At 37.4% G+C, this 72,089-nt stretch overlaps 1 protein-coding gene across 1 annotated transcript; it reads right to left on the bottom strand.

The window, feature by feature from the left end:
• Window positions 1-18,395: 18,395 nt before the first annotated feature.
• On the bottom strand, window positions 18,396-47,018 carry LOC149184115 (uncharacterized). Its single transcript, XM_089415232.1, has 3 exons — window positions 44,605-47,018; window positions 28,679-28,840; window positions 18,396-18,527 (listed from the first exon to the last, which is right to left on the bottom strand). The coding sequence occupies exons 1-3, from the start codon at window positions 46,885-46,887 to the stop codon at window positions 18,396-18,398; spliced, it is 2,577 nt and encodes an 858-aa protein (XP_089271358.1). The 5' UTR covers window positions 46,888-47,018.
• Between the last annotated feature and the right edge of the window lie 25,071 nt (window positions 47,019-72,089).

Here is a 72,089-nt window from a genome sequence, read left to right as displayed (position 1 = left end):
TTGGTACACACGGATAGACATTTATTTCATCGGACTTGGATTCTCCAAGAGTGAGGCAGATCCTAACCTATACCAGATTGTGGTGGAGGGTAAGTTGCTTATCATTGTACTTTATGTAGATGATTTGATTCTAATGGGTGATGAGCTATTGATACTTTCATGCAAAGATGATCTTGCTAAGGAGTTTGAGATGAAGGACTTGGGCCTCCTTCATTATTTCCTAGGATTGGAAATTTGGCAGCGCAGTGATGGACTATTTGTTTCTCAGGGTAAGTATGCTCGAGAGATACTGGAGAAGTTCAACATGCATGGCTACAAGCCTGTTGATACTCCTCTTCCTGGAGGTTGGAGGAAGGAGGATGCCACTTCGGTAGAAGAAGTGGATGCCACTGTTTATCGACAGTTGGTGGGGTCGCTTATGTATCTGGTCAATACACGACCCGATATATGCTATGCTGTTAACCAGCTTTCACAAGCTATGGTTAAGCCAACCAAGCTCTTCTGGAAGGCAGGCAAGCATGTATTGCGTTATTTGAGAGGCACATCGGGATATGGTTTGTGGTACAGACAGGAGGATGAGGTGAAGCTATGTGGCTTCACGGATGCAGATTGGGCAGGGAGCCCAACGGACAGAAAGAGCACATCAGGAGGGGTCTTCAGTATCGGGTCGACAGCAGTTTCTTGGTACAGCAGGAAGCAGAGATCCATGGCACTCAGTTCAGCAGAGGCCGAGTATATGGCAGCAAGTTTGGCTGCATGCAAGGCTATATGGATGAGGAAGATCCTGGTCGGTTTGTTCGGTTCTCACTTGGATCCTACTGTGATTTACTGTGATAACCAGAGTTGCATTAAACTCTTGGCTAATCTTGTATTTCATGATAGATCTAAGCACATTGACATCAGGTACCATCATATCAAAGATTGTGTGCAGCGGAGAATCATGTTACTTTCATACATTCCAACGGAGGATCAGGATGCTAATATCTCGACGAAGGCGCTCACCAGGAGAAAATTCGAATACCACCGAGGTAGGATAGGGTTGCTGATAATCCATATCTTGTTGAGAGGGAGTGTTGAGAATGCAACAAGATGATGGAGCTTAGTGGAAAGAAGTCGCCTTCACTAAGTGGGCCCGCAGGGTATTTTTGGTGCAAAGTCTATTTTTAGACTATGTCTATTTTTAGACATATGGATCATGGTCTATGAGTTGCAAGATGCTGTTTATGGATGATTGGTCATGTTGGGAAAAATAGATGGACTTCTATTTCTAGTTCACATCGGAGTGATCAGAGTCTATTTTTACACTGCCAGGCTAAAAATAGAAAAGTCAAATATTATTGTCTCATAATAATATTTAGACTATAAACATTATCTTATCCTCTTGGAGCACTTCAGTTTGAGCTACAAATGTGGCACATGCCGCTGTCAGAAGGAAATACGATTTTCTTATGGGTCAATTGAGCTATTGCATGCAGGACATCAGTTAGAACTCATGCATGTGAGTTCTGTGGAGTTGGATGTGGAGTTGATGGAGTTGTGTTCAGTTTGACTTGGTTAAACTAGTTGTAATTAGTCTAACTGCAAATAGACTAGTGATGAGTGATGTGAATTAATTGATTAAATTAATTCACTAATTATTAACTCATAATGAAACTGAAGAATACATCAGTTAACTCAGTGCATGTACAGTTCAGTGGAGACATGTGATAGAGGTTGAGATTGCTATCAGTTGTGACTATAGTTGTGCATGAGGTCTTGCACAATCAATGGATTGAGTATGCCCATGAGGACTGCGCAGTATATGCCCAGTGAAATAGCCTGTGCTCACGTGATTTTCACTTGGCATTGTGCAATAGAGGCAGGGAAAGCAGCGGAGGAGATTTGAACCTGTGACTTGTTCAGATCTGAGCTAGTTTTGTGTGTAACAGGTGGACATAGTGTTGGATACTTGTGAGGAGTATTGTACTATGTAATGTTACATGTTCTCAATCATTAATATACAGATAGTGTGGGGTTTTCAGCTGTAAGCTTTCCCCCGGGTTACATACTGTGTTAATGTGTGCATACAATTGATGTTTCATTGTTTTTGATGCTGCTAATTTGATGATCAACATAGAGGAGATTATGTATTGTGCATGTATTCTGCAATAGTGTATAATCGGGATAACCTCTGTGAATAAGTGTCATATTATTCAAAATTTCTACAATCTATTTCATTCTTTTTCTTGCAATAAGCAAATCATCAACATACAAGATCAAGATATCGAGTATGTCATTGAAACTTTTGAAGTATACACAATGATCATACTCACTTCTAGTAAAGTTCTAGCTCACCATGAAGGAGTCAAACTTCTTGTACCACTGACTAGGAGACTACCTCAAGCCGTACAATGATTTCCTGAGCTCAAAAACTAATCTTCTGCTATGACCTTGTACAAAACCTTCTGGTTGTTCCATATAAATCTCTTCATCCAAATCACCATGTAGAAAAGTTGTTTTAACATCTAGTTGTTCTAACTCAAGGTCAAGTAATGTAGTTAGTACTAAGACAATGCTTAATAGAAACAAGTTTTACGACTGGTGAAAAAATCTCATGAAAATCAATATCTTCAACCTGAGAATACCCTTTTGCAACCAATGTCGCCTTATACCTTTTGGTACTTCCATCACATTTCGCTTTGATTTGAAGACCCATTTACATCTGACACCACTACTCCCTTCAAGAAGTTCTACAATATCCCAGGTTTTGTTCTTGGCTAAGGAATCCATTTCTTCGTCCTTAGCCTTTTTCCATTTTTCACTATTTGCATCATCCACTGCTTCCTGATAACAAGAAGGTTCCCCATCTTCAATAATCAATGCAATAGATGAAGCAGAATCTACATACCTTTTTGGTGTTCTTATTTCCCTTGTAGACCTTCTTAGAGTGACTGGTTGTTGAACTAGTTCTTGAAATTCTACAGTTTCCTTTGCATCTTCTTCACCTTTCTCTTCAAAAGTCTCTACTTCCTTTTGACTTTCTGGAAAGGGTTTATCGTCCAAATGAATTTGTTGATTCGATGATACCTATTCCTATTCAACTTTTTCAACATCTAATTTTATAAGAGAAGATTCAACAAATGTTACATCTCTACTAATAACTATGTTCCACGAAGAAGGATCCCACAACCTGTATCCTTTCACCGCATAGTCATACCCAACAAAGACATAACATTTTTCTTTTGGATCTAAATTTAAACGTTGATTCTTTGGAACAAGAGCATAGGCATCACAACCAAAAATCCTTAAATTGGAATAATCACAAGACTAACCTGACCATACTTCTTCAGGAATTTTACAATTAACAACAACTGAAGGTGATCTGTTTACTAATAACAAGCAGTAAATACTGCTTCTGGCCACAACTTCTTTTGCAGGTTAACATTACTAATCATGCTTCTGGATCTTTCCATAAGATTCTAATTCATACATTCAGCAACGCCATTTTGTTGAGTATAAACAATAGTTTTATGTCTAACAATCCCTTCATCTTTACAGTATTGTTCAAATTATAAGGAATTAAATTCAATGCCATTATCAGTTCTTAAGCATTTAATTGATTTCCTATCTTCTTTTCCACCTGATAGCTTTAAATTGTTTAAAAAAAATTAAATAAATCAACTTTTATTTTCAACATATAGACCCAAACGTTCTGGGAGAAATCATCGCTAAATGTTAATAATTATAATGCACCTCCATAAGATACAGTAGGAGATGGTTCCCAAAGATCAAAATGAATATAGTCCAAAATTTCTTTACTATTATGACTTCCAGTTTCAAATTTATTTACATTGTTTACCATATACACAATGTTTACAAAAATCCAACCTCAAGGATTTCAAATCAGGAAGAAAGTTGTGATTCATCAGTAACTGAAGACCCTTCTCACTCATGTGACCCAATCGTTGATGCCATAGGCGAGTACCTTCTTATGTCTTCTTAGATATAGTCGTTTCCTCATTGACCTGAGTACTTCCTTTGAGTCTGTAAGGTTTCTGATCTTCTTTGCCTTCATAACAGCCAGAGCAACTTTGGAAACTTTTAGCACTCCATTTTGACTTGTAAACTTATTACCTTCCGAGTCCAACACTCCCAAAGAAATCAAAGCTTTCCTCAACTCAGGTACATGTCTAACATCAGTTAATGTTCTAATTGTATCATAATACATAATAATTTTGATATTTCCCATCCCAACAGCCTTACAAGATACAATATTACCCATAAACACATAACTACCATTCACAACTTCATATGAAGTGAACCAATTTATGTGGGGGCTCATGTGATGGGAAGCACTAGATTCTAACAACCAATTTTCATAATTCTGAGAGACATTGCAAACAAGTAAAGCTTCATCTGTCATACCCAATTCAGCAGATAAAACTTCATCAATCATACCTGACTCAGCTTGATTTGCTTCTTTCTTTGAGTTTTCAGACTTCTTTCGTTTCCAACAGACTTTCTTGAGGTGTCCTATTTTGTTGCAGTACCAGCATTTAGCTTTACACTTTTTGCCCTTTGATTTTGATCTAGAAGAACTCTTTTCTTTCTCCCCTCTTTCCTTTGATCGACCTCTGGCTACCATGACTTCTGGTGTAGAAGTTTCAATGTTGGAATTTCTCTGTACTTCTTCAAATAACAGAGCTCACACAACTGAATCAAATTCCAAGAATTTGGTTGTTCTCAAACTAATAGAAGTTACAAAGTGATCCCAAGAATTGGGCAATGAACAAAACAAGGTAATAGAGTTGTCTTTTTCCTGAAATTTAACTTCCATATTTGATAACTGGAAAATAAGTGTATTAACAACATTTAAGTGTTCAACAATTTTAGTACCTTCCTTCATCTTAAGGCTATACAATTTCCTCTTCAAATAAATTAATTTGGTTAACGATTTGGTCATATACAATGTTTCCAGTTTCCTCATAAAGCTGTTGTTGAGGTTTCTTCAACAATGTTGAAGAGAACTTCATCTTCCAGGTACAACCTGATGATGTTGAGAGCTCGGGCATCCAAGTCCTCTCAATCCAAAGTTTTCATGCCAACAAGTTTCTTTTTAACCCCATATAATGCTTTGTGCAACCCTTGTTGCACCAGCAAATCCCTAACTTTCAGTTTCCATAATGAAAAATTGTTTTTTCCAGTGAACTTCTCCACCTCAAACTTAACATTCGTCATTTTTTCCATTTCTTCCTACAAATCCTCCTACTAGAGTTTCCTTCTTTAAAAAAAAAATTGCTTTCCTTCTTTCAACTAGGGTTTAAAAAAAAAATGGTTTCTAGTCAAAGTAGGGTCAAACCCCATCAACATCAAGCCGTATCGATACACATCACCAAAAGACGGAAATTGAGAGACTAATCCAAGACCTTTTAAAGTGTGGGATCATCTTGAAAAGTAAAAGTATGTATGCTGCTCCATTTGTATCGGTAAGGAAGGAGGATGGTTCATTCAGGTTATGCATTGACTATAGAGGATTAAACAAAATAATGAACAAACAAATTCCCAATTCCCTTTATCAATGAAATGTTGGATGAACTACATGGCACAAAATACTTCTCAAAATTGGACTTAAGGTCAGAAAATTACCAAATCAGAATCAAGTTGGAAGACATACCAAAAATGACATTCCGAACACACGAAGGTCACTATGAATTTAAAGTAATGCCATTTGGGTTAACCAGTGCACCATCAACATTCCAAGCCACTATGAACTAATTGTTTCGTCCATATCTTAGGAAGTTTGTACTAGTATTGTTTGATGATATTTTAATTTACAGTAAAACTTGGAAGGAGCACTTACAACATCTGGATAAAGTTCTTACACTACTAAAAGAGCATTGGTTCTGTTATCACACTAAAATTTCCCTAGGGTTGTCATGAAAGAAATAATAGAGGTAACCACAAACCTACTTTTGAGATCAGGATCTAGCCTTCTTAATGCTCAAAATGGGCTCTCTCTTTATGATTTAACATTGTTGAGTCAATTGATTTTAGGCTAGCTATTTAAGGCTTGGTTGGTTTTTCATTTGGTTTGGTGGTGGAATCACTGATTCAGATGGATAGATAAGTGTCTTTTTACCATTGGACCATGGAGTCCAAATGTCAAGAAAACAGGACTGAATCAAAGTTCTAAAGATAGTGTTCACAGGTCAAGGTAGCTGAGTAAATTCATATCTTTTAGGCTATATGGTGAAGTGGTTTTTCAATCGGGGTTAAGGGGCACTCAAGGATTCCTCAAACCGGATAATGAAGGAAATGAAAGAGTTCAATCGAAACTAGGGAGCAATGAAGAATTCCCTACTCTGGATATCAGAAGAAAACATAAAAATGAATAATTGTTCAAGGCACAATGTACTTAAACAAATTCTGAAGCAAAATTCTAGTTATTTCATTCAAATTTGAAAAAACATGTATGTTTGTGAAATACTTAAGAAAACAACAATTTGACAAATGAAAGATACTTCACTGAAGTGGCCCAACACATGAATCCTGTAATGCAATGCCTTTATTACTCAGTCTAGTCTGTTGACTTGAATTTTTTTACAATAAACCCTCAAGTTTTCAGATCAATGTAACTATTATAGAAAAAATAGTTAGAAAATATCCTAAACTGTTTTAGGAATTATTCAAGGAAAATAAATATCTTCATGCAAGAAGATAGAGACAACTAGGAAATTAAAAGGCTAGTTGTCCCTTCTTTTATTGATTTGTTGTTTGTTGTTTTGATCTTTTGTTGCTTTCCCTCTTTGGCTATTGCTCTACGGTGACTGTCCTTTTACTCTTGGTTTTTGACTAATACTCTTTCATCTGATACTCTTTGACTTAGATGATCTGCTGTTTTACTTTGACTGCTTTGTATTCACTGTTTACCTTGATTTTTACTGTAAATCGTTTAACTTTTCCCAAGTCTCTATATATGGTAACTTAATATTTACCATTCTTCTGTAGACTTCATCAACTTCTGTGTATTTTTCAAAGGTGGGCTTGTTTACAAAAAGATGTTTTTACCTCATGCTGGAGGTAAAACAGGTTCTCAAAAGCCTAGTAAAGGAATTTTCCTATAGGCATCCCTTTCATGGAGGAACTGCTGGCTTGTTCCTTTGCCACTTCTATGATTCTATTATCATAGTCTTCATGTGGCATTAACCTGTCATTAATTACTAGTGGATTAGGTAGACCTTCCTACCTCAAAGAATCAAATTTCACCATGAACCTTCCTATTGCCATCACCATTGTTTGGCACTTGTCCTCAAGTTGTGTCATCAGGTTTCTCTTGGTGATTACCTTTTTAACCTCTAGTATGGTCCCAGTTCTGTCAACTATTCCAAGTTCCTGCAATTCATATTTATTCTTTGAGTTAAGGAACTGGATTATTCTTGAGGCTTCTTCTAGCATATTTCCAAGTTCCGCCCTAAATATTTGAATTGCCTCACCAACCTCTTTGACCAAGTCATTTTGTTCAAATATTACCTGTAAAGATGGCCAAATATCATTGACTGAGTCAATGACATTGGCTCGTAAAAGATGTTTTGCTTGGGCTAGTGGCTCTTTTAGTGTTAATTCTTTCTCCAACTTCCTATCTTTTCATTCAACCTGTTTGTCTTTGGAACTTCATTCTTATGCATAAGCCAGTTTCTTCTCATCCTCTAGACTTTTCATTTGTTCCTTAAGTCTATTTATTTCAGTGATCTGGATGGACATATCCTCCATGGCTTTGACCAGTTTAGCTGCTTCATCACTAGGACGAGCTGTTGTTGTTGTTGAACCTGTTGCTGATGTAGTTGCTGATGCAGTTGGAAGTGTTGTAGCTAGTGGAGCTATTGGGGCCAATGAAGCTTCCAAAGTGGAAGGAACTTCTGTAGTAACTGTAGGAATAATAGTAGTAGTAGTTGTCTCAATGTTGGCCTATTTTAGCTGTATTAAATTGTCCAATTCATTCTCCATTTCTTTCAATTAAGCATTCAGTTGAAGAATGAGGTCCATCATTTCATCTTTCTGGCTTTGGCTTTCTAGAACCTCCTTATTCTGTGGATGTTCATAAGGAGGCAACTTCAGTTGCTTCTTCAGTGCAACAATGTCTTCATTTTTCTTCTTGTACACTCACTTGAAGGAACATAAAGGTGACCTAGGTAGCATAATAATGGATCTTGGAGGTGGAAATTTGGAACTTTTTTTCCATCCACTAGCATCCAGTAAAAGCTGGAAAACTTTGAATCGTTCTTGTATAGTTGTGGCCATCGAGACATCTCATGGAGAGAAATAGTTAGTTCCGCAACTGGGGGCCAAATTAGGCAATATACAACATGATTGGTGTTTCCCTTATTTACTTAATGTTCAAGTGGAATTTTTGCATATATCTTGACCACTTTTGATGGAAATCATTCTACAACTTTCCTTGTGTTTGTTTAAACTGAAACGTTCGATGATATGTGTGGATGATCGTATCCTTCCCTAGAATGTAATGTTTCCATTTTTGGCAAGCCTGCATGATAGAATACATATCTTTATCATAGGTGGGGTACTTTTGAATTGTATCGAAAAGTGTCTCACTTTGATAGGCCATCAAGTTTCCTTATTGGGTGAGAACTTCACCAATAGAATAGTCAGTGGTGTTTGTCTCGATTTCAAATGGTTGTTGCAGGTTTCGCAATGTGAGTATAGGTGTAGAGCATAGGCAATTCTTTAGCTCAAAAAACGCCTTATGTTGGGACTTAGACGAGGAAATTTTTTCTTTTTCTTCACCCTTAGTAACCTGACTCAAAGGCCTAGTGAGATGGGAGAATCCCAACATGAACCTTCGATAAAAATTGGCAATGCCCAAAAATATGCAAAGCACTATTAGAGTGGCTGGGGTTGGCCAATCTCGAATGACTTGGATCTTAGCCAGATCCACATGCATGCCTTTCTCATCTATGATTTAACCTAGATATTGAACCTAGCTCATGGCAAAGGTGCATTTCTCTAGGTTGGCACATAGTTTGTGTTGTCACCGGGTTTGAAGGACATGTCGAATGTGTTACAAATGCTCTTCCTAACTCTATTTGAAAATAAGAATGTTGTCTAGATATACAACCACAAACGAGTTGGTGAAGGCTCGTAATATGTCATCCATCAACCTCATAAAAGTTGCAGGCACATTTGTCAATCCGAAAGGCATGACCAACCATTCAAAAAGGCCCTCCTTGAATTTGAAGGTGGTATTCCATACATTTGTGGGCTTTATTAGAAATTGGTGATAGCTAATCTTCTTATTGATCTTGCTGAAATACTTGACCCGCTTGAGCTAGTCAAGAAGGTCATTAATCTGTGGGATTGGATACATGTTCCTAGTAGTGATTTTGTTCAGTGCCTGATAATCAATGCAGAGCCTCTAGGTCCCATCCTTCTTCTATATAAGTAAAATCAGGCTCCTACAAGTTAAAGAACTTGGTCGGATGTTCCCTTTTAGCAGCAACTCTTGGATATATAGCTTGATCTCTTCATTTTATAGAATGGAGCGGTGGTATATTGTCCCATTGGGTAGAGGTGATCAAGGGATCTGATCGATTGAATGCTTGACCTGACATAGTAAGGGCACCCCTCTGGGTAAGGAGAAGATGTCCCTGTATTCTTCCATGAACTTATCCACTTTCTTCTACTGCATGGATAAACTTTTCCCGGGGCCATGGATGTGGCCACGATTTTCTCAGTCTCGGAGATGAATTTACTACATTTCTTAGCAAAGATCAAAGAGATGGCAATAGGTAGGTTTTCCTCTGGTATCTTGCATAACGTATTTCCCAAACTAATAGTAATAGTGCAAGGCCTAGACTCATACACAACATGACACTTCCACAAGTATGGTTGGCCTACTAATAGATCACAAACTTCAAGAGGAGCAACATCACAAAGTATCTCATTTGTGAAGGGCTTGATGTTGTAGGGAACACGACATTGTTGGCTGACACGAAGGTCTCGTCCTTGGTGAAGCCACCCGTTGGTGTACAGTTGTGGGTGTGGTGTGGTCGGTAGGCCCAACAGCTTCACGAACTTAGTCAAAATTAGGATATTTTGGATGCCGCTATCGATAATGAACTATAGCGGAGAACCCTTCACCCACATTTGTGAGTGGAAGAGACACTCCCTCTCCTCTAGATATTCAAGCTCAATCTTTTGGATCTTGGTGGTGGCAATGGTGGCACTAGGTTCTACATCAATAATCTTCTTCCCCTTGTCACTCCCCTTGTTAGGTTCTATATCATCATCAAAACATGCATCAGACTTTGAAGCTTTTAGCTTGACCACCAAGAATTGTTTGGCGCGACACTCATTTGAATTGTGAGTGGGGTTCTTGTGGAACTCAAACCACTTTCATGTGTCCTTTTTTGTCTTTGTAGTACCAATATTTGTTTGCATCTTTTATGGGTTGTCCTGGATCGCTCCACCTTGGATTTTTCCTTTGTTCTATGGTTTGGGGGCCTCTTGTCCTACTTCTGATTCAGAGATCCAAAGTCGCACTTCTTTTGTTTAATATTAGCAGCATATTGGTATGTTACACCAAGCGAGGAGATTTCCAAGAACTCCATTTATTCCTGAATGTATTTATGCAGACAACCACGGTACTTTAGCACCAAATGTCGCTCAGATTCTTTGATACCCAAATTTTTGCATAGAGTATGGAAAACATTTGTGGGCTCATGCACATCTTGGTCCCTTTGCTACCGCAGTGTGGTCCATTGTATCTACTTGTCCTCATAGCTCCCCACAGGGTAATATTGCTCCTTGGAAGCGTCTCAAAAAGAGTTCTAAGAGGGGGGGGCTATAAACAGAAAGGGTTCATTGGCCCTTTTCTCATAGTAAGTTTCCCACCAATCCTTGACATAGGGGGTAGCCTTAAGAAATGAAAAATTAATATTCTCCCCATCGGAGAAACTATGGACTGAAAAATAATCTTCCAATAGATTCAACTATTTATCTACAACATTTGCATCTATTTGACCTTTGAATATAGGGATATCAAATTTCAATTGTACCTTGAAGGGGGTGGCACCTACGAAGTGACCATTGGATGAAGATGCATCGTCAGTGGGCATCCACCGAAGAATCTGGGCAAAATTGTCCATCATCTTGTTCCATTGCCACCTAAGGGATTCTTTGAGTAGAATTTTGATAGGATCTCATGCTCCCTTGTCCTTATTTTCTTCCACCATGGGAGGTCGTCCATGTTAATGGGGATGAGCTTTTAAAGGCTCAACCAATTCAAGTCCCAACTCCTTATACCCCAGTCTCGTTGGGGACATGCATAGAAAAACAAAGAAAGAGAAAACTACTCTGATACCACTGATCCAAATTTTTGAAGGAACGAAATGAAATATAGATATAAACAGAAACACAGAGATACAACAAAAATAGAACTTCAATTCATTAGTAACAAATTACTAAAAATTGTTTACATGAAAAATGGAAATAAACTAGCTCAGACAATGGTAATTTATCTCTGAGAAGATATGTGGCAGTTACATGCCTTCTTAACACTTCTACAATGAGTCTGAAAGGCCTATTTATTATTGAGAAATAATGGAAAACCCTAAACATCCAAAAACTTAATGCCAGGAGATGAAGCGCCAAAAGCCTGTGGGCCTCGTTGGGGTAAATTGGTACATCAACTTCCTGGGGTCATAAATTTGGCATATGATCTCTGTTTTATGTGTACGATACCTCGTTAGAAATAATTATCCGAGGAATACAACTTTCAACTAAAAACCCCTATAATAGGCTACAGGTTTTCCCATTTAAAAAAAAAATGTTGTTTAGGACCTCAAAATGGCTCTGGAAGTTCAGGGCCTAAAAAACTGCCAATAATAGTAAATTGTGCTACAATTAAGGAAACTAAAAGAAATAATGGTGGGGGTCCAAGTGGAATAGGTGGGTGGCCACCACCATCCGCTTAGATTAAAACTCCAACACTGGCATATCATATTTATCTAAATTTCTCCCTGATCAAGATAAACTAAATCAAATCATTAATTACTATTTCTCTTGATGACCACATCAAACAAGCCCTCACACCAAATACCATGGGAAAAACCCTTGGTAATTTCCCGTGGTTTTATTTTCTCAATAATTTTCACCCAATTCTATAACATATCCTTAATACAACATTATCACACTAGAATACAGAGTCCTAGTCATCTACAACAATAGAAACACACCTGCAATCATGATACACCCCAAAAAATATATGAATATTGACATCAATGGCAACTAAACAACTTTGTCATCAACAAAAAAAATTAGTAACATCACTTTATTTATTTATTAAATATTTTAATCATTTTTAAATGAATAATAATAATTATTATTATTATTAAAAGAAAATTTTAAAAACCATTAAAAAAATAATTTATTAAGATTTATATCAAAACATATCTAATGCATTTCACTTAATCTTTTTAAAAATTTGTGAAATTCTTTATATAAGAAAAGTAACAATTAGAATATCAGCTTCTTGCTTAATCTCTCACATGTTATATAAACCATAACTTACAGAGGAATAACATGAATGATAATTTAGATGTTTTTTTCCACGGGAAAATCCAAGCAGATCAACCCGAAGGGATATACCCATCAGCCAAACTAGCAATGCCTAACCCCAAGGTTGTCGAGGAGATTAATGATAATTCACATGTTATACATAACTTGCATAAATATAAAATGAATGAGAAATTTGGTTAAACAAATGTAAGTTTCGTCGTTACATGTTTATGTTGTGAACGTGGTCAATGTTATACCTCTTATCTATATATATATATATATATATATATATATATATATATATATAAATATTATGGTTCTTTTTTAATTCTTTAATTTAATCGTATTTATGTTAGAAGCAATTTAATGTATTTAATAATTTTAATGGTAAAAGATGAACTTGAATTTATGTTAATTAAATAAGAGAATTCTTCGATTACTAATTTTACTAATTGAAAATAAAGAAATATTTTTTAATATAATAGTTAAATATTATTATTATTATTATTATGAGATACATGGTAAACTTTTACCATATATCTCAATACACCTATCTGACTGGGGAAATCCAAAACTTTGGTGCCATCTAAACTTTGATAGCAACATATGAACATTACATGGCTTTATGATACCATTAATCCTTAGCAACACATCTTGTCTCTCACTCTCAACAATACATGGCTTTAGCATCATAGTGGATATAAGACATCATGTGCACGTGATAATCACATCTCCTTGCACTCTTGACCCTTGCAACAACTCAAAATGGAAATACTATCAAGCTCTCACACCAAACAACTCAGCACACAACAACATACTATTCTAATTCATGCAACTCATACTCTCCTTATGACAATAGAAACATACATACTCTCAATACAAAATTGCATGCTTTACGTTTCCTATGTATTGTTGATGCCAATCTATGAAACTGGCTTGATATTTGTAGAGGCCATTGCAAGAGGTGATGCAAACCCCTACAAAAATGGTTGTGAAAAAAAAAATGAACACAAAACCTACCCTAAGTATGTTGGGACTTTTTGTGTGGAATCTATGTTGAGTAAACGCCATTATCTGCTAATTTAACCTAAAAAAAATTAGAGAGTTCTTACAACTCCAATGCAATCACCATCCCGTGTTGATATATGTAGAACCCGAGGCTAATTAATTAGAAAGGTTTTCTACTTGTGTATATAGTGACAATGTTGGCTTCGACAATGTATAGCTACCGAGTGGCTGATCCAGGCCAACAAAACTCTTTTTCATGTGCACTCTAACCTCTTTCATACACTCTCCAAACATACTTTACATGTGCACAACCTCTAGCAATGATCTCACTACCATCGCACCATATTTAGTCACACATTATGCAACATCAAAAAGCACATTCTCTGTCCATGTGCATTCTACAGGTAATACTTTCAGTTTCCAACCCTCTAATCGATACATAACACCATTGTTTAAAATTGATTTTCTCAAAGGATCAATTTAAACCCCATAAACGACTAATTATCACACTCGGTCAACCATTACTAAAAATTTAATGTGTTCATGACATTCATAATGATTTGGTGATCAAATCTAGTGAATGTGTGACTAAATCAACAAGGCCTAATCGATCCACTATATGAAGGACCAAATCAAACATTGAAAGTTTTTCACTCCTTGACTAGATCAAGACTAGATCCATGTGCATCCAACAACCAACACTATCATGACCATGTCGATATTAAGGTGTTCCACTCTCTTTTGGTGACAACTCAACCATAACATCTAGATCAAAACAAATATTCATGGAATAACAACTAGATAATTAACATGTTCAATTATGATAAGATTAAATAGATAATACAATCCACTACATTGTTGCACCAACTTGAAATTGGATCTAGTCAAGATAACATAAACTAATCACTATTTTGAACAAGATCGAGTGTCAAAAATACCAATTCAAAATTTTATTATTTTCCACTATGCCCTTGAGACCAAATCAATTCATTAGATGATTTTCACAGCATGACAATACTATATCAAACATGAATCCCTCTCAATTACCTTTTATCTCTCTAGGTTAGATAAAAAATGAAATACATAACAAATGTCAAGTTAACTTCCCATCACATCTTCCTTGTTTCTATATGAACAATTTTCTCCTCAATAGAAATTGGCCAACAGGTGAAATCTTTTAGAGTTGAAAAAATGTTTGTTGGATCTGGATAAGAAAAACTATGTACATCTTTGAACCAATTCAATGAATTTAAGAATCCAACATGAATGCACACTCCCTATAAACCTTGGCATAGTAAATTTTGAAATGAATTGCTCAACAATAACATTCAAAACCAATCCATGGACTTGTTCAATGATACACATTCTGTGTCATTTTTTTCTTCAAACAGCTAATCATTGCTTACTCTAATTGTAATGCAGGTACAACACACTAGCATGGCACTCTACCTCTCTATCATCACACAATTTCTCAAAATTCACATATTAAATCAACAACATATTAATCTAGCTCCATTACACCTAGCTGGAGGATTTGGACTAGATCCATTTATTGAAACACTTTTAAATCAGATCATGTCTCCGCACACTTTCTCATAGGGTCAGAAAGGAGCATTGAAACAATGGTTGAGGCTTCACTTCAAGTATCAAGGAGCCCCCCTTGAACTCATGCACTTTTTGTCACATATTCCCCCTAAGACCAAATTGGCTTAAATTATTTATTGAGGTCTCTTGGTGCTCCTTCCTCTTCCAAACCCTAATATTTTACTTTCTTGTATGAGAATCTCTTCTAGAGTTTCTTTTTTATCTTCTTTCATTAAGCTTCTCTTTTTTATTAGAAATAAATTGGGAAACTTGCAATATTTGGCCATATGGCCAAGATTGTCACATGTAAAACATCTTATGTGACAAAGAAATGGTGGAAAAGGCTTAGATATTTTTTTGATCTTCATTCTATTATTTTTCTTATTTGCATAGGTCATGCATTCAACAACCTTGTGCTAAAAAACACTGCATAAGTAATAATAATCATAAAAGGAATTTTTATACCTAATGACTAATGATGATATTCCTTGATTGCTAGGTTGAGAAATCTTTCTTTTTTACTCCAACTTCAACTTTCTATTCTGCTGATAAAAATTGATTATTCTATTTTTATGATCAGCTACTATATGTCCAAAAATTTAGAAAGTGAGGCACTTGATATCCTCCAATGATGAAGTGAAAGATCTTCTAGTTGAGAATTATTTTCTTGACTCTCTTCTTGGTTGTTGATTCAATTTTTGGCCTCATTTCTTGTTGGAGTCGTTTTCCTTGAAAGTCCTTTTGGATGTTTCCTTAGAACTAGATTCTCCTTCCCTATGATTGTATTCTTCTATAAATCGTTTCTCATTGAAAACACCTCAGTTTCTAATCTTTCACATTCATTTTCCTTTTATTTAAATTGTGTGCTCTTTCCTTCTTCAATCCTCCTTCCTTCTTTTATTTAGGGTTTCAAACTAATAATTCCTTCCTTAAAATATTTCTATATTTCTTCAAGTATTTATAGAATATTTTTCAAATCTCTATTTTTCACTGAGAGTTTTTATGTTTCAGCTAATACATAGCTAAGTTTAGCTTTATCTCCAACTGATCTCTCTTCTTAAAAATATACCACTTTGATGTTGGGAGAGCATATCTCATATTGATGATCAATTTCCTTGTGAGGGGCCTTTTCTTCTTCTTCCTTTTCTTTTTCTTTTCTCCACCATTGCTATTGGTGTCTCCTTCATACAAGGCCTACAACCTTTCCCAAATCTCCTTTACAGACTTGAGATCCATGACTTTCTCAAGATCCAAATTATGAATATTGTTATAAATTGCAAACTTGGCTTGGGAAACCCATTGTTGAACTTGTTGTGTAGGGGTTTCTCCTTCATATGCATTCATCACTGCATTCCAGACTTCAGATCCAAGTACAGATAACTAGAATTTCACCTTCTCTCTCCATTCTTGAATTTTTTTGGACTAAGCATCAAAGCACTCACCCAGATCCACCTTTCAGCAATTGAGTTGCAACAGAAAACACCTACTCTAATACCAATTGTTAGAATTAGATCACTATTGAGAGGAGGGGGTGAATGGGTAGTGATAGAAAATATACAAATTTAAAATATTTTCGCAAATTAATTAATCAAACATTACACAACATATTGTCAGTAGATTTGATCATATAAACCACATTAAACAATCAACATAGACATCGTATCAGGCATACACATAGGAAAAAAAGATATATGGTGGAATGTTGGAAACTAGATCACTACTAAGTTGGGGGGGGGGGGGGGGGGTTGAATCAGTAGTGTGGCACTTCTAAAATTTTTCACCAATTATTAATATTTTTACCATTCATGTACTGAAATAAGAAACCATAGATCAGGTCATCAATTTAAAAATGCAACCATAAAAATAATCAACACATAGGACACATGTGTTTCTGGTGGAAAACCATTCCCTGGGAAAAAAACCACCTTGTTTCTGCTACGTTGCTCAATTCTTTTATTAAGTGTTGAAAAAATTATGCATGGATAAGCTCATTCCTATGAGCCGGAAGACTCAACTTCTTTCACAGTATGCTGGCACTATCAAATAGGAAATTTTTTCTCTCTCAGATATTTAGACTACCATACGCTGAAGGCTCCCACAATCAGTTGATCCTCACCTGGTTACTCCTGAACTAACAAAACGACTCTACAGACTTTGATATGTTGGTTGCCACCATGACCATTGAGCCTCACCTAGCTTCAGCCGAACTATCCAACCACCATTGGATGGATAAATCTCTTCCATCTATAGAATCCTCCAATCATTGTATACTTAAAGCCTCCATGCCTTCATTTCCTTCATGAGAGCCTCGTTTCATATATTTTCAAACTGGACTATGAAAACTTGCTCAACATGAGCACTGCAGTAACCGAGCATCAAAGCTCAATCAAATATCAAGTTTGTAGCTCTAGTTTCCATCAAAAACTCCACACAAGCTGGAAAAAATCCTTCTCAAACTCTACCCAAATCCTCACTGCATCTTCTCACTCAATCCACAAAATCATGGCTGAAACATACTTCATATCACTACTACTACAACTGCAAACTGCTTAATAAATTTTGCACTAGACAATAAATGGAGCTTGTAGGCTCTTCTCCAATCTCTCACTCACTCCACACAACAAATAGACAATCAACCATACTAACAATAAGCTATCTTCAATAATAAGATGAACCCAAGTTCTCAACTCAATAATTACTCAGAACAACTGGGCTTCACAACTCTGTTCATAAGCTATATTAGATCCAAATTCATCTCATTGACTCAATCAACCACTAACTCGATTATAATTTTTTATCTTTTCAATTTTAATCAACTTCTGGAGGTCCCATGAACGTTTCCGACCATAAACCAAAAAGTTCTGATCAAGGATGTCGCCAAAACACAAAAATTAGCTCAATAATGTGAGGAATGTGGAGAAATTATCATGCAAATCCCTGGTCACTCCCTTAGCATTGTCCTCTAAGTGACTGGAGCTATAAATGCTCCCTTGAGCCTATCCTGCAAGTGATTGGAGCCTAGAACCTCTCCCATAGGCCTTTGTGCATGCGACTAGGGCTAAAGCTCAGTAAAATCATCAACCTCTCAGCTCTAAACCACTTCCACATGTTCCATCATCCTCTCTAGCACATGAACACTCCTCCAAGCCTCTACAACATGTCTGCAACTAATGAAATAGGCTAAGAACAATTCAGATACATGCTAGACCTATTCTGCAAACTTTAGCACCAAGACCAACACCTCCAACTCCTCAAGTAGCAACCACAACATCTCTAACACCTCCAATATCTGTAGTAGCATCTCCATCACCTGTAGCAGTATCCCCAACTCCTGCAACAACAACATCAAGGAATACAATTGCCTCCATCACTGGTAGAAGCACCTACAACACAACCAACCACATCTCACACATGCAACAGCATATGCAATGTCTCTAAGACATGTAGAGACATATGCAACATCTAGAGAAGCACTCCAACCACCTACAGTAGCAACATATCCAAGCTACAACATAACATCAAAACCCATAGCAACAATCTAATCCTCCTACAACAGCAACATCTCCAAGCAACTCGACATGTCTGGAATCCATCTCCTCAACAACCACAACATCATCTCCACTAGGTCTAGTCATAAGTATGTTGACATCAATTCCAACTAACAAGACCATCACCAAAGCATCCAACACCAAGCACTCATCATACATGCATAGGACCAACAACACTAAGAGTTTATTGACATCAATTCCAACACTACAATGCCAACAAACTCCCCCTTTGGCATTGATACAACCTCAATACAACATGTGAGGCTAACCTCTAACCATCCAAATCTCTCCCCTTTTGACATCAATGGTAAAGGGCCATATTAACACTGAAGATCAATTTCAATAATGTGTCGGAAGAGAGGAAGACTCCCCCTGCCATACACAACACCATACTGATACAACATAAGAAGTATCATTTTGAAGATAATCATGTAAAAACAAGTAAATCGCCTGCCAAACAACTAGCCAACGCAATGCCATCAATGAAAACTGAAACATGATCCCCCTAAGCATGTAATGGATTTGCAATCAACACTCTGCCTGCTGAAGAAACACATATGTTGACTGCAATAAGCCTACTTTCCAAGTGCAAGAGACTACTCCTCATGGACCATGACTCTAACTAATTTCAGACATGATATACAATACATTACAACATAATGCTTCATCGAACATATACATAGTTGTGATAAGTACATGGAACATACATATGAATCATCTATTCCTATCACCAACCATGATTCTATGGACCCAAGTTTACATCATGAACCCAATATGTGAGACTACATCAAAGATATACAACATGAAACAAGACTTGGACTCCACTTGACCCATACATAGCTAATGAAAAATAATACTAGACACAATGGGTCTTTCCATGAGAAATAAGACCAAGATGATATAATAATAGTACATGGCTTTTACATATACACACAATGTTCTCTCATCAATACATGCCCAAAACATGAAATATCATGAGTACATGGAAAAATTAGCAATGAATATGTTCTCCATATAGCAACAGTAATAAAATGTAATGCATGGCAAGTGCATCAAATCGTACGACCTCCACGAGCTATGACATAAGCTCTCCAAATGTAGCAACAAAAATAATAAGTACTAACAATAGAATATGCTATTACATGGCCTCTCAACACCTTGGCCATCATCATCCCTGTTATCACCCTAAAATCTTTGTCTCTACGATTTGGTAAGTTGCCTTGTTTCTAATCATAGTCTTATAAGTTTTGAGTCATCTCATCACAATTAGTGTCATTCTCATTTACAAACCCTTCTTTTAGTCATGGTGTTAAAGGGTCTCTAGGTCATTTCATGCTTTAAGAGTTAGGTCATAAGGTTAGAAGTCTTACAAGGTCATATCTCTTTTCCATCAAAGTTTGACAGCCTCATTCCATGTCCTAGAAGCCTCACCATGAGTTTGGAAGTCATATCTCACATTACTTTGGAGAAATTTTCAAAACTAGCTTCGAAATCACTGAACTAGGAGTTTTCGTAGCGCGCTACGAAACCCCTGTAGCAGCCTGTTTTAGCAGAAAAACTCTGTTTTCTGCTTTTACTAGTCATTTTCCAAATGCTTTTCTGAGCAGCTGAGAACTTAATTTTTCAAACTGAAAGAGGCTTTTCTTTATAACATTCTACACTACAAAAACCTCTTTCAGTTTCTTCAAATTCGTTCTGAGGTGGGAGGAATTTATGGTTAAACTTGCGCTACGAAACTGCTGAAAGTCAAGCTTTGTCTACTGGTTTTAGCAGTCTTTTTCAAGATCAGTTTTTGGTTACAGGAAGACGTATTTTGGAATTCTTATGGAGGTTTATCTTCATAAAATGGCCAGCTACAATAACCTATCTCACTTTATTCATAAGTGTTTTCAGTTTGGAGATAATAAGCTTTCATTGAGACCCTACTTTCGGAAAACGGATTTTTCCTGTTTGCCACGTGTTTTTCAAGGACAGTTTCTGGACAGCGGGAGAAATGTTTTAAAAAACCAGGAGAGGTTTTTGTTCTGGACAACATGGGATACAAAAACCTCCTTCATTTTCGTAAAATGTGTCATGGATGAAGAGATAAAGGCTCTATCCCACGTGCTATTTTCAGGGATCCTAAACCTAAAAACAGGGAAACATGTTCCCTAATTTCTAGGGTTTGTCTTCAGCAGTCAGATGACCACGTGGGAGGCTTCATCAAATTCGACTTAATGGAGTGTTATGTGTCAAAGAATGCTTTAAATGTTTAGATAAGGTTGTTGTAATCATAATAAGGAGTTACACTCCTAGTTGTATTAGGTCACTAACACTCCTAGTTAACAGCTAGTTCTAATTAATGGTTTGTTTTATGGTTAGAATAGGTGTCACTGATGGAAAATTCGAATTCTCTTGATGAGGGATGATGGAATCCTAATTTTAAATGCTTTATATAGAGCAAGAGGTCGAATTAGCAAAGGGTTGGAACATTTTATGGAAAAGCTTGTATTTGGCCTATGTAAGACTCACTTTCAGTAATACATGCTTGACTTTACTTCTCAGGATTCATGAAGGGTTTTTTATGTTCAGAATATGTGATGTTGTCCTTTTCTTAATTCTTACAGTGGTATGGATGTATAATCACTCAGAACTCACTGAATGTGCTCTGACTTCCTGTATACATTTATAAACTGTGTGGTCCCATATGAGTTTATGTTCTTAATGCTTAAACGCTGAATGCCCTGACTTCCATGTAGGGTTGAGTTCATTGTTATATTGAGGTGTTGTTGACTCCATAAGCCCAATGGATAGTTGTTTAATGTGTTTCCACCATTCATATTTTTCACTTGTTTCATAGAGTTAGCCATCTAATCTTTATCAAAATCATTAACCTTTGAGAGAGCCCTCTCAGGTTGAGGAGGCTAAGCCTCAGCCAAAAGTTGGTTTGAAAGAGTTACTTGAAGTCTTCCTGGTCTGCAGCCTTCCAGGGCCTGATTTTGAGATAACATTTTGGTGCTTCTGCCGGGAGTCCGAAGATTATTCATTCCTGAAATCATGAAGCTGAACTTCTGAAGGTAGCAGGAGCTCAGAAGGTTTTTGAGGCTGCAAAACTACCTTGGCGACTCCACACATCGAATAAGAAATTGGAAGGTGACTCCACTGGTAGAAGATCAGTAGCTTGATGAAGTTTCAAGATGAATTCCACTGCAAGAATGAATGCCAGGTATGTTCCTATGAATCGGTCTCATATCCCTGGTTTTCCAAATCCTATGCCAAAGGTTGATTGGTTAGAGGATCTTCCGATATTCAAAGATGAAAAGAAAGACAATGCTGCTCTTCATTTGGTTAGGTTCCATATGCATATACGCAGTCTTAAGGTTCAGTTCCCTGAAGATTGTCTCATGAGGATGTTTATGACCACCTTAGAAGGAAAAGCATGGTCTTGGTATAAAATTTTGGAAAATGGTTCATTATATTCTCTTGCTGATTTCCATGATGTGTTCTATGACATGTATAAAGAGCGTCATCCCTCCTTATTGCTGGTCAAAGATTGTTGTAAACATTCTACGAGTTTTATTCAATATTTGGAGGATTGTTAAGATGATGATGAATTTATGGATGAAGAAATTTTAGAGGCTCTTCATAACAATGCATTTCAACACCAAGAAGAAAGTATAACATCTCATGAAACACAGCATGAAGATCAGCAGGGGTTTATTTGTGAAAACCATGTTTCATCCTTTGATATGAATGAAAAGATGCAGCAGATTTGTCAGTCTTTTGATCATAAAGAATATGAAATTGATTGCAAACACCAAGAAGAAGTACTGGAAGATAGATTTTATAACCCTCAGGCAGAGGAAAAGGTTGTTCATGTTTGTGATTCCTTGCAGCAGCTTACATCAAAGAATGATCACAATAGTGAGGAAAATTACATTGTCTATGGGCATCATGCAGAAAGGCAGTTGGACAGCACATCAAAGGAATTTTTTGTGGCTAAGGATCAGTTGTCTAAAGATATAGAAAGTTTTGAGAATCATCAAACTAACCATGTGTTTTTTGACCCTATAGCTGAATACATGGAAAAGATTTACTGTTCAGGCTTCCAATTATATGTTCATCTTGAAGAACAGTTACACCTCATGCTTCCTTGGTTATTTCAGTATCTGGTTTATTTATGCTTCAAGCACAGTAAGGAGATCCAAGTTTCAGATCAGATTGATGATTGGCTTCATTGGAAGTTTCATGTTCCTTGAGCTACAATTAGAGAATGCAGCTGATAGGGTAGGTACGAATGTGCAAATAATCTCAGGGTAGGTTGACTGAGCATCTGCTTTAGTAGGTGCAGTTTGAATTCTTCATTCAGAAATCATTAAAGGCTTGGGGAGAAAATTGGGCAGAGGTTCAGAGTTTTATCACCCTAAAATCTTTGTCTCTAAGATTTGGTAAGTTGCCTTGTTTCTAATCATAGTCTTATAAGTTTTGAGTCAGCTCATCACAATTAGTGTCATTCTCATTTACAAACCCTTCTTTTAGTCATGGTGTTAAAGGGTCTCTAGGTCATTTCATGCTTTAAGAGTTAGGTCATAAGGTTAGAAGTCTTTCAAGGTCATATCTCTTTTCCATCAAAGTTTGACAGCCTCATTCCATGTCCTAGAAGCCTCACCATGAGTTTGGAAGTCATATCTCACATTACTTTGGAGAAATTTTCAAAACTAGCTTCGAAATCACTGAACTAGGAGTTTTCGTAGCGCGCTACGAAACCCCTGTAGCAGCCTGTTTTAGCAGAAAAACTCTGTTTTCTGCTTTTACTAGTCATTTTCCAAATGCTTTCCTGAGCCGCTGAGAACTTAATTTTGCAAACTGGAAGAGGTTTTTCTTCCTAACATGCTGAACTACAAAAACCTCTTTCAGTTTCTTCAAATTCGTTCTGAGTTGGGAGGAATTTATGGTTAAACTTGCGCTACGAAACTGCTGAAAGTCAAGCTTTGTCTACTGGTTTTAGCAGTCTTTTTCAAGATCAGTTTTTGGTTACAGGAAGACGTATTTCAGAATTCTGAGGGAGGTTTCTCTTCATACAATGTCCAGCTACAATAACCTATCTCACTTTATTCATAAGTGTTTTCAGTTTGGAGATACTAAGCTTTCATTGAGACCCTACTTTCGGAAAACGGATTTTTCCTGTTTGCCACGTGTTTTTCAAGGACAGTTTTTGGACAGATGGAGAAAGTTTTTAAAAAACCAGGAGAGGTTTTTGTTCTGGATAACATGGGCTACAAAAACCTCCTTCAGTTTCGTAAAATGTGTCATGGATGAAGAGATAAAGGCTCTGTCCCACGTGCCATTTTCAGGGATCCTAAACCTAAAAACAGGGAAACATGTTCCCTAATTTCTAGGGTTTGTCTTCAGCAGTCAGATGACCACGTGGGAGGCTTCATCAAATTCCACTTCATGGAGTGTTAGGTGTCAAAGAATGCTTTAAATGTTTAGATAAGGTTGTTGTAATCATAATAAGGAGTTACACTCCTAGTTGTATTAGGTCACTAGCACTCCTAGTTAACAGCTAGTTCTAATTAATGGTTTGTTTTATGGTTAGAATAGGTGTCACTGATGGAAAATTCGAATTCTCTTGATGAGGGATGATGGAATCCTAATTTTAAATGCTTTATATAGAGCAAGAGGTCGAATTAGCAAAGGGTTGGAACATTTTATGGAAAAGCTTGTATTTGGCCTATGTAAGACTCACTTTCAGTAATACATGCTTGACTTTACTTCTCAGGATTCATGAAGGGTTTTTTATGTTCAGAATATGTGATGTTGTCCTTTTCTTAATTATTACAGTGGTATGGATGTATAATCACTCAGAACTCACTGAATGTGCTCTGACTTCCTGTATACATTTATAAACTGTGTGGTCCCATATGAGTTTATGTTCTGAATGTTTAAACGTTGAATGCCCTAACTTCCATGTAGGGTTGAGTTCATTGTTATATTGAGGTGTTGTTGACTCCATAAGCCCAATGGATAGTTGTTTAATGTGTTTCCACCATTCATATTTTTCACTTGTTTCATAGAGTTAGCCATCTAATCTTTATCAAAATCATTAACCTTTGAGAGAGCCCTCTCAGGTTGAGGAGGCCAAGCCTCAGCCAAACATTGGTTTAAAAGAGTTACTTGAAGTCTTCCTGGTCTGCAGCCTTCCAGGGCCTGATTTTGAGATAACAATCCCAACAATAAATATCCCGCAACAAGATCACCATGCTCCACATAGATACAACAATACCAATATGTCATAATAGTAGCAACAAATATATCCTCACATCAAATTCTCTCTCCCCATGAGAGAAAAACCAAGTAGCAACATCCATCATACAAAAAGAATTATAAGTAGTAGCAAATAATTATCCTCATCATAGGTTAGCAACATATCATCAATGAGGCATAAGCAATAAGTCAGTGAGAAGAAAAAACATATATTCTTCACATATGAGAAACAACATCGTAACTCATCCATCCAACAATACATGAGAAGCAATATGCTTTCGCCATATATGAGTAACAATATAAATCATCATCTCTCAACCATGTAAAATCATACTATAGGCAAAAACATATTATCTTCATGCAGCTACAACACATGAATCATCCATCTAATACATATCAACAACATGTATGATTCATCTAGAAATGAAAATATAAGCAATAATATGCATAATCTAGATGAACTATCTCCAACATATCATTTTATCTCCATGGCAGCGACATATGCATGACAACATATGACATAAATATCAACTATATTGTGCCAAACGTATGATATTTTCTACTATATGGTAGCAACATCAAAATATCTTCCCTACACCAAATCAATGTCAAATATATATGCACTACATAGGAACACAATGGAAACACTCTGCTGATCTGTTAGGAAGCACAAATGTTCCCCCTAGATGTGTGATCCCCCATCACACCTAGAAAATGCACATAATAATGCCTTCCACAACACCATTAGCATCAATAAAATCAAAACATATAACTACTCCAAAACTATCAACGAATTTGCATGACAACTCCAACTAAAACAAACTGGAATATAAAAAGAGCTAAAACTAGAAATAACACTTCAAACCACAAGGACTTCCACTGAAGACATGCATCTCTAGAAATGCAGATTTGTCTTCTCATACTCTTCCCCATATGGCTGCATAATTAAGAATTTGCATACAACTCATAATGCAACCATATGTTCTCCCTGAGACCATGCATGCCTCAATTTTTTGTGGGAGAACCTTGCTACTCTTTTCTCATCCCAACTTTCATTTGTTGATCCATATTCTTCTTATGCGGTTTCATTTGTACATTCTCCTCTCTCTGAATGGATCTCCTAAAACACATGGGCAATTTGCAATCCTTGGCCTTATGGCCAACATTGTCACACACAAAACATCTAATGTGACCAAGGAATTGAGGAATAACTGGATATCTTTTGCTTATTTGATTTTTATTTCTTGCATGTGCCCTACAGTCAATAGCCCCATGGCCAAAAATCATTGCATGAGAAACAATAACCATAAAAGGGACTATTATACCTGAAAGATGGATATTTCCTTTGCATGCACGCTTGATGTGGCTTCTGCTTTGGTTGCTCCTTTTGATAAGAGAGTTTGATCTCTCCATTGATGCAACTTGCTACTATGTGTCCACGAATTCCACAACTATAACACTTCCTAATTATATTTTTCTTCTTTGATCTTCGTCTCTTGTTTTGTTGCTTCCTTCATGACTTATGAATCTCATTATTTTTGTTGTAAATAGGTGCTCCAAGAATTTCAAATTTGCTTGTAGATGCTTGAACACTAGTTTTGAACCTCTCCAATTCTTATCTTGCGGAAATTTCTTCACCCTTCAATTTCTGACATTTATCCTTCAACTCCTTGTCTTTAGCCATGAGCCTTTGAATCTCAACTTTTGGTGCTTTCACCTTGGATTTCTCATCATTTTTGTAACCGATGCTTGATCTATCACTACAATCACTAGTGCTTTCATATTCTTCTTGTGAGGAGGATTGATTTGTTACTGCGATAAATGTTGAATCCTTTTCATTTTTCTCCATTTTTGAAAAATGCAATTTTCCTCCAAGATACAAGTTTTACAACTTATCCAACATATCTTTGGCAGTCTCATAATGCTTCACACGCATGCTATCAGATTTTGAAAGACCATTCAAACTAATATTTTTATCTAAATCATTAGATTTATATTTAACATCATATTCAAGTGATATCAAAATATCTTCATCAATAGATAAAAAATATGAATCCAAATTTACTCATCAAGTTGCAAATTTACCTTCATGAAGTACTGGAATACCTTATTGGTCCATTTTGGTAAACTTGCAAAATTTCTACCAAAATCTCCAAGATCCACTCTCCAGTGATAAAGTTGCAATCGAGAGCCCCCGCTCTGATACCAATTGTTGGAGACTAGATTACTACTAAGAGGGACGCGAGGGGGGGGGGTGAATCAGTAGTGTGGCACTTTTTAACTTTTTCACCAATTATTAATCTTTTCACCATGCATGTATTGAAACAAAAAACCATAGATCAGAGAATCAAAATAAACATGCAACCATAAAAATAATAAACACAAAGGACACATGTGTTTATGGTGGAAAACCCTTCTAGGGAGAAAACCACCCCACTATTGTTGCGTTGTTCAATTCTTTTATCAAGCGCTAAACAAATTATACATGGATAAGCTCACTCCTATGAGTCGGAAGACTCAACATATTTCAATTATGTTGACACTATCAGACATGAAATTCTTTCTCTCTCGAATCTTTGGACTACCATCCACTGAAGACTCCCACGATCAGTCGATCCTTGCCTGGTTACTCCTGAACTAACAACATGACTCTATAAACTCTGATTTGCTAGTCACCACCATGACCAATGAGCCTCACCCAATTTCTATCAAACTATCCAACCACCATTGGATGGATAAATATCTTCCATCTATTGAATCCGCAAATCATTGTATACGTAAAGCCTCCATGCCTTCACTTGCTCCATGTGAGCCTCGTTTCATATATTTTCAGACTGGACTCTATAAACTTGCTCAACATGAGCACTATAGAAACTTAGCATCAAAGTTCAATCAAATATCAAATTTGCAACTCTAGCTTCCATCCAAAACTTCACACAAAAACTCCACACCAGTTGGAAAACAATCTCCTCAAACTTTACTCAAATCCTCACTACATCTTCTCACTCAATCCACAAAATCATGGCTGAAACATACTTCATCTCATTACTACTACAACTACAAACTGCTTAATAAATTTTTCACTAGACAATAGATGCATCTTGCAAGCTCTTCTCTAAGCTCTCATTCACTCCACCCAACAACTAGATAATCAACCATACTAACAATGTGTTATCTCCAATGTGTAGATGAACCCAAGTGCTCAACTCAATAATTACTTAGAACTATTGGGCTTCACAACTCTATTCATAAGTTAGATTAGATTCAGATTCAACTCATTGACTCAATCAACCACTAACTCCACTAGCCTTTTTGATCTTTTTAACTTTAATCAACTTTTGAAGGTCCCATGAAATTTTCTAATGATAAACCAAAAAATTTTAATCAAGGATGTCGCCAAAATGCCAAAATTAGATCAACAATCCGAGGAATGCAGAGCAATTCTCATGAAAATCCCTGGTCGCTCCCTTATCATTATCCTCTAAGCGATGGGAGCTATAACTGCTCCCTTGAGCCTATCCTACAAGCGACTGGAGCCTAAAACCACTCCCATAGGCCTCTGCGTATGTGACTAGGGCTAAAGATCAATAAAATCATCAACCTCTTAGCTTTGAACTTCCGCCACTTATTCCATCATCTTCTCCAACACCTTTACACTCGTCCAAGCCTCTGCAACAGGTCTACAATTGATGAAATAGGCAAAGAACAAGTCAGGGACATGCTAGACCTATTTTTCCAACTTTAGCACCAAGACCAACACCTCCAGCTCCTAAAGAAACAACCACAACATCTCTAGAACCTCCAATGCTTGTAGCAACATCTCCATCACCTATAACAACATCCCCAACTCCTGCAGCAACAACATCAAGGAATACAACTGCCTCCATCACTGGTGGAAGCACCTGCAATACAAGCAACCACATCTCACACTTGTAGCAACATATGCAATGTCTCCAAGACATTTAGAGACATATGCAACATCTAGAGAATCACTCCAACCACTTTCAACAATAGCATCTCCAAGCTACAACACAACATCAACACCCATAGCAACAATCCAATCCTCCTGCAATAGCAACATTTCCAACCAACTCAACATGTCTAGAATCCATCTCCTCAACAACCATAACATCATCTCCACTAGGTCTAGTCTTAGATATGTTGACATCAATGCCAACTAACAAGACTATCGCCAAAACATCCAACACTAAGCACTTAACACACATGCATATGACCAGTAGCACCAAGAGTTTGTTGACATCAATGCCAACACTACAATTCCAACATGGAAACCCTCAAGGGGAAGAAAACCACCCTGTTGTTGTTGCACTACTTATCTTTCTTTTATTATCAATTAATTTCTTTTATGAATGCTAACGCCAACTAGCTAGGAGCCACTACTCCTGTGCAATAGTTTGTTGGCGCCACCATCTAGGAAGCCCCAACCCACTCTCAACTATTTGCTGGCCACTACCAGCAAGGAGTCACTACTCCTATCTTGGCAAGCCACCACTTGTCGGAGGTCCCAACCTCCTCAAATTATCAAGGCCATGATTTCATTCATTTTCATACTGGACCCCAAAGCAAACAAACAAACTTTGCAATACATAAATAAACCAACTCACTCTACAACATATAAATAAACCAACTCTCTTTGCAACACAATCTCAACCTCTCTAACTGGTGCTCACTGCTACATATATTCAAACAAATTCATTGTGCATTGTAGCTCAACTAAACTCCAACACTAACATCTCATATTCATGCTAATTTCTCCCTCATCAAGATAGTCTAAATCAAATATCTAATTACACACCATTTCTCTTGATGACCACATTAAATAAGCTCTCACACCAAATGCCATGGGAAAAACCCTTAGTAATTGCCTCACAAGAATCTTCACCTAGGTTTATACATATCCCCAATACAACATCATCACATTAGAATACATAATTCTATCCATTTCCAACAATAGCAACACACTTGCAATCATGATATACCCCAAAACACATATGAAAGTTGACATCAATACCAACCAAATAACATTATTGTCAACAAAAAGTGATACTAACATCACTTTATTTATTTATTCAATATTTTAATTATTTTTAAATGAATAAATAGAAATATTTTAGTATTAGAAAAATAATTTAAAAATCATATAAAAAAAATAAAATTATTAAAATTTATATCACAACATATCTTATGCTTTTCACTTAATTTTTTTCAAAATTAGTGAAATTCTTTATACAAATAATATAACTTACATTCAAACTTTGCTAATTGCAATTAAAATATCTCCGTCCTCTCTGTGATCTTTCATATGTTATATAAACCATAACTCTTGCAAATATATAAAATAAATTAGATATTTCATAGATTATATAAGCCATAACTCGTGCAAATATATAAAATGAATGTGTTGCAATTAAAATATCTCCTTCCTATGTGATCTTTCATATGTTACATAAACCATAACTCTAGCAAATATATAAAATGAATGAGAAATTTTGTTAAACAAATATAAGTATCAACTTTACCTGTTTATGTTTATGTTGTGAACTTGGTTAATGCTTACCTATTATGTTTATATATATATATATATATATATATATATATATATATATAGTAATTTAATAATTTTGAAAATAGAATCGATTTTATGTTAATTTCTAATTATCAAGTTTATATATATATTAAATATGAAATCTATTAAATTTTTATATCAAAATGATATATATTGATAAAAATAATAATGAAGTAATGAATATATTTATCATTGCAAATTATTTTTTTAGTTTGTATTAATTTATATAATGTAATATTTATGGTTTTTTAATCTTCCTAGATATATTAATATTATAGTAAGATTTCATGTTTTAGTAGTGGGAAGAAAGTTTACTATTTTTGTCAGTAACTTGGAATGTTCAAAAATACTAGTGTTTGTATATGGCATATTAAAACATTATGATAATGATACAAGCATAGAAATGCTAGGCTTAACTTGTTTGCAAAATGAAATGTGAAGAACCATTAGATAATGTAATATTTATGTTATTTGATTGGAAATTAATTGAACACTATAAAAAATGATTAAGAGTTATAAACAAAATTAAGATTAATATGGAAATGCAATCATACATTTATCACACTAAAAATTCTAGTATGAGAAGATAGTATACCATAAATATCATTTGGAGATTACATGACAATTTAATTCACCACGTAGTAGAGCCAACACCCATTACTTGGTTCTTATGTAGGGAATCGATACATTCCATAGAAGACTTGTGGTTTGTTAGGTGGTAGACCCAACACCCAATGCATAGCTTTGTTGCAAAAGATAAAAACACCTATTACTCCCCATATTCCAATCCCAAATCCGATCCCCAATGCCATTAATGACATCTTTTCATCTAGATGCTTGAGCCATCCCACTTTAATAGGGGCACTACTATTATTATTGTCAACTTTTCCCACTGGGTTTTATTTTTCATTGCATGAATCTAAAGGACACCCATATAAGCACTTATTCCTTTTAAATGATGTTGCACTATATGTGGAAAATTGTGTTCCTCCGAGGATTGGCCCACAAAGGCTATTAGATGAAACATAAAAAACAACCAAATTGTATAGTTTAGAGAGATCTTCAGGAATCTATCCACACAAATTATTCTTGCTCAAGTCTAACTGCTCCAAAGTAGATATGTTACTAAGAGATGCAGGTATTAGCCCTTCAAACTGGTTGCTAGATAAATTTAGGAATCGCATGGCTGTGAAAGTTCCTATGCTTGTAGGTATTTGTTATACAAGATTATTGTTGGACAAATCAAGTATTGTGTTTGTAGGTGAGAGGCATGTCAGAGTATATTCACATCTTTTCATGTGAAGTGTGATTTCTTCTTCAAAGGAAATATAGTTTGAAGACTTTACAAATCCCTGAAGCCTTTCAAAATGTAATGGCATTCTTTCACTAAATTTATTGTTGGATAAATCCAATGCATACAAATAGGTGAAATTTGTTACCCATTCAGGGATGCCACCATGAAAATTATTATAACCAAAGTTTAAAATTTTCAATAATGAAAAAGATTCCAAGTAGTGAGGAAGTTGCCCTCTCAAATTGTTTTTCCTTAAATCTAAAGAATGAATACTAGTACAATTAGCCAAAAACATTGGCAAAGTACTAGAAATTTTATTAGTGTGAGCAGAGAAAATGTTTAAAGAGGCACAACTGCCATTAAGTTTAGGTATTGATCCTTCTAATTTGTTCTTTGATAAATCTAAAATTATAAGGGAATCAGGACTAATAATATTGGGTATAGTGCCAAAAATATTATTATTATATAAATCTAGTAGTTGTAAATCCTTTATGTGGCTTATACTAGGCAAGAGAGATCCAGTCAAATTGTTATTTGATAAAGCAAGAGAGTGAAGATTTCTTAATTGACCTATGTTACGTGGGAGAGATCCATTCAAATTGTTATTTGATAAAACGAGATCTTGAAGATTGCTTAATTGACCTATGTTGCGCGGGAGAGATCCAATTAACTGGTTGTTTGATAAGTCGAGATAGTTCAATTCCGTATTGGTAATACTGGGGGGATTAATGCTGCCTCTAAGGTTTTTAGTGGCTAGGCTAAAACAATATAGGTGAGTACAATTGAATAGGGTGGGAGGAATGTGGCCACTGAGAGGGTTGTTGGATAAATCAATAAATGATATGCTTTTCATCAAACCCATAACTGAAGGGATTGGACCACTCAATATTTTTCCTCTACCCCTCAAGTCATAAAGTGAAGTGTAGTTGCCAATTGAAGCTGGAAGGCTTCCACTTATACTATTGTCAGAAAACTAGAGTGTTTCCAACCTGACCAGGTGACAAATCTTTGATGGTATTGGACCACTCAAATTGTTGGCGTGAATATACAATTCTTTAAGTGAAGTGCAGTTTCCCAAAGAAGTTGGGATGCTTCCACTCAGAGCATTGGAGTACATATCAAGATGTTTTGGTGGCATTGGACCCCTCAAATGGTTGAATCCAATATTCAACGTTTGCAGCAAACACGCTCCACACACTAAAAAAGACTAAAATGGCTGCAGTGAAAACTAACTTAATGCAAACTATAATGATGGTGCAGTATTCTATGGATGCTCATGTAAGAAAATGTGTTCCTTCACAAGATCAATAGGCCAACTTGGCTATAAGGAGGGCACAAATTCAATGACAAAATCCCTTGAAACCAATCAAAAAAGTTCACAATTTCTCAAAAAAAATGAAGAAACCAAAAACAAAAATTGAAAAGAAAAAAAAAGGCAAGAACAATGTTTTTGTCTTTTTGTTTTTTAAAGAACCCAAATAATTTTTTGAGAACACAAAGACTACTAAAATTCCAAGCCCAAAACCAAGCATAAAGAGTCCCAAAATTCACAAGTTATGCACATCATTAATATAATAAAACTTGAAATCACAAAGGACTACATACTTGCATAGATTTATCTGAACAACATTATAAAGGACTTTAGAAAACCAAAAGAACATCAAGAAATAATTTCAAGATTGCCAAAGAGGCACTCAAAAACCATGAAAAACAAAATGGGTCAACCACAAAAAGGAAAGAAAAGAAAAACAATCCGAAAGTTCGGTTATAAATAAAACTACAAACAATTTCTTGTTCCGCAAAGTCAGAAAAACCAAGAACTTCTACAAGAAGCCTTGAACCCAAACCGCAAACTGAAACTTTACTCAAAAATAAAGCCCTAGGTTGACTAGGTTTTCAACAGGGAGAAGATTAGAAACTGAAAAATTGCATGAAAGTAGAGCTTTACTGAAAGTGAATGACCAGAAAATAGAAAAAAACACCAAGCAACAGTCTTAACTGGGTCCAATATTTTGAAAAAATTATTCAAAATAAGGTATACGCAACTGTGCAAAGATAAAGCAGCATGTATACGCAGCTGAAACAAAGGAAAATCACGTATACGTGATTTTATTTGAAGAAATTGGTGTGTATACACTATTGTATCCTCTGAAATGCGTGAATATAAAGCTCAATAAAGAAAAACAAAAATCCAGGCCTGATCCAAAAGATTAGACTTGATGCCTAGGAATCAAACAGCTCACAGACACTATAAAAGTAAGAAATCAATCAAACAGGCCTTGATCAAGAAGAAACAACCCAATCTAGGAAAAACAAGAATGCTTTCCCCAGCAAAGTCATGAATTATGTTTCGGGTAGAATCACCTTAGGGTCTTGGGTTGAGAACCCCAACGTAGTGGAGGGCATACATCATAAAGAGACACACAAACAAGTAGTCCTAATACTTAAACAATTAAGGTTGGTACATAAGGTCTTACCCATAAGTCCTATATTTGAGGTCGTTCCCGTAGGGTTCAAACCCTCTCCTTCTTCCTTGTGCTTTAAGATCTGCAATTCAAAGGCAAAGCATATACACCAAAAATAAATGAAATCATGTTCATGATATCAAGGTTAGATCATATAAGCATGTAAATGAGCATTAACGTGAGATTTTATAAGCAAATCATGATATAAATTAATGCATAAAGACCATAATAATCACAAATGGGACAACACCTCTTTATTATTGTAAGCTAAAGAAAATATGGAAGAACTATAACTTGAGTCATCCGTTGGCTCCAAGAGAAACTATCCTCCGGACCCGTCCTGCCTAGGCCTCAGCAATCCTCCTCAATAAGTATACACAAGGATGTCATGAAGGGATGATGAACATCTCAATAAGGAAACATGGGTTTCCTATGACTTGGGAGTGCAAAAGGCACAGGGATATCTTCAGACTTGATTAGTGATGTAATAAACTATACTATCAATATCTAATTCTTTCTCCTCCTTTAGGCCTTCCCATGGAAATGTATTTATACTTCTCAAAATTAGTTTTTTCATTTGGGAAATAGTTTGCCCATGGGCTATAGTAGGTGGGTATCCTATCAAACCCGTAAACCCACTTGAATTAAGGGAGATTATATATATTTTTAATGTTTTAACACATATACGCAGGTTGGGTATAGGCTGACCCACGTGTACATGTGCTTTCGATAGGGAATAATCGCGTATGGGATTTAAAACATTGTTTTTTAGAAAATGGACCAAGTCTGGTAGTGAAGGGTTGCCCTGGGCCATATCATAGAGCATCAAATCTACCAGGGGTGGTAAATGGTGCTATAAAACTAGTTGGGACTTCTTACCGGGGAGATTCCCTGACATGTTGGTAGATCCAACACCATTGATATAGTGATAAACCCTGACTCAATAAACCAATCCAACACATACACGAGAAATTTGAAACTTTGGCAACATCTAAACATCGATAGCAATATATGAATATTACATGGATTTATGAAACCATTACGTTTCAACAACACCTCATCCTCTCTCACTCTCAAAAATACATGTCTTTAGAATTATAACAGATACAAGAAATCATGTGCACATGATAATCACATATCCTCACACTCTTGACCCTCGCAACAACCCAAAAAGACAATATTATCAAGCTCTCACACCAAGAAACTCACCACACAGAAGCATACTATTCTCATTCAGCAACACATACTCTCCTTATGACAACAACAACATACATACTCTCAATACAAAACTGCCTGCTTTACTTTTCTTATGTACTTTTGATGCCATTATATGAAACCAACTTAATATTCGTAGAGGCCATTGCTAGAGATGATGCAAAACCCTAGAAAAATGTTCATGAAAAAACACAAACATGAACCTTCCCTGAGTATGTTGGGACTTCCCGTGTGGAAGATATGTCAAGTAGACAACATGATTTGCTATTTTACCCTAACAAAACTTCAGAGATTTATTAAAACTCTAATACAATCACCAGCCCATGCTGATATACGCAGAACCCGAGACTCATTAATTATAAGGTTTTTATACTTGTGTATACAGTAAGAGTGTTGGCTTTGATGACGTAGACGTATCGAGTGACTGATCTAGGCCAACCCAATTCTTTGTCATGTGTGCTCTAACCTCTACCATACACTCTCCAAACACACTTTACAAGTGCATAACCTCTAGCAATGATCTCACTACCATCACACCATCTTTAGTCACTCATTCTACAACATCAAAAAACACATTCTCTATCCATGTGCATTCTACAGGTAATGCTTTTAATTTCCAACCCTCTAATCAATACATAACACCATTATTTAAAATTGATTTTCCCAAAGGATCAATTTGGACCCCATCAACGACTAATTAACACACCAGATCCACCATTACCAAATAGTTAATACATTCATGCCATCCATAATGATTTGGTGACCAGATCTAGTCAATGCATGACTAAATCAACATAACCAAATCGATCCACTATATGAAGGACTAAATCAAACATTGAAAGTGTTTCACTCTTTAACTAGATCCATGCACATCCAACAACCAACACTCTCATGAATAGATTGATATTAAGGCAATCCACTCTCTTTTGGTGACAACTCAACCATAACACCCAGATTAAACCAAATATTCATGGCATAACAACTAGATAATTAACATGTTCACATTCTGATTAGATTAGATAGATAATGTGCTCCACTACATTGTTGCACCAACTTGAAACCATATCTAGTCAAGATAACAAGAACTAATTGCCATTCTGAACAAGATCGAGTGGCGAAAATACCAAATCAAACTTTTATTATTTTCCATCATGCCCTTGAAGATCAGATTGATTCATTGGATGATTTTCACAACATGAAAATAATATATCAAACATGAATCCCTCCCAATTTCCTTTGATCACTCTAGTTCATATAAGAAATGAAAGACATCACAAATGTCAAGTTAAGTGCCCATCACATCTTCCTCTTTTTTGTATGACCAGATTGTTCCTCAATAGAAATCAACCCACAGGTGAATTCTTTATGCATTGAAAAAATGTTCGTTGGATATGAATAAGACAAACTATGCACATATTTGAACTAATTCAATGCATTCAAGCATCCAACCTGAGTGCCCACTCCCTCCAAACCTTGGCATAGTAAATTTTTAAACCAATTTCTCAACAATAACATTCAAAACTAATCCATGGACTTGTTCAATGCATATACATTATATGTTCTTTTTGTCTTCAAATCTCTAACCATTCCTTACACTGATTGCATCGCAGGTACAACATACTAGCATGGCAATATACATATCTTTTATCCCACAAGTGCTCAAAACGCATAGACTAAATCAACAACTTATTAATCTAGTTAAATTACACCTAGTTGGAGGATTTGGACCATATCCATTTATTGAAACACTTTTAAATTAGATCATGGATTTGCACACTTGCTCACAGGGTCATAAAGGAGCATTCAAATAGAGATTGGGGATTCACTTCAAGTATCAATTTTAGCCACATAAAAAATAATGATTACATCAATAATAGAGCCATCAGAGCACCCTTTGAGGACATGATAAAATGACATATTAAAACCAAGACAAAAAATTTACATTGAGACAATAAAATGATAAGAAAAACTTCCTTTTCTTTGAGGAGCCCCCTGAACTCATGCACTTTATTTTACATGCTCCCCCTAAGACCTAATTTGGTTCAAATATTCATTAAGGTCTCTTGGTGCTCCTTCCTCTCTCAAAGCCTAATATGTTGATTTTTTGTTCTAAGGACTAGGCTTCTAGACTTTCTTTTTAATCTTCTTTGATTAAGATTCTCTTTTTTATTGGATCACACAACTAAATTAGGCATCTTGCAATATTTGGTTAGATGGCCAATATTATCTCATGTAAAACATTTTATGTGACCAAGGAATGGTGGAAAAGGATCAGGTCTTTTGTTGAGCTGCATTGTATTCTTTTTCTTCTTTGCATTAGTCCTGCATTCAACAGCCTTGTGCTTAAAAAAATTTCATAAGTAATAAGTGACCATAAAATGAATTTTTATACATGATGGTTGATGATGATCTTCCTTAATTGATAGGTTGAGAAGGCTTCCTTTTTCTGCTCCAACTTCAAATGCCTATTCGACTGATATAAATTGATCATTCTTTGTTTATGATCAACTACTATATGTCAAAAACTATGGAAAGTGAGGCACTTTATATCCTCTGATGATGAAGTGAAATATCTTCTATTTGATAATTATTTTCTTAACTCTCTTCTTGGCTATTGATGTAATTGTTGGCCCCCTTTCTTGCTAGAATCATTTTATTTGAAAGTCCTTTTGGATGTCGCCTTAGATCTAGATTCTCCTTCCACCTGATTGTTCTTCTTCTCTAAATTGTTTCTCATAGAAACAACCTCAACTTCTAATCTTTCACAATCATTTTCCTTTTCTTTAAAATACTTTCTCATTCCTTCTTCAATCCTCCTTCCTTGTTCTATTCGAGTTTTCAAACTAATAATTTCTTCTTTAAAATATTACTCTCTTTCTTCAAGTATTTGAAGAAGCTTTTTTAGATCTCTATTTTTGTAGAGAGCTTTTCTATTTCAGCTAATGCAGAGCTATGTTGAGTTTGATATCTAGCCTCTCTCTCTTCCTGAAAATATACCACTTTGATGCTGGGAGAGAAAATGTCATTTGGATGATCACTTTCCTTTTAAGGGGCCTTTTTCTTCGTCTTCCTTTTCTCCGTCATTAGTATTGGTTTCTCCTTCAAGGCCTGAAACCTTTCCCAATTCTCCTTTGCAGAATTGAGATCCACGACTTTCTCAAGATCCGGATTATGAAGATTGTCATAAATTGTAAACTTAGCTTGGGCATTCCATTGTTGGACTTGTTTGTAGGGGGTTCTTCATCATAACCATTCATCACTGCATTCCATAATTTAGATCCAAGTGCAAATAATTGGGATTTCACCTTCTCTCTCCATTCTTGAAAATTTGCAGGACTAAGCAACAGGGCACTTTCATAACCCATGATTTTCCCATTTCCACCTTCTAGCAATTAAGCCACAATAGAAGGGACCTGCTCTATTATTAATTGTTAGAATCAAATCACTACTGAGAGTGGGTGGAGGGGGGGGGGGGGGGGGGGGGGGCGGGGGGGCGGTGAATCGGTAGTGATAACAAATATAATATTTTTTTTTTCAAATAATTAGTCAAACATTACACAAAATATCATCAATAGTTTTTATCACGTAAACCACACTAAACAATCAACATAGACATCATATCAAGCATACACATAGGACACTATGGTGGAAAGCCTCAAGGGGGAGAAAACCACCTTGTTATTGTTGTGTTACTTCTCTTTCTTTTATTATCAATAAATTTGTTTTACAAATGTTAGCCCCAACTAGCTAAGAGCCATTACTCCTCTACAACAGTTTGTTGGCCACCACCAACTATGAAGCCCCAACTCCCTATCCACTGGTTGCTTGTCACTACCAGCAAGGAGTCATTACTCCTATCTTGGCATGCCACCACTTGTCGGAGGTCCCATCCTCCTCAAATTCTCAGGGCCATGTTTTCATTCATTTTAAGGCTGGAACCCAAAGCAAACAAATGAACTTTGAAACACATAAATAAGTCAGCTCCCTTTGCAACACAATCTCAACCTCTCTAATTGACGCTCACTTCTACAAATATTCAAACAACTTCATTATGCACTATAGCTCAACTAAATTCTAACAATGGCATTTCATATTTATGCTAATTTCTCCCTCATCGAGATACACTATATAAATCATTAATTACACACCACTTCTCTTGATGACCACATCAAATAAGCTCTCACACCAAATATCATGGGAAAAACCCTTGCAATTGCCCGTGGTTTTATTTTCTCAAGAATCTTCACCCAGATCTGTAACATATCCTCAATAAAACATCATCATCACACTAGAATATATAGTTTTAGCCATCTACAATAATAACAACACACTCATGATCATGATACACCAATAAACCATGCCAAAACACATATAAAAATTGACATCAATACCAACCAAAGAACATTGTTGCCAATAAAATTTTTAATAACATCACTTTATTTATTTATTTAACATTTTAATCATTTTTAAATAAATAAAAAAACATTAAAAAACCATTAAAAAAATATTATTAAAATTTATATCAAAACTTCCCTTCCAAATTTGTCAGTAACAAGTAAAATATCACCTTCCTCCATAATCTTTCACATGTTATATAAACCATAAGTGGATAAAATATAAAATGAATCAGAAATTTGGGTAAACAAATATAAGTATCCCATTTACATGTTTACGTTGTGAGCGAGGTGAGTGGGATACCTCTTATGGTCTTTAATATATTATTTTTATTTATGATTATTTAATATACATTAAATAAATAATATAAAATGTGTTATGTAAAATATTATGGTATTTTTTAATTATTTTATTTAAAATATTATGGTTTTTTTAATATTATTATTTTTAATTCTATTTATTAGATGTAATGCACTGATTTTAATAATAAAAGATGAAATTGATCATATGTTAATTAAAAAAAAATTGTAAATATTAATTTTACTAATTAAAATAACGATAGTACTATGACATTTTTAGGGTTAATTTTAACCAAAATCTAACAGAGATTTAATAAAAACATGAGTCTAATTTGTTTAATATGTATAATTAAAGTGCCCAAGTTGTTTAATATGTAGAATTTAAGTGTCTGGGGGTGTTGAATCTATGTATTCAAAAATGTATTTTGAACAACAAAAAATCACATTTTAGCTTGAAATCGCATTGTTGAGTTCATGTGAAAAAAAACTTTTTAGTCTATAAGTTAGACTACACCATTAATATATATTAATGTCTCTGAAAGATTCATATTTTTAGTTTTCATTATTATTATTATTAAATATGAAACATATAGCAATTTTTTATATCAAAATAAATATATATTAATAAAAATGGTAATGAAGTTGTGAATATATTTATCATTGTAATTTTTTTTCCCAATTTATGTCATTTATATAATGTAATATTTATGTTATTTGATTGGAAATTAATCGAACAAGATAAAAAATGATTAAGAGTTATAAACAAAATTGAGATTAATATGGAAATGCAATAAGACATTGATCACACTAAAAATTCTACATGTGAGAAGATAGTATGCCAAAAATATCATTGGGAGATTACATGACAATTTAATTCACCACATAGTAGAGCCAACACCCATTACTTGGTTCTTTATGTAGGGAATCGATACATTCCATAGAAGAGTTGTGGTTTGTTAGGTGGCAGACCCAACACCCAATGTCTAGCCTTGTTGCAAAAGATAAATACACCAACTACTCCCCAAATTCCAATCCCAAATCCGATCCCCAATGCCATTAATGACATCTTTTCATCTAGATGCTCAAGCCATCCCATTTTCATATGGGCACTGCTACTATTATTGTTCCTCCGGGGATTGGCCCACAAAGGCTATTAGATGAAACATCCAAAACAACGAAATTGTATAGTTTAGAGAGCTCTTTAGGAATTTGTCCACTCAAATTATTCTTGCTCAAGTCTAACTGCTCCAAAGTAGATATGTTACTAAGAGATGCAGGTATTAGCCCTTCCAAATGGTTGCCAAATAAATTTAGCAATCGCATGTCTCTCAAAGTTCCTATGCTTGCAGGTATTTGTCCTACAAGATTATTGTTGGACAAATCAAGTATTGTGTTTGTAGATGAGAGGTATGGCAGAGTATACTCACATCCTTTCATGTGAACTGTGATTTCTTCTTCAAGGGGAAGATAGTTTGAAGAATTTACAAATTCTTGAAGTCTTTCAAAATGTAATGGCATTCTTCCACTAAATTTATTATTGGATAAATCCAATACATACAAATAGGTAAAATTCGTTACCCATTCACGGATGCCACCATGAAAATTATTATAGCCAAAGTTTAAAATTGACAACAATAAAAAAGATTTCAAATAGTAAGGAAGTTGCCCTATCAGATTGTTTTTCCTTAAATCTAAACACTCAATTGTAGTACAATTAGCCAAAAACATTGGCAAAGTCCCACAAATTTTATTAGTGTGAGCAGAAAAAAAAAGTTAAAGAGATACAACTACCATTATGTTCAAGTATTGATCCTTCTAAATTGTTCTCCCACTCAAAGCATTACTAGAAAGATCTAAATGCCGCAAAAGAGAGAGGTTCCTAAGATTCGTGTTTGGTGTGCACGAAATTCCGTTCCAGAGGCAAACGTATTATATAAGTTTGAAGAATTACATGAAAGTTTAGATTTACATGAAAGTTTAGATTAAAGTGGCATGCAATCTGCGCAGACCTGCTTAGAGGGATTACCATTAACCAATAACAAAAAACTTTTTACAATTTTCTTTTGAAATTTTAAAATCAAATTTATAATTTTTTTTGGATTTTTAATTTAATTTATAAAATTTTAACTTAAATTTCATAATTCACATAATATTTTATATCACAACATAAATTTTATAGTTTACATAATATAGCATAGCTCATTTATAATCTAATACAACATAGCTTATTTATAATCTAAATAATTCAATTTCAAAAAAAATTACCTTTATAATAAATAACATTAAATAATTTTAAAAAATCAATCATTATATTTTTAGGGGGGAAGGATCCCCGTTGAAGAAGCCACATATTACATTATATACATATCTATATTCACATATTACATTATATACATATCTGTACAACGGGAACCGTAGAATCTGTTGCATGACAGCAACCCACATGAGTCAAACAAATGTTGCGCGCAGGCAACCCATCATGTCCAGCGTGAAATGAACCCGGGTGGGGACGGCATTAGTGCACCGTCCCAACCACCCGGGACAACAAGGGGATACTAAAATCAATCATTATATTATCTTTATATCCATTACGGATTTTGTATATCTATTATTATTATTAAGAGAATTAAACTCACTTAGCGTAAGAGTATTGAATTTACTACATACTCATTGAATGTCCAAATTTGTAATGGACATAAACTGAGCAAACCTGTAATGAACATATATACGGAGGGATTTTTTAACAAGGATATATGTTAAATTAATTTACTTTTTAACAAAGATATACGTTAAATTAATTTACTTTTTAATCGAATGTGTTTCATGGGTATAAAATTGAATAGTGAACATTTTTTAATAAAGATGATAAAGGATGAATTGTAATTCAATTAAAGATTTTGAAAATATTTTAGAATTGATATGATAAGATTGATAAGTTAAAAAGTTGGACTTTTTCAATTTGTGTGAAAAATACTTAGAAAAAGGCCATTTTTCTCAATTTGTGTGCGAAATAATTAAACAAAGGCCATGTTAATTGGTCATGCTAAGCTTCTCTTTATCCTTCCAATTTTACGTAATGTCTCTAAAAAGACAATAAAAATAATGATAAATATGTTTTTCATAAAGATATGTTTCAGGAATATAACACTGAAACGTCCCCATTCTTGAATATACTAGCCACAAAGAAGTTCTCACTTATTGAGATAGAATATTTTAAATTTTCTTAAATCAAATTCAAAGGTTTAATAAACAAATCACGGAAAATTTTTGTTAAAATTTTATGTATGATAAAAATAAATAAATAAATATATAAAATTGAAAAGTCACCATTCTTGAATATACTGACCACAAAGAAGTTCTCACTTATTGAAATAAAATATTTTAAATTTTCTTAAATCAAATTCAAAGATTTAATAAACAAAACACTCAAAGTTTTTGTTAAAGTTCTGTGTGATAAAATAAGTAAATAAATAAATCGAACATTTTTTAACTATTGCGTTTATATGTTTTCATCGAAATTTTAATGATAAAAATGAAAATGCAATCCCATCATTAAAATGATTAATTTGAATAAAGATGGGACCTCCGCAATTAAATGATGATAGCAAAATAGAAATGTTGACCAATCAATGAGGCGTTATCCTACCGCCCACATACACAGCGATTACTCTATGATCTGTACAACACTTAGCTTCTCTTTAATCGGTTTTGTAAATACAATCAGTCTTTATAATTCAGTTGATGAATTTATTTATATTCTTGCGACAGACGCCGGGGATGAAGATATTAAATGAGTATATCATTGAAGACATATGGTTACATAACCATGGTCAAGCAATCACATTCCTTTCCGATTTCAAACTGGGTCATTACAATGAAGATTCCAGCGCGTTTAAGCTTCTTACATATATTAGATATATTTATATTATTGCAAGATTTTATATTCTGGGAAGAAAGTTCACCATTTTTATCAATAATTTGGAATGTTCAAAAAACCAGTTTTTGCATATGGCATACTAAAACATTGTGAAAAGGATATAAGCATAAAAAAGTTAACTCTGGCTTGTTTGTAAAATGAGATGCGAAGAACCAGGAGAGAATGTAATATTTATGTTATTTGATTGGAAATTAATTGAACATGATAAAAAATATTAAGAGTTATAAACAAAATTGAGATTAATATGGAAATGCAATAAGACATTGATCACACTAAAAATTATATATGTGATAAGATAGTATGCCAAAAATATCATTGGGAGATTGCATGACAATTTAATTCACCACATACTAGAGCCAACATCCATTACTTGGTTCTTTATGTAGGGAATCGATACATTCCATAGAAGAGTTGTGGTTTGTTAGGTGGTAGACCCAACACCCAGTGTCTAGCTCTGGTGCAAAAGATAAATACACCAACTACTCCCCAAATTCCAATCCCAAAACCGATCCCCAATGCCATTAATGACATCTTTTCATCTAGATGCTCAAGCCATCCCATTTTCATATGGGCAATGCTACTATTATTGTCACCTTCTGCCACTGGGTTTTCCTTTTCACTGCATGAATCTAAAGGACACCCATATAAGCACTTATTCCTTTGAAATGATGTTGCACTGAATGTGGAAAATTGTGTTCCTCCGGGGATTGGCCCACAAAGGCTATTAGATGAAACATCAAAAACAGCCAAATTGTATAGTTTAGAGAGCTCTTCAGGAATTTGTCCACTCAAATTATTCTTGCTCAAGTCTAACTGCTCCAAAGTAGATATGTTACTAAGAGATGCAGGTATTGGCCCTTCCAACTGGTTGCCAGATAAATTTAGCAATCGCATGTCTCTCAAAGTTCCTATGCTTGCAGGTATTTGTCCTACAAGATTATTGTTGGACAAATCAAGTATTGTGTTTGTAGCTGAGATGTATGGCAGATTATACTCAGATCCTTTCATGTGAACTGTGATTTCTTGTTCAGCGGGAGAAGGGTTTGAAGAATCTACAAATCCTTGAAGTCTTTCAAAATGTAATGGCATTCTTCCACTAAATTTATTATTGGATAAATCCAATACAGACAAAGAGGTGAAATTTGTTACCCATTCAGGGATGCCACCATGAAAATTATTATAGCCAAAGTTTAAAATTGACAACGATGAAAAAGATTTCAAATAGTGAGGAAGTTGCCCTGTCAAATTGTTTTTCCTTAAATCTAAATATTCAATTCCAGTACAATTAGCCAAAAACATTGGCAAAGTCCCAGAAATTTTATTAGTGTGAGCAGAGAAAAAAGCTAAAGAGCAACTGCCATTATATTCAGGTATTGGTCCTTCTAAATTGTTTTTCGATAAATCTAAAAATTGAAGGGAAGCCCAACTAAATATATTGGGTATAGTGCCAAAAATATTATTATTATATAGATCTAGATCTTGTAAATCCTCTATGTGACTTATACTAAGCGGGAGAGATCCAGTCAAATTGTTATTTGATAAATCAAGAGATTGAAGATAGCTTAATTGACCTATGTTACGTGGGAGAGATCCAGTCAAATTGTTATTTGATAAAAAAAGAGATTGAAGATGGCTTAATTGACCTATGGTACGAGGGAGAGATCCAGTCAAATTGTTATTTGATAAATCAAGAGATTCAAGATTGCTTAATTGACCTATGTTACGCGGGAGAGATCCAATTAACTGGTTGTTTGATAAGTCCAGAGCTATCAATTCCGTATTGGTAATAATATTGGGGGGATTAATGCTACCTCTAAGGTTGTTAGTCCCTAGGTTCAAAGAAATTAGCTGAGTACAATTGAATAGGGTGGGAGGGATGTGGCCACTGAGAGAGTTGTTGGATAAATCAATAATAGATATGCTTTTCATCAAACCCATAAGTGGAGGGATTGGACCACTCAATTTGTTTCCGCTACCGTGCAAGAGATAGAGTGAAGTGCAGTTGACCAGAGAAGTTGGGATGCTTCCACTTATACTATTGTCGTTGAACCAGAGTCTTTCCAAGCTGACCAGGCGACTGAATTCTGATGGTATTGGACCACTCAAATTGTTGTTGCTAATATCCAATTCTGTAAGTGAAGTGCAGTTGCCCAGAGAAGTTGGGATTCTTCCACTCAGAGCGTTGTTGGACAACGTGAGAGATTCCAAGTGGACAACCTGAGAGATTCCAACTGGGATAGAACCCCTCAACTGGTTGTGTTCAATATGAAACGTTTGCAGCAAAGCGCATTTGCGGATAGAAGTTGGTATACTCCCTGTCAAACTATTATGGGAAAGGTCGATCCGTTGAAGCCGTGTACAATTAAACAATTCCTTTGGAATTCTTCCACTGAAAGAATTAAAGGAAAGATCTAAATGCTGCAAAAGAGAGAGGCTCCCAATTGATGGGGAGAAGGTACCATTCAATCCGCAATATGGGAGTAAAATTGCAACCACTCGTTTCGTGTTTGGTGTGCACGAAATTCCGTTCCACAGGCAGACATTATGCGAGTTATTGGCCGTCCAGTTGGAGAGGCATCCAGATGGATCGGATATAATACCCTCTTTGAAACTCAGAAGCGCCTCCACATCCCTTTTATGGCGATTAAAAGTAACGGTTTCAACAGAAGTGAATCCATCAGTCTGTTCAGAATGAGTAGGCATTGCTATACCCATCATCGCAGAGCACAGAAACGTGATGACGAGAAGAAGATCCATTTCTGACTCTACCACTCCAACTTCCTTCAAATGATTTCTCACTCTACCACTCCAACTTCCTTCAGATTTGTTGTGTATTTATAATCGCAGCAGCAGTCGTCATATAAAGACCCGTGTGGGAGAACAAAAACCAAGTGATTTGAATTGGAAATCTTTTTAAAAGATAATGGAAATTTTGTATAAAGAAAAATGAAGAATATAAATGAATTTTAGGAAAAGTGAGAATAGCGGTGTCTTGACCGGGAGCAACCGCGTAAAGAAAGTGGCCGAAAATCTTTCCAAAAGTTAATTCATTTTGTGGCATTCATACATTAAAAAAAATCCGTAAATTTTACGGATTTGGAAAAAGGAAGAGCCGGAGGGGCCTCACGACTTGACCCGAGAAAAGAGGAAACGTTGAACGAGAAAATCTTTGGGAACTTCACCGAAATTTGGTTACATTTATTAGAAATTCAATCCTGGATAAAACGTCTTCATATTTTGGGGTTTTATGAAGAATGGCGGTGTCTTCACTGGGAAGCAACCGCGTAAAGAAAGTGGAAAAAGGAAGCGCAGGAGGGACCTCACGACTTGATCCGAGAAAAGAGGAAACGTTGAACGGGTTTTATGAAGAATGGCGGTGTCTTGATTGGGAAGCAACCGCGTAAAGAAAGTGGCAGGAGGGACCTCACGACTTGACCTGAGAAAAGAGCAAACGTTGAACGTCCTCGTATTTTGGGGTATGAAGAATGGCGGTGTCTTGATTGGGAAGCAACCGCGTAAAGAAAGTGGCAGGAGGGACCTCACGACTTGACCCGAGAAAAGAGGAAACATTGAACGAGACAATCTTTGGGAACTTCACCGAAATTTGGTTACATTTAAACGTGGCATTCGATTTCGATTGTACTGTTTTCATTGTTCCGGCATAAAACGTCCTCATATTTTGGGGTTTTATATCTTTTTCAAAGTTTTCGTATGTAATTTTTATTTTTTAATTACAGTACAAACAAGGAAAATGGGGATAACCAGTGAAAGCAGTAAAATATGGGGATATTCTTAATATATATAGATATATATATTATTTTAAGCATGGGTTTCATGCTCCATTTTGATGGCCATCTAGGTTAGGCATGTTCTTCATGATTCTAGGGTTTTTCATGCCATAATAATATTTTTCTTCAGTCAAGGGAGGCCTTGTCAATTTTATAAGACCCTATCGAGCAACTTGTAACATGTAAAAGATGTTGATTTTGAGTCTAGAAATTTCTATGAGCCTACAAGCACAAGTCGGTCCTAGTAGTGATACTTCGGCCTAAAAGAGGGTATTCAAACCCCACACATGTGTATAAATAGAAGAAACATCAACATTATTTAGCACCAATTCGATCTCTCTAAAGAATAAGTTCGATCTGAAGCTGGCAAAAAGGCGAAATCAAGAGCAAAGGTCTAGGAAGGAAGGAGAAACCAAGAAGAAGAAAGAAAGTTTTTTTTTGGCTCTATTCTCTCACACTTGTGAATGTTAGGGTTTATGCAACTTCTAGAAGGTTGGAAATTGCAAGTCGAAGTTGGGGGTCAAAATTTGTAGTTGGAAGCAACTTGAAGCATATTTAATCCTCGTTGATTTGGTTGATATGTGACCTAATTGGAAGGGATTCCTCGAGGGATGAATTGGTGATTAGAGAATATCTTGGTCTAGGGTTTAGGCCTTGGTTTTCTCATTTGAAGTAGATTCTATAAGATGAGAAGAGATTATTTCCGGATTTACCCTTGGAGTGGTTTTTCCCTGGCTTGGAGCCTAATTTTTGTGTCCATTGTATTTTTTTATTTTTTTTCTCTTAATAATTCTTTGATGAAAAGTTCTAATAAAGGAACATAAGAAGATAGCTAAGAACTCATAAATAATTATTGAGGTTAAGGGGAATTTGAAATAATAGCTTCCCTACTCCAACATGGTATAAGAGCTTGGATGAACAAGAAAAATTCAACTAAAGGATCATCTTGAAGGGTTTGTTAAGGGGAATCATTTGAAAAAGGACAAAAGGAAAGAAAAAGAAGATCTATTGACCTAGAAGGAGGATTACTACATCAAGCCTTCATTGAAGAAGACCTCATCATCAAAGGAATGAAGGAAATGTCTTTGTTATAGATTCTCTAGTGCATCATCTTGAAGAGTAGGAAGCATCAAGAAATATTGGTATTATCTTGCACTCTTTGAATTTGTTCGAAGACACCATTGTTGAAGAAATCCTAGAAATCATCATTCTAGGGCATTGTTGAAGTCTCCTTGAAGTTCTTGAAAGCATCAAGATAGTTGGAGACATCATCAAGGAGGACCCTTGGTAAGAGTTATATTGTCTTCAATGTCTAAATCCACTTATAACATGGCTACATTTTTCAAGGAAAGAAACAAGTTGGTTAGGTCAACAAATTTCCTAGCATGGAAGAAAAGGATTGATTTGGCACTCACAAAGAATGAAGTCGTGGAGTATGTCTTTTGGAGAAGTAGTTGAACCTACTAAAGACAAGACTCAAGAGTTGGAAAAATACAAGAAGGGGAAAGTAAGAGCACAATGAATTATTGTGGAACCAGTAAAATATCATCTTGTTCCCTTTGTTTCCTATTGAACACATCAAAGGCTATCTATGATAAGTTGGTAAAGTTGTACTCTATAAGTACACAAGGTCAAAATATTTCCTTGAGGAATCAACTATATAGAATAAGGAAATTAAAGGATGAAGACATAGCCACCTATGTGATGAAGATCTCACAAATAAGAGACCAGTTGCAAGGGCTTGGAGAGACTTTTAGATATTTTGAGATGACTATATGTGTACTAAATTATTTTCCACCTGATTAGAGTAGTTTTGCAACTAGAATTTACTCAAAGAAAGATAATACACCTTTTGTTGAATTATGGGCTCAATGTATCTAGCAATAATCTAGGATCAAGGCAAAGGATGATATTGAATCAAAAGAAAGATCTCAAGTCACTTGGGCTCCCAAATTTTCCATTTTTATATTTTCTTGTATCTACCAATTTAAATAATTTTCAACCGAGTCCAGATGACAAACTAGGACAAGTCAAATTTTTAGTTTGACTTGTCTAGGTAGCTGCGAGAAGATGACATGGCATAGTTTTAGCAAATAAGGGAGCGCCATGTGGCAGGATGCCATTGGACCCCGAATATCGCATATCGTCGAAAAGGAGGAGCGCTTAAGGAAGAATCGGCCCCTGGCATTCCCGACTGGGATTACAATATTGCATATCACATGCCAGAGGAGTTACGAATCGGCCCCAGTAGGACTTAGATGCGATGTGATATACATCGCATATCACAATCGCACAAAAGAGTTGGTGCTTGCGATGCAGTTCGGGATGAAGTGTCGAATGCGATTTCACAGTGAGTGTTGATTGTGATACTGCAATAAGGGGCCTGGACCCAATATACTATATATCATGATTAATAAACCCGACAGGCTCGTAGATGTTGCAGAGTGCTAACCAGTGCGCTGAGGGTTTCACGCCGATTGCGATAATGCGATGGGAGTGCGGAAATGAAACATTATGGCATACGATGAATACTCTTGTCGGATCTGTAGTTATCGTTGTATGCCTATGTCCGAGCTTGGATTGTCCGCCGTAAGTTGGAAGCGTCGATAAACCCGATGCCGAGACTCATGCGTTGTTGTAATGGGTTTCTTTATTAGACATTGTGTTTTCTATTACGGAAGGATTGTTGCCATGAATCCTTCCACCTGCTAACCTTGGGTATTATGTTGGAATTGCCTGATTGTGAGGGATGCCAACATGATCTTATATATATCACTGTTATGTCAGAGAAAGGCAAGGAGGAGAGGACTGGCCGAATACATAGATTTTATTGCATACATCAGACCCTGACCCTAGTAGCAGGCCAGAACCTTGCCTTAAGCAGCAGGGAGGTTCCGAGAAGGTTGCAGAAGGCCTGATTATCTAAATTGGGAGTTTGGATAGGCGTTTTTTCACTATTTTTTGCTAGGATTTCAGTGGTTTTATCTGTTTTCAAAGTTGGGCTCCCTATTATTTACCCATCTATCATCTTGGAGGTAAAAGGGTTGTAATTGCTTGTTGCTATACTTTTATCTCTTTTATGCCACTAATAAAAAGAAGGCCTCCCCACTATTGAGTAGGGCCCGGAGACATAGTCCAAACTAGACGAACTTCGTAATCAAATCATTGTGTCATGGTTTTTTGTGTTCTTCTGATTATTTTCTGTATTGTTTATGTGGTTTTAAGTTCCATGGTTAATTAACTCTGTTATATGTAATTCTAATTCATCTGTAAGTAAAAGATCTTGGATCAAGTTTGGTATCAGAGTAAGTCTTTGTAGATGCGAATCGCATGAGTTTATGCTAACTCAGAACAAGTTGTGAAAAGGAGAAAGAACACTTAACTCCTTTGATCCTGACGCAGGACATGCACATCGAAGAAGAAACATGGCCAATGAAGAAGCTCATTGGGAAGGGGAACAAAATTTCCGAAAGGTATTCTATAATATAACAGGAAAAGTAGACAAGCTGTTCGCAAATTATGAGAAGGAACTTGGGCATGAGAAGAAGGATATCGATGATCATGAATCAGTAAATCAGGAAGGTGGTGGAGAATATCCTCCTCCCTCTCCTTCTTCCAGTGATAGTTCTCATCACTCTCATAGAAATTCCAAACAGACCTCCAATAAATCGTTCTTCAAGTTAGATGTGAAGTTATACCTACCCATGTACAATGGATAATGTAGTGCATAAAAAATCAATAACTGGATAAGGCAGATAGAGGTTTACTTCTGAATCCAGTAGATCGAAGAAGATGGGGTGAAAGTCCAGTTAGCATCTCTTCGGCTAAGTGGCACTGCCCTCATTTGGTGGGAGAGCAAGTTACAGAAGGGAAGCACGAAGTCAGGTAACATTTTGTCCTCTTGGTCTAGCTTTATTTCTGTATTAAAGGACAAATTCTACCCTCTGGGTTATAAGCAAAAGGAATTTATGGACTGGAAATACTTAAGGCAAGGTAAGGGCTAGAATGTACAGAGCTTCACGTAGGAATTTCAAAAACAAGCACTGAATCTGGGCATCTCATTAGATGCACCCAAAACTGTAACTAAGTACATAGGTGCACTACATAGTTACATCAGACACTAATTATTACTGTTCGAGCCTACTTCAATTGATATGGCCAGTGTTAAAGCTATACATCTTGAAAGTCAAGGCAAGAATGATCGAGATGACCAAACCAAGAAGAATCCATTCAAACCTCAACATGGAAAATTCTAGAAGAAAGGAAAATGGAAGAATAAGAAGACCATTGCTGCCAAGAAGGGGGGCGAAGAAACACCGTCGTGCACTCACTGCAAGAAGGATGGGCATGATGAGGACCAATGCTGGAAGTTGCATTTAGAACTGAGACTGAAGAGATTCGATGGAAAGGGGAAGCAGAAGACAGTGGCAACAACACAGGACTTTGGATCGGATTCCAGCGATAAAACATTGAACATAGTCGTGGGCGCAAAATGTACTCTTTCTATTAATGATGTTTTGATTCAGTCGCAAGCACTAGTTATTTGAATGAGCTTGTGAGTCATGAGCAAAAGAGAATTGAGTTGTTCCACATTAGAGTTGTCATAAAGCATACAGGGGTGGAAACTCTATTTGATTCAGGTTCCTAAGCAAACTTAATCTCAGATTCCTTAGTAAAAAGGCTAGGCCTTGAAACTAAACCTCATCCAAGTCCATACCCACTTGGTTGGGTAAGCGATAAAGCCAAATTGCAGGTCACCAAGTAGTGTAGGGCCAGGTTTGTAATCGCTTCTAAATTATTTGATGAGGTAGAGTTAGATGTAGTACCTTTGGACAACTGTGGAATCATCTTGGGAAGCCTATATTTATATGACAAAAAGTTCATTTTCTTTCGGCATGAAAACAAATACCACCTCACCAAGGATGGGGTAGAATATATAGTCAGATCTCATCACATAAAAGTTAGTGCAAGCCTTGTCAATGCACGACAGGTTAAAAGACGAGTTAATTCCAGTAAAGGGTGCATGCTCATGGTAGTGAGGGAGAAAGAAGCCGAGATGGTTGATGCTTTCATAGGTTGTGATCCTGATCATAAGAAGGAATTATTTGAAACTTTTTTGGCTATGATGAATTGTTTCAGGAACCGAGAGGATTTCCCCCTAAATGGGAAATCCAACGTGAGATCCAATTGCAACAGGATGCTCCTTTATCAAATGTTGGCATGTATAGGATGGCTTTTATCGAGATGGAGAAGATCAAGAAACAAGTGCAAGAACTATTATATCAGGGAGTCATTAGATCGAGTTCTTCTCCTTGCGGCTCACTAATTGTGTTGGTGCCCAAGAAAGACGACACATGGAGAATGTGCGTGGATTACAGGGTGTTGAACAAGATCACGGTGAAGACTCGATACCCTCTCCCTCGCATTGATGAATTGTTAGATCAATTAAAAATGTTCTTTATTTTATGAAGTTGGATTTGCGTAGTGTAGAGCTGTAACTAGGGCCCCTCACACCGCTAATTATCCCACATTAATAAGTCAATCCGGGAACGTTTTGTTATTGCAAGGAGTAACTCAATCCGAGGCTGTTTGTCCGAGTAATGCTCGGTAGTATAGTGTCCTAATGGTTTGAAAGGAAACAGATGCTAAGCTGTAACAAAACTAACCCAAAAGATAAAATCACACAAGGCAGTTGATCAGTCAAGGGTACGGAAACAATAACCCATCCCTTTAGAAACTGATAAAGAAAGGAAATCAGAGCATGGACTTATAGGTATGGGGCTAAGCAGCGTCTTGCTGAGGCTCACGACAGCCTTAGGCCTGCTCTCACACTAAAGACAACAAAGGTAGGTAAATCAAGCAGCGAAAAGTAAAATGGAACAGCAATCTGGAAATCGAACAACAGTAAAGAAATGGAACAACAGTAATGGAACAACAGTAATAAATGGAACAACAATAATGGAACAACAATCCTCAACCATATGTACACGTTCTCTACTACTACAGCAATCTGAGAATAATGGATGATATGACTATGTTCCTGAACGAAGTAATATTGCTTTCAAGTCTTACAAATACTATTTCACATGGATCTGATAACAATAACATTCATACCAACATTCCGCTACAGAAATAGCTGAAAGATGCAATTCGAATAGATCCACTTATACAATGCAGAGACATGAGATAAAGGACTCATTCAGATATCAGTTATAACGAAACATAGCATATCACATAAAAGATGTATCAGATTACTTAAATAATGGGAATAAACAAACCACACAGTATAATAATACAAAAGCAAGTGTCCTTCGGAGCTGGGCCCTTGGCTGCCAATGGAACACTGCCTGAAGTTACTCCAGATGCAGAGACGAAATGAACACCAAGTCTTTTATATTAATTGCATCAACAAAAGTATAACAAAGTCAGGTCTCAGAGAGACTCAATGATTACAGTTGGTTCTGGAATTTAGAATTACAAAAACAGTCCTCCTCCGTTCAATGGCGTGGTGCCTTTATATAACAGAAATGACGGAGGTATCTAGATAATCAAAAGATAAGTTAAAGCAGCGATCCCTCAGGATCAAGGATCCTGAGGGATTCGCTAATCGTTCAATTCTTCTCTTTCCCTTCTTGCGTTCTCCGTCTCAGTATCCCGCTTTCTTTCTCTGGGCTATTCGGCTCTAATTTTACTTGATCTTGTCCGCATCCGGTTCCCTGTTGGCGGGACAGTAGTTATTTTCCCTTTGCTTCTTGCTTTCAATCGCCGATCCTTTGTTTTCACGTCTTCCTGCATAGAAAACGTCAATCATTAGCACTTAAGCTTCCTTTATCGATTGTTGCACATTTTATCAAAACCCTTTATCTTCTTTGAACTCATAATGCAGAAAAGGTTACAACTATTATTGAAAAACCACTAGATTGCTAGTCAAAAGCATACCTTCCAGGTGCTCCACACCCCCCCCTACTTACCCTGTTTCATGGCCTCATGAAAACATTGTAGTTGAGATGCAAGGCCGTGAGAGAATAGGCCGGAGAAGGGATCTCGTGAGGAGGCCGGCAACCGTGATGAGCAACTAGATGGTCAAAGAACTGGTCTATTTGATATGCAGGCATCTCATATAAGGCCTGATATCCGGGTGCAGGGTGCCAAATAATTGGACTGCAAAATCGATACCCTAACCAGGATGGCCCTGCTTGCAGAATCCGTTCCCCATAAAGGTTCAACCGGCTGGCAGCCAGCTCAAAATTCTCATATTTGAATGGTTCCCTGAGCTGGATGCTTGGACTAGAAGTCTGGTATCGAAATTTTGCAGCATCGAGGGCAAGATCTTTAATAGTCAGGAAATATTCCAGACCGTTTCGGATCAAGTCTTCGTGCATGGGCCCTATTATCTCAATGACTCCTGGGGTCCTTATGAGACTCCTATGCTTTCTCCATAGCGTCACTGGGTCTCTAGGTTCAGCTCGTATCCACAAGTCTAGGCTATTTTCTTGTCTCTGAAAGGTGTTATAAGCTCTGATCCATTTCACCTGATTAACCCCAAATGAGATGAAGGCTTGGAATTGTATATCGCCAACAAAAGGGCCAGGATTTAAGTCAGTTTCCTAGTCTAGCACAAGATTGTGCAGATAAAACTCGCATAATAACCTTTGAACTCTAACTCCATAGTGCTTGCAACAGTCTATAAAATCATTAACAGTGTTGATGTGGATAGGTGCTCCTGCCCTAACGGCTTTTATTTTTAATCTCAGATATCGTTCAAGCAAAAATAAAGCATAATTTTTAGCAGGGGCCCTACAAGTCAAAACATCATTATATAAGGAACACACGGTGTCCATCTGCTTAACAACACTATCTAATCGACGAGTTACCTTAGAAACCTTTTCCTGCTCCTTCTGCCATCCTTCAAAGGCCTGGCTCTCGGACTGACTGATGTCTCGAAGTTGCTGTTGGAGCTCTTTGTATCTTTCCTTGGGGACTGTCTGTTCTCGCAATTGCTCGGCTTCCTGCTGGGCTTCCTTCATCATTTTATGCAAGGTTCTGGTTTTTGGGTCCTTCTTCCACACAGCCGTAGAGGCTGGGAGTTTAACCTGGACCTTCTTATTACGTTGCTTTGAGTTTCGGACCCGAATTATGCCCGAGGGTGGTGCTTCTGTTTGGACTTCTTTGTTTTTTGTTTCCTTCTTAATGCGAACGAAGGGTTGCTGTGGTCTTCCTGCCATCGGAGCCTCTTGCTGTTCCATTGGAATATCCATTCGTTCTTCAATGCCAGATGGAACAACAGTCTGTCCCTCCGTGCTATTTGGAACAACAGTTTTTCCCTCCATGTCATTTGGAACAACACCCTGTTCCTCATTATTATTTGGAACAACAAACTGTTCCTCGGTAGTAGGTCTCCTGATGGGGTTTCGTCTATCAAAGCGAATTCTTGTCCTTGGGGTTCTTGCTACCGTGGTCCTCTTCCTTTTCCCTGCAGTCTTTTGTATCCTCAGACTGGCTTTCAGCATTCGAATTTGCTGCCGGAGTCTGGCTATAGTGCCCAGCAACCTCTGCTGCTTCTTTCTTAATTTCGCAATTTCCCTTGTTTCGGAAGAGGGTTTGGTTCTCAGGCTTGCGTCTTATGTGATATCTTCCGGCATCCTGGGGACAGATTGTCCCAGATTGTTATCTTCCATTTCATTAACATAGCCAGACAGGTTTTCTCCCCTTGCCTCTCCTGCATGCATTTCCTCGGGTAATTCTCTTTCTGTGGGACCGTCAGGGACACCTCCTGTGCTGGAGTCCTGGCCATATTCTCCCATATTGGCCAGAACTGCTGCCAATTCCTCCTCACTTGGAGGGTCTTGCAACGGGCTACCCCCTGGCTGTGCAATTTCTTCTTCCTGATTGCCCTGTTTGGTGGCCTCTTCTCCCTTAGAGGGTTCATGTCCTTTTTCAATTTCTCCTTCCGGCTGGTCAGTCTCGGCCTCCGATTGCTCAGCATTTCCTTCGGAGGGTCCTCCCTCTGATTCTGGAGGTTCATCCGCAATTTCAATTGGTTGGGCCGTTGTTCCCTGAATTCTTTCCAACCTTCCTTGTATCCGGGCCAGCCGAGCTGACTTGGCCTCTCAAGTTGGTCGGGATTATCAGTAGGTTCTACGGGTTTCTCAGGTTGTTCTAGCGTATCGGGAGGTTGCTTTCGTTTTGAAGCGGCATGTCTCTCTGTTGCTGACTTCTTGCGTTTCTCTAATCGTTCCGGCGTGCTAGAGGATTGTTCAGGTTTTGGGGGTGGTGCAGCCGATCCCCCTTCGACTATTGCGACCAATTCCTCCCAAGTGCTTTGCCGTTGAGTGAGACCGTGGCTCACTATCAACCGAATCAGCCCATGGTGGATAACGACTGTATCTATGTGCTGGGCCTTTTTCAGGCTTTGGGCCGCGCCATGCAGTAACGAATTTAAAAGTGCAGTGAGATTTACAGAACATTTTACTTTTAAAACAGCTAAGAGTTTCAGGTGACGAGGTCTTACCACATCTTTTCTCCCTTCGCAGGTGATATAGCTTTGTACTGTCTTCGCTAGCTCGGTCCAGGGTTCCCCTAGTGCTGCCGGCAGAACTCCTTTCCCTTTGACTGTCAAGATTTGGCCTTCGTCTTGGAAAATTTCCATAGCTTTTTGTAATCTCTCCTTCTTCGGCCTCCATTTGGGTCCAGCAGCTGGTAATCCTGAGACTTCCGCGATGATATCCTCTGTAACCTCTATCCGCTTTCCTCCTACTACGGAGTAGTTTTCCTGCAAATTCTGCAGGAATTCCAACGCTAGTGCTTCGTTTGATTCTTGCAGGCGGTTGAAGTAATTCAACCATCCTGCGTTTTCCAGGATTTTGCGAGCAGCATCGGAGACTGTCAGCTTGTGAGGTTCGCTATGGACCGTCTTTCCGCCCATGATTCAACTCAGAAATAGACTCAGAAATGGAACAACAACTGTTTGCGGTATTTACGACGCAGAAAGGATGATCGATGCCAATTTAGGAAAGGATTACACAGGGCATGCAACAAAAAGAAGAGATCGTGGACGGCAGTCTCCGTGAGATGGAAGCATCATACCGTTAAATCATGCCATTTCCTTGTACATTATTTTGCCCGAATGGTATGCAGCCACGTAATCCATGGAGTAATGAGGTTACTTCCCCCCCGCGATCTGATAGGCTGCCCACAGCCATCAAAGAGAGGAGCAGCAGCCAGTCGGGAGTGCAATCATCAAGTACATCATATGAAAGTATGCCATGTTGTAAAAGAACAATGAAATGCCGAAACCGAGGCAAAAAGGTGGATCGCGTTTTATATAAGCCTGTGTGATATAATGAGGAACCGGGGGATTGGACGTCTGTCAACTGTACGAAGTCTCCAGTAGTCATTGTCAGTTCCGTTGCCATGATTGGTGGTAATGTTCATGCGATAGATATATCGGGGTGTGACATATGATACATGCGAAGGATATAAGAGACAAAAAGATTTTAATATCATACCTGTTGGTGTAAATATTACGACTTCGATGCCATTAACAGAGCTCTGCTGCCAACAGGTGTTCATAACCTTGGCAGAGTTGTTTATCTCACCCTCCGGAACCATGATCCTTTATGTATATTTTGAAGAGTGCTTTGTCAAAATGCAGGCCATTATGCTGGCTTGGTGACCAGATAGTCATAATGCCATTCACAAGGTAGGCGCGAAACGTGGTCAGGCCGGCTCGCGATGAGACCTCCTGTTCCAAGATTTGCTTGTTAATTTATTTTTGGACCATATCCCTGGTGTGGTGGCCATTATGGGAATGCCACTTCGCTTCCACCCTTATGATCATGGTAGGCCGGCTCTGAATGAGACCCCCTATCCTGCATTTGACAACTTTCATATTTTGTTTTTGTTTTCTTTTGCAGAGCATCTCTCTTGTTTATTTTCACATCAGGGTGGTTCCGCACTCCTTAAGAGCGGGGAATGGTGGAAGAAGTCTTACGATCCCAACAGATAGATATAAATCATTCGTTCTTACTCCCAAGTAGTGATCAAAAAAAGATTTTAGGGAAATAAAGATCACCAATAACAATGGTACCAGTAAATGACAATGACAGTGAAGATTAAAAGTTCACGTCCCTCCTCTTGTTCTTTTATACATACTGGCTTCATAGTGATAGCGATTTATGATGTGCTGATTTCGGTATCTCATGGTTTATGTTCACGGCATAAGTTCATTGCTGTATCTAAAAGATTGAGGAAACCATGGTCGCAAAGCATCCTCCATAAGGACGAAAACATGACAATGGCATTCCTGAGAGAAGAATTCATTCATAGGATACCATTTCTTTGAGAGGAGCCACTGAAAATCGCAAATGTTGTTCCTTTTGAGAAAGGAACAGCAAAGTCACTCAAATGTTGTTCCTTTTGACAAGGAACAACAGACACACTCAAGTGTTGTTCCTTTTCGCAAAGGAATAGCAAAACATACAAGTGCTGTTCCTTTTCACAAAGGAACAACAAAACACACAGGTGCTGTTCCTTTTCGCAAAGGAACAGCAAAACACACAGGTGTTGTTCCTTTTCGCAAAGGAACAGCAAGACACACAAGTGTTGTTCCTTTTCGCAAAGGAACAGCAAAACACACAAGTGCTGTTCCTTTTCGCAAAGGAACAACAAAACACACAAGTGCTGTTCCTTTTCGCAAAGGAACAACAAAACACACAAGTGCTGTTCCTTTTCGCAAAGGAACAGCAAAACACACAAATGCTGTTCCTTTTCGCAAAGGAACAACAAAACACACAAGTGCTGTTCATTTTCGCAAAGGAACAACAAAACACACAAGTGCTGTCCCTTTTCGCAAAGGAACAGCAAAACACACAAATGCTGTCCCTTTTCGCAAAGGAACAACAAAACACACAAGTGCTGTTCCTTTTCGCAAAGGAACAGCAAAACACACAAGTGCTGTTCCTTTTCGCAAAGGAACAACAAAACACGCCAGTGCTGTTCCTTTTCGCAAAGGAACAGAAAAACACGCCAGTGCTGTTCCTTTTTGCAAAGGAACAGCAAAACACGCCAGTGCTGTTCCTTTTCGCAAAGGAACAACAAAACACACCAGTGCTGTTCCTTTTCACAAAGGAACAACAAAACACGCCAGTGCTGTTCCTTTTCGCAAAGGAACAGCAAAACACGCCAGTGCTGTTCCTTTTCGCAAAGGAACAGCAAAACACACCTGTGCTGTTCCTTTTCGCAAAGGAACAACAAGACACATAAGTGCTGTTCCTTTTCGCAAAGGAACAGCAAAACGCACAAGTGCTGTTCCTTTTTGCAAAGGAACAACAAAACACACAAGTGTTGTTCCTTTTCACAAAGGAACAACAAAACACACCAGTGCTGTTCCTTTTCGCAAAGGAACAACAAAACACACAAGTGCTATTCCTTTTCGCAAAGGAACAACAAAACACTTGGAAAAAAAAAAATCAAGGAAACATATATACAAGATGTTATGTACAAGTTATGAAATGAATTTCTTAAGCTATAGGTGAGGAAGATTGCGCTTCCTCTCCTAAAATTTTCATATCAGTATCTTGTCGCAGCTGTTGACAGAAGGATTCCCGAGTGAGTGGCTTTCGATAAAGGCGAACTCGGTGGCCATTTACTTTGAATGCATATCCAGAACCGTCAATTGTGACCAAGGTAAGGGTCCCATTATCGTGTACCTTCTGGATTTCGTATGGTCCTAACCATCGAGTCTGGAGTTTCCCCGGGAAATCCTGAAACCGAGAGTCGTATAACAGAGCCCAGTCTCCTTCATGAAATACTTTATTCTTGATAAGTGCATCGTGCCATTTAGCCCGCTGCTGTTGAATCAATGTTGTATTCTGTAATGCAGAGAGCCTGATTTCGTCTAATTCATTAATCTGTTGTAATCGATTGATTTGTGCCTCACTCAGATCTAGGCCGACTTCCTGTGCAGTTCGTAGCGTTCGGATTTCGAATTCTATGGGGAAAATTGGCTGCTTTCCAAACACTAATTGATAGGGTGAATAGCCTGTAGTACTTCTCCATGTGGTTCTGTAGGCCCACAGTGCCTCAGGTAGTCGAGCGGCCCAATCTCGCCGATGCGATGCAATGGTTTTTGTTAGAATTGATTCTATTACCTTATTACTACTTTCTACTTGCCCATTTGCCTGCGGATGGTATGGGGTAGTAATCTTATGTTGGACATGGTAATTGTTAAGTGTTGCAGCTAATTTATTTCCAACAAATTGTGGTCCACCATCGGTGATTAATTCTCTCGGAAGTCCATAACGTACAAACAAATGGAACAAGAATTGTATCACAGAGTCTTCTGTAGCCCTGGGTAATGATTCGGCCTCGACCCATTTAGTAACATAGTCTGTCGCCACCAGAATGTATGTCCTCTGATTTGATGATGGATTGATGGGCCCAACGAAGTCCAGAGCCCATCGTTCGAATGGCTCAATGACCAATTGTGGTCTCAGAGGCATTTCATCGGCTTGGCCAGGTTTTCCTGCTCGCTGGCAGCTGTCACAGGCTTGTGCAAACTTTTTCGCATCCTTGAAGATTGTAGGCCAATAGTATCCGGTCTGCAATAATTTATGTGCTGTTCTTTTTTCAGCGAAATATCCCCCGCATGGCCCATCATGGCAAGCTTTTAGAATGTCGAAGATTTTGTCTTCTCGAATACACCTTCTGATTTGCATGTCTGCCCCTGTATGGAACAAATGGCCTCCAATCCATGAAAAGCGAGTGCTTTTCTGAACAATCTGCTTGCGTTCCTGAGGGGTTAAGTGTTTTGGTAACTTACCGACTGCGAGGTAATTGGCGACATCGGCATACCAGGGTGTTCGAACAGCAACAACAAAAAGGTGCTCGTCAGGGAATTGATCTTCTACTGCTGCTGTTTCGACTGCTTTCGGTATCCGTGAGAGGAAATCAGCTACAGGGTTCTCCTTGCCAGGTCGATCCTTAATTGTGATGTCGAACTCCTGCAATAAGATCAACCACCTGGTTATTCTAGCATTCGTAACAGGTTTATTTGCCAAATATTTGATAGCAGAATGATCTATATATAACACAACAAGATAGCCTGTAATATAATGTCTAAATTTGTTAACAGCATGTATTACAGCGAGGAATTCCTTTTCAGTAACAGTATAATTAAGTTCCGCAGAGGATAAATTTTTGCTGATATAGTAAATAGCATATGGCTTCTTATCCTCTTCTTGTCCCAGGACTGCACCAATTGCTGTGTCCGAGGCATCAGTTGAGATTTGAAATGGCAAATTCTAGTTGGGTCCTCGAAGGACTGGAGCTGTTGATAACAGGTTCTTCAATTCCTTAAAATCCTGGTCGCATTTTTCTGTCCACAAGAAATCAACATTGCCAGTTAAAGCATATAGAGGTGCAGCAATACGAGAGTAATGTTCTATAAATCGTCTGTAATACCCAGAAAATCCAAGGAAACTGCGTACCTCTGTTTGAGTAGTGGGAGTAGGGATGAGCAAAAGAATCTGAATTTTAGCCGGGTCTACCTGGATGCCAGCTGCTGAGATGTAGTGCCCTAGAATGAGCCCTTCTGTCATCATCATGTAACACTTTTCGTGGCTCAGGCAAAGTCTGGTAGCGATACAACGTTGTAGGACTTTTTCCAGGGTATCCAGAGCTGGGTCAAAATCATCTCCATATGGTGTAAAGTCATCCATATACACCTCAAGTCCGTCGTTTATTAGGTCTGCAAAGATGCTAAGAACATCTCTTTGAAATGTAGCAGGGGCATTGCATAGGTCGAAGGGTAGTACTCGATAGGCAAACGTTCCCCAAGGGCAAGTAAAGGTAGTTTTATTCTGATCTTCAGGGGCGATTTGGATTTGGTTATATCCGCTGAAGCCATCCAGAAAAGAGAAAAATTTCTTCCCTGCTAAAGTGTCCAGTACTTGATCTATAAATGGGAGGGGAAAGTGATCCTTCTATGTGGCCTTATTTAACTCCCTGTAATCCACGCAGATCCTCCATTTCCCATTTTTCTTGGGTACCACCACTAGGGGAGAGACCCACTTACTGTCGGAGATGGGGTAAATAAAATTAACATCTAAAAGTTTCTGAAGTTCGGCTTTTACTATTTCTTTTAGATGGGGGTTGAGTCTTCTTTGTGGCTGACGAACAGGTCTTGCATCCTTCTCTATATAAATGTGGTGGGTGCATAATTGAGGATCAATCCCCTTCATGTCAGGGTAATCCCACGCAAATGCTCCCTTATATTTTTGTAACAGATTAACAAGCTTCATTTCTTGATCTGGTGTAAGGTTGACGTTAATATTTAGAGTCTTACCAGGTTCAATTTCCACTACTTTACTATTGGAAACAACAGTTACTGGTATTGTTTGGTCATGTGGATCTTTTAAGGGGTCTTCTTCTAGCTCACTATCAAATGATGCCTCTATCATAAAACACTGTGTGTGAGAGCTAGATTCGGTTTGACTGATGAAGTTATTGATAGCATCATCTTCTATTTGATCTTTAAAATCTAAAGCCTTCTGTACAGTCAATGGGGCTCTGATATTGTTAGTAAGGTATGACGCAGGATACTGATTGGTTTTGATCATTGGCAGGCTTGGCTGTGCTGGAGGATATAGAACGAGATTTTTAACATCTGGTCCTTTAGTTATAGTCATGTTTCCTTGCCGACAACCAATGTAGGCATCGGCAGTAGCAAGCCAAGGTCTTCCTAATATTAGCGGATGTCCATCTAGTCGGGTTTTTGGATTAATTACCAGGAAATCGGTTGGATACTCCCAAGAATCTACGGAAACCATGACATCATATAGAGTACCTTCGGGTCGAACTACAGATCGATCTGCCAATTCTAACAAAGTAGAAGTAGGTTCTACCGATGTGATGCCAAGCTTTTGGCAGGTGGAAGTTGTCAAAATATTGATTGCAGCTCCCAAGTCGACTAAAGCATTAGTCGGGGTTTGACCATAGATTTGGACAGTTACAATTGGGTTCCCGGGATCTTCGTATTTGATAGGTGTCTCTTTTCCTGATAACAGGTCGGATAAAGTTCCAACTACTTGGACTCTAGGGTTAGTAGTTATATTCCTCCTTGATTTTTTTATGCACAGTTCTTTTATAGTCTTTGCGTATATGGGAATATCTTGAATGGCTTGGAGGAATGGAATTTTTATATACAGGTTTTGTAACTCTCCCAGAATGTCAAAATCTGGATGTTGCACTGGTCGCGGTATGACTAATCGTTCCGGGAAAGGAGGAGAGGATGTATTTGTTTGTTGTTGGGTCTGTTCCTTATTTACATCCTTTTGTTGTAGGGGTTGTTCTATTGGTAACTGATCTTCAATGTGACCTGTTTTGTCTCCCTCTGTTTCTATGATACGTCCAGATCGTAACTGAAGGTCATTGCACTCCCTTAAGTCAAGTCCAGTTTCCGATGTGTCTATGATTTGGATAGATTGGACTGGTATATTATTAGGATTGGGGTTGGGTTGGGCTGGGAGTTGTGGCCTTAAATTAGACTGGGGGTTTTGTTGTAAGGCTTGCAGAGTTGGTTGAGGGAGTGGAATAGTTCCTGTTGACTGATATGTCGATCTTGGCCAATTGGTCTGCCAGGGTGAACCTTGTGATGTGGGGGGAATCCATTGCGGAGGGTGTGAATTGTTCTGCCAATATGGTGGGGTGTAGGGAAAATTTGGCTATCCGAATTGGTTTGGAGAAGGAAATGGCTGTGATGACCAATTCGGGACTGGGGGTGTAGATTGGTTTTGCCACATACCATATTGCTGAGCATTGTATTGTGGAGGTTGAAAAGAAGAAGCTGGATCCGAAAACATACCTGATTGCCTCGGTTGCCATTGGCGACGTTGGTTAACAAAGTATGCTGGTTCTGATTCTTCTTCTGCTTCCTTGTATACAGCCTTCAATCCAGGAAGTGAGGGGCAGCTTTCAGTAAGGTGGTCTTTCGTACAGATAGCACATGATTGAACTGTATCTAGCGGACATTCTTTGTGGTTGTGTTTTCTTCTGCATCGGGGGCAGAAAATTGCCAGATTTTGCTCTGCCTCCATTTTCTTTTGTTTAGCCTGCACAATATCAAGCTGAGTAGTTAATGTCCCTAGGATATCAGTTTTAAAATTTTCTAGTAAATTCCCAAGTTCTACCCGTGTTACCCCTTCTGTTGATATTTTGTTATCTCTAACAAACCTATCATATTCTGTTGGTTTTATCCTTGTGCTACCCCTTGAACTCCTAATACATAAATTAATGATATCGGCAAAATTCTCTTGGTAAATATCTCCTTTTCCCATGATATTCAACGTTTCAATCCATTGTTCTTTCATACCTCTAATTAATGCAGTTTTCAACACATTGTCAGGCAGAGGTAATGATGCATAAGGGGATCTTTGTAAATTATACTGGAAGCGTTCTACATATTCCTCTAGAGTTTCATTTGGTATGGCCGTCATTTGGAAGATTTCATCTTTCAGTTCCCTTGACCTACAGTAATCCTGATATTTCTTGAGAAAGGACTCTTTCATTTGCTCCCAATTGTTTATGACTCCACCACCTAGACCCATAAACCATCTCAGAGCTGCTCCCTTCAAAGTAGAGGGAAACAACTTTAATTTCTGAGGATCAGTGGTGTAATCATAACCTCTACATAACACATCGAATTCAAATAAGAATCCATCAGGGTCCTCTGATGTGAGTCCGTGAAACGTTGGGATATGTTGAAGAGGAATTGCCTTCATGGGGGCATTTGCAGCAGAATCTACTATAGGATATTGCAATGTAGAAGTTTGGGTATTTGGCTGATTCTACGCCATGGGATCGAATATGTGCCAGTAACCTTCCAGGATTTCTAGGAGGGTGTTCCTAGGTTGAGAAGGGGCGGCCTTGGCAGGGGCTGTCTTGATGACACTTCCCTTATCCGGGATTTCTATCTGAAGGAATGGGGTGCTTTCAGTATTAATTCTGGTTGCGCTTCCCTTATCTGGGCTGTTTAACAGCTGGATTATCCTAGAAGGAGATTTAGGTTCCTCTATTTCCCCTGTTTCCCCTTCTCCTTCACAAAGGTTGCTTAAGTTCCCTTCTTGCAGCCGTTCTGACACAAGATTTTCAATTTCTTGGAAGTCCTGTTCAACAGTCTGACTCTGCACCTCAGCGTAGGCTCCAGATGGTGATGTTGTAGCCTGAAGGGAATTGGTAGGCTGCTTAGAATGAGTCTTTCTGAGGCCTACTGACGGCTAAGATTCAGTTTTCTTGTAGATTTCGTCTATGAAGGTCATTCGGCCAAGGGTCACCGGTCCTTTGGCTTTCTCAGGTTTGGCTGGGGTTTTGGTATTCTTTTCTAACTTTTTCTGCTTAGTCATGCACTCTAAAAACTACTAAATCCTATCAACCAGCAATTCTACTAAGAGAGCGGACGGTGGAGCAGGGCTTTTACGTGCTCCGTACGCAGGTTCTTACCTTCTGTTTTTAAAATCCAACTCCCCCCTAGCAGATTTGCGCACTACTCTGTAAAGGGCAAATGGCTATTACTCCTCCCCGGCAACGGCGCCAAAATGTAGAGCTGTAACTAGGGTCCCTCACACCGCTAATTATCCCACATTAATAAGTCAATCCGGGAACGTTTTGTTATTGCAAGGAGTAACTCAATCCGAGGCTGTTTGTCCGAGTAATGCTCGGTAGTATAGTGTCCTAATGGTTTGAAAGGAAACAGATGCTAAGCTGTAACGAAACTAACCCAAAAGATAAAATCACACAAGGCAGTTGATCAGTCAAGGGTACGGAAACAATAACCCATCCCTTTAGAAACTGATAAAGAAAGGAAATCAGAGCATGGACTTATAGGTCTGGGGCTAAGCAGTGTCTTGCTGAGGCTCACGACAGCCTTAGGCCTGCTCTCACACTAAAGACAACAAAGGCAGGTAAATCAAGCAGCGAAAAGTAAAATGGAACAACAATCTGGAAATGGAACAACAGTAAAGAAATGGAACAACAGTAATAAATGGAACAACAATAATGGAACAGCAATAATGGAACAACAATCCTCAACCGTATGTACATGTTCTCTACTACTACAACAATCTGAGAATAATGGATGATATGACTATGTTCCTGAACGAAGTAATATTGCTTTCAAGTCTTACAAATACTATTTCACATGGATCTGATAACAATAACATTCATACCAACATTCCGTTACAGAAATAGCTGAAAGATGCAATTCGAATAGATCCACTTATACAATGCAGAGACATGAGATAAATGACTCATTCAGATATCAGTTATAACGAAACATAGCATATCACATAAAAGATGTATCAGATTACTTAAATAATGGGAATAAACAAACCACACAGTATAATAATACAAAAGCAAGTGTCCTTCGGAGCTGGGCCCTTGGCTGCCAATGGAACACTGCCTGAAGTTACTCCAGATGCAGAGACGAAATGAACACTAAGTCTTTTATATTAATTGCATCAACAAAAGTATAACAAAGTCAGGTCTCAGAGAGACTCAATGATTATAGTTGGTTCTGGAATTTAGAATTACAAAAAAAGTCCTCCTCCGTTCAATGGCGTGGTGCCTTTATATAACAGAAATGACGGAGGTATCTAGATAATCAAAAGATAAGTTAAAGCAGCGATCCCTTAGGATCAAGGATCCTGAGGGATTCGCTAATTGTTCGATTCTTCTCTTTCCCTTCTTGCGTTCTCCATCTCAGTATCCCGCTTTCTTTCTCTGGGCTATTCGGCTCTAATTTTACTTGATCTTGTCCGCATCCGGTTCCCTGTTGGCGGGATAGTAGTTATTTTCCCTTTGCTTCTTGCTTTCAATCGCCGATCCTTTGTTTTCACGTCTTCCTGCATAGAAAATGTCAATCATTAGCACTTAAGATTCCTTTATCGATTGTTGCACATTTTATCAAAACCCTTTATCTTCTTTGAACTCATAATGCAGAAAAGGTTACAACTATTATTGAAAAACCACTAGATTGCTAGTCAAAAGCATACCTTCCAGGTGCTCCACACGTAGTGGTTACCATGAGGTGAGAATTGCAGAGCAAGACATGTGGAAAATTGTGTTCAAAACCGCGTAGGGACTATTCGAATGGATGGTGATGCCATTCAGACTATGTAATGCTCCAACCACATTCATGAGGGTAATGAATGATTTATTTCAGCCATTTCTTGATCATTTTGTTCTCGTGTATCTGGACGATATTCTTGTCTATAGTAGGACATGGGAGGAACATATGTGTCACATAAAGAAAGTGCTTTATGTTTTGAAGAAAGATAAATTATATTTGACACTGTCAAAGTGTGAATTTGAAAAGACTTCTCTAATTTATTTAGGCCATTTTTTCAGTAATGGGAACTTAAGGATAGATCCCTCTAAAGTGGAGGTGATAATGAAGTGGCCTGAGCCCACGAATGTCATAGAAGTCTGAAGTTTTATGGGCTTGGTGCAATACTGGAGAAGGTTCATAGCGAAATTCTCCATTATCGCAGCCCCCTTGCACACCTTGACTAGTGTGAAGCGGGCCTTTCAGTGGGGAGGAAAGTAGCAGAAATCCTTCAATACACTGAAAGAGAAGATCATCACGACATCGGTGCTAGCCTTACCAGACCTTCAACAACCTTTTGAAATTAAAACAGATGTCAGTGGATATATCATGGGTGTTGTATTCGTGTAACAAAGAAAGCCAGTTTGTTACCATTTAGCAACTTTCTCCCAGGTTGTTGTGAATCATCCTACGTATAACCGGGAGTTGTACGCCTTGGTTCAGAGTGTAAAGAAGTGGAAACACTATCTGATTGGCAAGGAGACCTCATCCACACGGATCGTTAGCCTGTGCAGTATCTTCAGTCATAGACCAAGCTTTAGCAAGCCCGTCACTTCAGATGGATGGGATTCCTCCAACAGTTTCATTTGGTAATAAAATATAAGAAGGGCGCCAACAACAAAGTAGCAGATATGCTTTCTCACCCTCCTATTTCTGCATCTGTAGTTTTTCAAAATGTTTCTTTATCATTAGAAAATTATGATGAACAGTATGCTAACAATAATGATTTTAAATAAATCTATGCAAAACTGACTCGTGGATTGCAGGTGGACAATTATTACTTGTAGGGAAATCTATTGTACCACCTTGGAAAACTGTGTATACCCAGTGATGAAATGGTTCATGTAATCCAAGAGACTCATACCTCTCTAGTGTCTGGTCATTTTGGCATTGAGAAAACTTTATGTTGTTTATAGAGGTTTTGTTTTTGGCCTCATATGAAAAACATCGTGACTCGCTTTGTAAAGGGTTTTGTGTTGTGTTCTATTTCAAAGCCCTCTAATAGAAAACTTGGGCTCTACACACCACTACCTATTCTAATTCGACCATGGGAAAGTGTGTCCATGCACTTTTTAGGAGGTTTACCTATATGTCTAGGAAAGGTCACGAATATTTGTATGTCATTGTGGATAGGTTTATAAAATGTGTATTTTAATGCCTTGTAAAAAGCAGGTCACTGCTGAGCAGAATTCTTTTCTTTTCTTTCATCATGTTTGGGTCCATTTTGGGTTGCCCACATCTATTGTGTCAGATCGAGACTCCCGATTTCTTAGGGAGTTTTAGACCAGCTTGTGGAGAACGATGGACACCAAGATGAAAAGAAGTACGACATTTCACCCACACACCAATGGACAGACAGAGGTTGTCAACCCTACCATGGTAGACTTGTTGCGAGGCTATTGTGGGCAACATCCCAAGTTGTGGGATGAGCATCTTCCTTATGTGAAACATGCGTACAATCGAGTAGCACATTCATCTACATAGAATTCACTGTTTGAGACATGTTTTGGCTATCTACCCATAGATCCCTTGGACATAGTTTTTGGGAAATAGGAAGATGGAAATGGATGAGATGATAGGGACAAGGCACGAAAGTTCATTCAGTGGATACAGGTAATTCATTAGGTAGTGCAGGAGCAGTTGGAGAAGAGTCAAGCTCGGTATAAAGCTCAACATGATAAGCACTAAGTTTACCATATGTTTCAAGTTGGGGACAAGGTATGGTTCCATATCAGAAAAGATAGAATGAGGGGAGAAGCAAATAAATTGAGACACATTAGATATGGTCCCTTCACCATATTGGCAAATATTGGAGACAATGCTTTTCGTCTTGGCTTGCCTGCTTATATGAAAATGTACTCTATGGTAAATGTGGAAAACCTAAAGCTTTATGAACCTCCATTGATTATGGATATTGTGGAGGTAGCACAGATTCCTACAGTGGATGATTTTTCACTCGAGTATCTAGATAAGTTGCCCAAAGATATCATACTCAACTGGAGGACCAGAACTTCACAATGGGGAGGCATGGAGTACATCCATGTTGACGTCAAAGGAATGCATCCAAGAAAAGCTCGATGGATGGAGAAGGAAAACATGAGGGAGTAATTTCCTCACTTACCAATTGATTGAAAAGACTTTTGGTGGTCCAAAAGCTCTTAGCGGGGAGGAATGATCCAGGTGGATCTTCATAAAAGTACCAGTGGCATGACAAAAGGCTTAAAAATCAAAGTGGTAGAATCTCGATAAGCTTAGAATTAGATCGAAGTGCTCATCATCCTGATTCTAATGATGCAAACGACACTCAAATCTGAGTCCATATGACAAAGTTACAACAAGTCAAAGTTTGAGTTTGACTTGTCCAAGTAGTAAGGAGAAGATGACATGGCATAGTTTCAGCGAATAAGGGAGTGCAACATAGTAGGATGCCAGTGGACCTTGCATATCACATATCGGTGAAAAGGAGGAGTGCTTAAGGAAGAATCAGCTCTTGGCGTTCCCGGCTGCGATTGCGATATCACATATCGCAGGCTGGAGGAGATACGAATCGGCCTCGGTAGGACTTAGATGCGATGCGATATACATCGCATATAACAATTGCACAAAAGAGTTGGTGCTTACGATGTGGTTCAAGACAAATTTCCAACTGCGATTTTGTAGTGGGTGCCAATTTCGATACTACAATAAGGGGCCCAGACCTGATATACTATATATCATGATTAATAAACCCGACAGTTCTGTAGAGGTTGCAGAGTGATAACCAATGCGCCAAGGGTTTCATGCTAGTTTCCATAATGTGATGGGAGTGCCAAATGTGAAATGTTATGGCATATGGTGAATACTCCTGTCAGATCTGTAATTATCGTGGAATGGCTGTGTCCGAGCTTGGATTGTCCGTCAATAAGTTGGAAGCGCCGATAAACCCGTCGCCAAGACTCATGCATTGTTGTAATGGGTTGCTTTATTAGACATTGGATTTTCTATTACGGAAGGGTTGTTTCCATGAATCCTTCTGCCTACTAACCTTGGGTATTATGTTGGAACTACTCAATTTTGAGGGATGCCGCCATGATCTTATATATATGATTGTTGTGTCAGAGAAAGGCAGGGAGGAGAGGACTGGTCGAATATACATATTTTATTGCATACAACAGACCCTGGCCCTGACAGCAGGCCGGAACCTTGCCTTGAGTAGCAGGGAGGTTCCGAGAAGGTTGCAGAATGCCTGATTATCCAAATTGGGAGTTTGGATAGGAGTTTTTGCACTATTTTTCGCCAGGAGTTCAGTGGTTCTGTCTGTTTCAAATTTGAGCTCTCTATTCTATTCCCATCTATCAACTTGGAGGTATAAGGGTTGTAATTTCTTGTTGTTGTACCTTTATCTCTTTTATGCCACTAATCCAAAGAAGGCCTCCCCACTATTGAGCAAGGCCCAGAGACGTAGTCCAAACTGGATAAACTCCATAATCAAATCATTGTGTCATGGTTTTTTGTGTTCTTCTAATTATTTTCCGCATTTTTTATGTTCTTTTAAGTTCCATGGTTAATTAAATCTGTTATAGGTAATTTCGATGCATTTGTAAGTAAAATATCTTGGATCAGGGAGCACCCTCTTGAGGCTTAAATTGAATCTAGACTTCTTATTCTTTCTTGAAGGTATTTTTCCTTGAAAAATAACTTCCACCAATCACTATAATAAAAAAGGTCATTGGTGAGGGGAATGCCTGTGACAGACCTTTAAGGTCCGTCACCAATGTCGTATATGGTGACGGTCCTTAAAAAAGAGTTGT

This window comes from Pinus tabuliformis, chromosome 3_2 (assembly GCF_031772625.1).
Source record: "Pinus tabuliformis cultivar Carrire ecotype Pingquan chromosome 3_2, CPIR1, whole genome shotgun sequence".
Taxonomy (NCBI): Eukaryota; Viridiplantae; Streptophyta; class Pinopsida; order Pinales; family Pinaceae; genus Pinus; species Pinus tabuliformis.
The sequence above is the reverse complement of the archived record's forward strand: the minus strand, read 5'-3'. Positions and strand labels throughout refer to the sequence as shown.

Bases quoted from the DNA above. Each gene is read 5' to 3' on its own strand.
- LOC149184115 (XM_089415232.1), bottom strand. From the start codon at position 46,887: ATGGATCTTCTTCTCGTCATCACGTTTCTGTGCTCTGCGATGATGGGT. The intron at 28,841-44,604 runs GTATTTATCTTT...CTTGTATTGCAG, and splicing joins GAATTTGGGGAGTAGTTGGT to GTGCTTCCACCAGTGATGGA. The intron at 18,528-28,678 runs GTTGGAAAAATA...GTTGTGTTGTAG, and splicing joins GTGTTGGTCTTGGTGCTAAA to GTGCTTCTACCAGTGATGGA.